Genomic DNA, 71875 nt, shown 5'->3' on the forward strand with positions numbered 1-71875 from the left:
CTGAGATTGTGTCTCTTTTCCCGTAAGATCAGAGGAGGTCAGACTCCAAACCCCAGTCTCCTCTATTCAGCTGGAGGCTACACCCAATGTCCTCAAACATGCTTGCTGGAAATCTCAGGGTGGAGGTGTTGAATGTTTAATGAGGGCCTCCTTTCCCCAAAATTTTAAGTCTCAAAGTTAACTATGATTTCAGAGAAAACAAAAGATCCCAAAATATATCAGAAATGTAAAACATTTAGACTAAAAACTCTCTCCTGTTGTTTTCTTGACTTCAATATTCTTCAGTTGTTTCATTATTTTCTTGGTCATCACTGTTCCTCCCAACAGAGGTAACTTCAATTTCAGATTAAGAAAACCAGCACCACCAAGCAAGCAGAACAATAAAGAACCCTCTGTTTACTCCTCTTACCAAATAACAAAACAGAATAGTGTTAGTTTTCAAGTGCAAGCCTGATTTTTTTGGCTGCTTTTCTGTTACAGTTAAATCATACTTACCAGCTTGACAAAAAATGCAATGACTGTTTTTCACTAGGAATTTTTTTTACAAATTTAATCAAGTTGTCAGGAGAAATACTATTATCCTCACCATGTGAAATTAATATATCAGGAACTTATCTACTGTCTTGCATGTGTGTATGACATTTATATGGATCAACTAATATATATGTCTTCTGCTTGGTAAAATTTCACACAATAAAAAAATCTTCAGGACTGAATTTGTAGTCGTCTTAAAGTCCTTGATATGGCTGGCTCTGCCTAGGAGCTTAGCAGGAGCCTTTGCTGGATTTAATCAGCCATGCAGACCTCAGAAACTCTGCTGGAATTCTTGTCGCTATTAGAAATATGCAGTAGCATTTGGTAATTCAGGTTCAGAACTGATTTAGAAACTAAAAGCAATAAATCCTCATGCAAGTATCAAGCTCTCTCAAGTATATCCTGGAGCAGTAATTTTTGGAGAGGAGGAATAAATAAAGGAATGTAGAGCGTCTAGCCAAAATTTTATTTGAAATATTCTTTTCAATGAATCCAAAGACTTGTCCAAAACAGAAAGCCTCTGCTTTTTCCCAAACGCATTGGCTTGGCCTTCCACTTCCATGACCTTACACAAGAGACAAGAAAGCGTGGGCAGCACGCGATGTAATCGGTATGTAAACTCTTGGCCACCCCCTTTAAGTAAGCAGGAGTTTCGTCACTGGTATCAGCTGAACAGGAAAAGTCTTTTACCCTGCATTGGAAGTCACCGTAACATCTCTCTGCTTTAAAAACTCTGCAGTCTCCTGAAATCTAACAGAAACTGCCAACTTTGAGAAAAACTGCAAGTACTGTAGGAAGGCCTGTAATGGTAAGCATGTACTTAAGTGTTTGCTGAACTGGGTTTTCATTTATTATTACCCTGGAATTAAAAGGAAGCATGAAACAGCATTACACGCAGGCAAAGCCGACCGACACTTCACATTTAGATGTGTGAAACCGCTGAAATACCAGACCCTGCAAGAGGCACTGACAGCACAAACCTCTCACACACAGCTGCTGGGGCAGACTCCGACAGAGGCACACGACAATAACCTGCCAGCCACAATAAGCTCTGAAAATGAAACCCTGGCTGCAGCGGAGGCCGGTGAGCCAGGATTTTGACCTCGGCATTTCAAAACACGCAGTCCAGCTCGCAGGCTGGTGTCAGCGGGTGCTGCAGCCGAGCAGCTCAACACGGATCAGAGCACTGTTGGTCCCCAAACACCATTCCTGCCTTGGTCACTTCAACTTGAGTTTGGGATATCCAGTAATAATAAAGCCCAATAATGTAGAGTTTGATTTCATTCATTATAAAACTGTATGAAATTAAAAATGAACTTGTTTTCTATGCTATTTCAGGTTCCAGGTTCTTCTGGAATCCTGTGTTTTCCGGTCCAACATGAGTCTGATTTGCTGTAAGAGGGAAACCTCATTTGACATTTAGAAACTGAAATGCTTATAGCATTTATTATGCCTCCCTGATATATTTATAAAATGCATAAACACAAATAGTTCTGAAACAAAAAACCCTTTCAGTTTTCATTAAAACTACTCTGTTTTCTCATAAACAGTACATATGAATTTCTATGCTACTTAGACATTCTTCTCCATGAGATATTAATGCGAGTTACTATATCCTCAGGAAAAACATGTTTCTGCTGATAAACATTTGATTCTTGGCTTGTATTTGTGTTCTGCAGTAGTTTGGATGGGCAAGTCAAAACCCTGGCTGGTTGTCTACAACCTCTGCATTCTCTTTTAAATTCCATGCATTTGCAAGAGATGATGGAAGAGCTGATGGTACCTACTGTTTATCAGCCACAATAATTAGAGTGGATACACTTTTGATTGTAGAAATAGTCTGGTAATGGATTTTTTTTTTTAACAGCTGCTATTTCCAACACTTTCAGCAGTGCTCCGAATTTGAAGATTTAAAAAGGTCTGTGTCCAGAAAACACTTTGCCCTCTGAAAAGTAGCTCAGCTTCAGCTGGCAAACCTTCCTGGGGGGAGGAAAATCAGTTTCTCTCCTCTCTGCACTGTCAGCCTCCAAAACATGAAGTCTATTCTCCTCCTGTTTGCTGTCAGCCCTTGAGAGGGCTTGGCTGTCACCTCGGCAGCCCCCACGCGCACCTAACTGCCACAGCCACAGCCAGGCTGATGCCATCTAAAGCCCAGCTTGTACAGTGCCCATGTTATGAGGTAACTCTTCAATATTTTACTCCGGGTTTTTCAACTGGGGGCATTTCTCAAAGTCTGCAGTTAAATAGAATTATTCATTTCTGCGTGGTTCTCTAGGAGCTGGTCTAGGATCACAGCCCCAGTTCTTGCAGCCCAGTTCTTCACTTGAACCTTGAACAGATACCACTGCAGTCACAGAGAACTGGGGAGGTTTTGCTAGGTGCCAAGACCTGGAGCCACCAGTCTAGTTCTGCTTCACCAGGGACCTACAGCTGCCGCCTCTGGTTTTACACCCATGAAATGGAGACTAACATTGTGTTGTCTCTTCACCAGGCAACGAGGTGCTTCTCGAAGCACCTTTATTTTTTCCCCTCAGCTCTTTCCAGTTGCCTGCATGCAAAGAGGCAGAGCAGCAGTTCTTAGAGGGCTGACTACCGCTGTGTGCTGCTCTGCATTTTCAGTGGCTGAATCCAATTAAAAGACAGCTAAAAATACATGACGTTCCCCACCAGCTCTGTTTGCCACGGTAAACATTTGCTGCTGTTGCCTGCGGACTGTCATGTAACTCCAAAACGGCTGAAGACAACAGATCTCAACAGTCACTCCTGCCTCCAGCGCAGTGCGTGAAAGTTGTGGTCTACACCATGAAGAAGTTTGATACCCTGGTACAGAAACACCTATGTGTTTGGTTATACAGAAACAGCCCACTGGGCTCGGCACAGATCAGAAGAAGGTGAGACCACCACAGTCTCCTTTGCAATCAAACAGATTTTTGCCTCCTTGAAGGATCAGCTGCTTCCACACAACAAAAGCAAAAGCACATTGTCAAAGAAAGATTCACGAAACCAAAGTCGTATTTCACAGCTGGCTTTTACTTCCCTACTCCTCCATCCCAGTGTACTTTTGTGAGTAAAAAGGGCTACAGTAATTTCATTACATTTCTTACCAACACGCCCATGCCAGCGCAAGCCCTCCTCTCCCCGAAGCCTGGGACCTGCTGTGCCCAGGGCCCCCCACCTTCCCCACACTAGCGATGAGGAGCAGGGTCTTCCTCCCGAGAGCCCCCAGCCAGCATGAGCCCTTCTGCACCTCTCCCTTTCTAAAATGGCAAAAAATGGCTTAGCCCATGGGCACACCTTACATCGGCACCGGAGCCTCTGAGCAGGCTCCAAGCTGAAGCTCTGCCTTCATGACTTGTGTGTGTATCCTCCACTGAAACTTAACTCGTCCATGGTAGTCCCACCAGCTGCTTCCAACCTTCTAAACAGAAGGATCGCTCCATGCTATGAACTTTAGCTTTCCAAACACAAGCATCATCTGTTAAGCCAAAAGCTTCAGATAGGATCCCCGAATACTATGCTGGGAATCCAAGCAGCATAGGCCATATCTTTCCAGTGTCAGCAGACACCTAATATATTTTTAGTGCTGTCAGAAACAAACCACTCCTTGATATTCAGGGGGGGAATCATCTAAAAGTGGCAATGAAGTTAATATTTTAAGAGACCCTTTTGAGAACTCACCAGTCTCCTGGGGGAGTTTGTCAACATCTCCCACGATAAATGAAAGTCACTTTAACATCCACAGGGGTTTTAAAGAAAAGCTGGAACATATCAAAGCTGCTGTGATGGCAAGCTTCATAACATGCACAATACATCAACACTTACAGACACTAAATCCTTCCCAGCCTCAAGGGAACTAACAGCCCCCCAGAGTAAGCTCTTTTTCCTAATGTATCTCTCAAATGAACCGCTGATCTCCTCTCTAAACTTGACAGCTGTCCTGCATGCACTCAAAAGCCCCTGTGCTTAAATCCTTCTATCGTTCTTGTTAAATGACTTGCTAGATCATTTTTCCCTTCATATGAAGAAGGAAATCTTTCCTCCGACCCTATATAAAGGCTTCACTGACCTGCTGTTGGCGTGCACAAGAGTGGCACCACGTTGCTTTGGCCCCGTGGGTTTCAGAGGCTTCCTGGGGTGGCAGCAGTGTCCAGGGACACGGCACCTATGGCACGCAGGGGAGCACTGCCCAGAGAGGCTCTCCCTGTGGCATGGTTTGGTGATCCAGGGCACCACCATCCCTGAGGAGCAGGGTGGCACGTACACCGGTGTCCACTACCACAGCCCTGTGGCTCCACAGTTTTCACATACTCCCAGGAGCAATTCTGGGCTCAACAAACTCCTGTGGCCAGCAGGCACTCCCCTACCAGCCCCCCAGTGCAGATCACTCACTGCCAGCAGATCTGATGGGTTCCTGCACTCAGAGCTGCTTAAATCTGTGACATGGCTTCTCGCTGCTCTGAGGGACTACAGAAAACTTTCCCCTTCGCTGGGCAGAATTTGGCCCATAGTGTCAAATTCATGCTGCCAACAGTTATTTGTCATTTCTGCTCCAGCAGATAGTTCTCTGGGGTTGCTGTGCAGCCTTGCTGCAAAAACTGACATAAGACACCACCAAGACAGCTGTGGTCTTACACTGTCAAAGTCCTTACAAGGGTTGCCAAAAGGATAGTTTGGGATAGAGTCAGAAATAGTCCCAACCCCCAGTTGAGGACAAAGCCCTAGTTTTTGTTGCAGTTCTCACTGTTTCAAATGAAAAACATTTTCAAAGAACTCCAAAATGGCAGTGCTGCGTCCTTCCTAGAAGTAGCTGCTTCTCCGTTAGCTGTTCATAAGCATTATTTTTTGTTTACTGTTTGAAATTGTCCAATGAAAAGGTTTCACTGAGACATTGATTTGTTCCAATGTCAGCAGCAGCATTCCTGACTTGTGCATCAGCACTGTGTGACGTGCCACCCAACAAGCCGGTGTAAGGCCAGTTGAAGTCTGATGACATTGAGGTCTGAAGTCTCCGCAGCTCTGTGGAGACCCAACCCCTGAGTCAAGCTGTTGAGTCTTTGCTTGACACCTGGAACACGAGGGGCCGTTTGCAAAAGTCTGGACAAGGAAAACAGCAGAATAACTTTCACAATATACCTTGTACGCTTGGATTGCCAATGCACATGAGCTCTGCCAGAGCTGTCAGTCAAATAGAGGGTGCTGTTACTGCAGCGCTGGTGATGGGTATCTGTCCTTCACAATATTTTTCTAGTGCGAATATTTTTTTACACTGCTCGATGTTCTTCATCACTCCCTGCATTAGCAGTGAGGGGAACAGGACAGTTTTCCTCTCTGCCCATGCTACTTACACTGCTATAGCACAAAGCGATTTGAAATTATTCACTCTCCAAGATTTCCTCTTAAAACGCCTAGAGAAGAAGATGAGCAACAACAACTGCCCCAGGATGCGACACTCGACCACGGTGACTGTTCACCCTGTGCCGTTTCACCCATCTGTTACCTCTGCTGTTCCCCGCTGGCTCCAGCGCAACCTGCAAGCACTCACCCCTCGTGAAAATTGGGCCGTCCATTTGTGTTCAGAGAAGCCATGTCCCTGTGTCTCACTGGACAGGCCCTGCCATGCTCCACTGAAGAGAGGAAAGGCCTGCAACATAACTGCATCTTGGAGAAGGGTTCTAGACCGAGCCTGACGCTGCACAACTGTGAAATGCCCCTGTGGTCACCTGGCGCAAGACCGCATCCCACCATGAGCATGGCTTCAGAACAGGACTTCTTTTGCAAATTATTTCAGTACAGAAAGAAGCCCTGTTTTCCAACCAGAGCATTCACACTCTGAAATGCTGCTTCCAGCCAGCTCCACTCCCTGCAGCCATCCACCTTGGTCCTTAGTACACCGCTTCACACAGCTGGAGAAGCATCTCAAGGCCTTGTGGTGCAGGGAGCCAGCCCCTTGGGAGGTATTTCTGCTATCTGAGCTTATGAAACCTGCCAATTTCAGCTGCAAACCAGCCACCCTGTGAAACTGCTTCACCTGCCAGGGGAGCGCCTGTCAGACCTACAAATCAAGGCCCTGCACTGGGGAGAGAGATTTACTACTGACAAAATTCCACCCACCGCGCTCAGCCCGGCAGCTCTTACCAGGGGCTTGAAATTAATAGGGTTTTGAATTGCAGCTGCATTTTTAACTCCTCTTACCCAAATGGAAGAGCATGCACATAATGCTTCCTAGAGGAGGATCTGGTTTCTGGGGGCCAGACCAGATGGGAATGGTCAGGGGCAGGAAAGGGGACTTTGTGTCTCCCCCCGACGGCTGCCCTGCAAGCACTGGCTAGAGGGGCGAGGGCTGGGCCACCGAAACCCGGACTCATCAGGCTCGCTGGGTGGGTGCTGCAGGACATCAACACCCATCCTGCTGTCCGGGGTGCCTCGCACGGCACCCCCCGCGGGCACCCCCCCCACGATGTGCTCGCAGCCCTTGCGTAGCTCAGCTCCCTCCCTTTTTAGGGTTCCGTCTACCAGACCGGCTCCACACACCCAAGCAGCACTCAAGTGAGTGCACGGACCTCACCTGAGACCCGATCCAAAACTTCCATTAGCTTTAGATAACGACAGTCGAACCCGTTTTGAGGTCCAAAGAAGAAATCGCCTCAGCCCCAAGCGCTTCCTAGCGCCTACCGGAAGGCACCTGTTGCCCTTAATGAGCTTACCGGGTACTAACTGCTTTCCGGTTTGGCTCGCCTATTACCAAACTTGTTTTACCCTTGCATGGCTCTGCTGAGGACGGAGAAGGCCCGTCCCCGCCGGTGCCGGCGCTCTGCCTGCTCTGAGCGGCACCGCTCCTCCCCGGTGGGCCCGGGCTGTGCCGGGCCCAGCCCATACGGACCGCTCTGTGAACCGCCCCCACCCCCGCGCTGCTCCCACTCCCCAGGCGGGCCCCGACGGTGCGGGGGCTCCGTGGGGCTCCGTGGGGGCCCGGCCCCGCCGCCCCGCCCGCACGTGCCGCCACACCTGCGCCGCTAGCGCTCGCCCCCTCCTCGCCTTCGCCTCCGCCTCCGCCGCCGCGCCCCGCCCCTCGCCCACCGCCTACCAGCCAGCCAATGAGCGGGAAGGGGCTCTGGCCGACGACCAATGGGAGCGCCGTGGCCGCCCCCCTCCTTCCCGCCACCACCCCCTATTTGAGGCGCGCCGCGCGGCCGCGCGCTCGCAGAGGCGGCGGGCGGAGCGGAGCGGGCGGAGCGGCGCGGTGCTCAGCCGCGGTCCGGGGGCGCGGACGGGCGCCCAGCGCAGCCCCGCACCGCGCTCGGGGGAGCGGGCGCTCCCGGGTGGCTGCCCCCCTCATGGAGGCTTTCCCCACTGGCAAGCTGGAGCAGCACCGGCACCTGCCGCCCGTGGAGTGCCTGCCGGGCGCCCGCTACGGCGGCCGGAGCCACAGCGCCTGCGGGAACGTTTTCAACTCCTGGAACGACTACCTGGGGCTGGCCACGCTCATCACTAAGGCCGTGCGCCCCGGCAAGGGCTTCGGCGCCGAGCCCCCCTCAGTGGTGGTGGCGGCGGCCGTGCCGCCGGCCGAGGAGGAGGAGGAGGAAGAGGAGGAGGAGGAAGAGGCGGCGGGTCCGTACTTCGAGGGCGCGCTGGACTTGCACGACCTGGACCTGTGCGGGCATCACCACCACCACGGCGAGGGCCTGCTGGAGGAGCGCTTCGCCGACTTCAGCCCCTTTCCCGGGCGCGGCGGCCCCGCCGCCGTGGTCTTCGACTGCTCGGGGGAGCACCCGGGCCGGGAGGGCTCGTCCCACGCCTGGGGCGGCGTGGTAGTGGCGGGGCGGCTGCCGACCCACCCGCGGGCCGCCGCCCGCCTGCTCAAACCCGAGCTGCAGGTCTGCGTCTTCTGCCGGAACAACAAGGAGGCCGTGGCCCTCTACACCACCCACATCCTCAAGGGACCCGACGGCCGCGTCCTTTGCCCGGTGCTGCGGCGCTACACCTGCCCCCTCTGCGGCGCCAGCGGCGACAATGCCCACACCATCAAGTACTGCCCCCTCTCCAAAATGCAGGCGGCCAAGCAGCTCAGGCACGCCCGGACCGCCCTGGGCAAGAAGGGCCGTTAGGCGCCGGGACCCCGGGGGCGGCCCCGGCCTCCTCCCGCCCGCTTCCTTTGGGTGTTTTTCTGTGCAGCCGATGGCGGGTCCCTTCTCGCACGCGTCCGTGCACTGAGGGCGGAGGCTGGCGAGCGGGGCGCCGGGCCGGTGGTCGCGCCTTCGGCGGCGTCTGCTGCGCGCTGGCCCGCGCCGAGCCGGGCGGCGGGAGCGGCGCAGCCTGGGTGCGCTGTCCTTGTTTATTGTAAGAAAAAAAAATATATATATGTGTGATTTTTACGGAAACGGATTTACGGCGAGATCTGACTGGGGGAGGTGGTCAGAGCAAGCGGAGAGCGGGGCCGGGGGGCTGACGGGGGTCCCCTCGTCCCCAACCGCTCCGCGCCGCCGGGGGGGACCCGGCCGGGTTTTTCAGCCCGGTGGGGGCCGGACGGGAGAGCTGTCGTCTTGCCTGCTAATTGCAGGGTATTTCATTAGGGGTACGATGCTGTGCGTTTCAGGTTTTAAAGTAAACGAACATCCGAGCAATATTCTTTGCCGATCTTAAAACCGGGAAGCGAATCGTGATCAAACCTGCGCTCGGTTACTCGCTTGGGAATTAACACCTCCTCCCCGAAAATCGCAGCGTCCTGCCTGGCACGATGGGAGAGCAGTGCTGTGCCCCATGGCCGCCCTTCAACCTTTCCACTAGTGAGCGTGGACTGCGCTGGTCCCGCAGGTCCCCGTGTCTGATACGCGGCTTTAGGGAAGATGTGAGAGAAGAAAGCATCAAAGTGCTCACTTGAAAATGCGATGGCTCTGGGCTGAGGTGCAAACTGAGCCCTCTCTGCTGAAGGAAAGGCAGTAAGTATGGCAGAGAATAAGCGTCGATGCAGCTTGTGTTTGTGATGGAGAAAGGGGAGGCGATGGGAAGCCCTTGGAGAGAAGACACCTGGGCAAAGCAGAAAGATCGGTAGACTCTACAAAAGCCTTGGACCCTGGGTGGTGGCAGTTCCTTGGTACACCATATCAGACAGGGCTATGTTGCTTCTAATGCTCAAGAGATCAGAAATGGCTGTTACCATGACTTGGAGGCAGGACAAGGAGCAGCAGCAGGTTTGTAGGTTGCTCAGGAGCCCTCCTGAGCCGCAAGGCAGGTGCCCAAGTTCTCAGTGCAGAGAAGGTCAGGCTATAGAAGGCTTTACCGAGACGTGGGACATGGAGGGGGGTGCTCGGCCCATGAGGGTGGCCCTGCCAAAAGCAGAGGGGTGATGAGGACTTTGTGCAGGAACTGCTGAGGCATCACCAGGAGGATGAGAAAGGAGATGGGTCCTGACAGGAAAAGGGAGCGAGGAAAGCGATGGGTGACGCGTGCTTGCGTGGATTCCTTTTGATCAGCAGGTTGGGAGATGGGGGCAGGAGAGGGAGCGAGCAGGACAGTTGAGAACGGAGCCAAAGCAGGGTGGGCTGGGGAGGAGGGCCCTGGGTGTGTAATTCATCATGGCTGTTGACTCACAGCTGCAGCGATGAGGAGGGAGAAACTGATTTTGTGTGGAAGTATTCTCTTAAATCTTCATCAAATAGCTCCAAAGATGGCGTTTTGTCTAATTACTAAATTCAAAGGGGTTTGCATTCACTAATGCTTCATAGTGGCTGCCGTGATCAGCTAAGTATCAGTTGCGTATTGTCTCTCACTTTGTGGGGCTTGCACCGTGGGCTCTTGTAAGCTGTTAGAAGCTAAGATGTGCTTGGTTTTCTGATGCCTGGTCCATGTAGGTTGAATCTGTATCCACCACACATTAGAATCAAGCTCAAGCGTGATGCTATGGGAAGAGATTTCTTCTGTACTTTTGTTACCTCCTTGTGGGAAGTTTGAAGATCAGCATATACATTTTAATGCAGTTGACTGTTACCGGACACAAAAGCAAGAAAGACCTAAGAAAATCTTTCCCAGGTGTTTTCTGAGGGGTAGTTCTGGCAGGGCTGGATGCGAGGTGCTCCTGGCAGCGCTTGCCATGTCCCCATCCCTCCTCTCTGGTCTGTGCGTTAAGCTACTGTGTAGCGCGAGGCCTGGGAATTAACCGAGGCGCCAGACGATCCCCTGCCTGGGACGGCACTGGCCCTCTGCGGCGCCTGTCTCTTCCCTCAGCCCGTGTGAAAGGAAAGCTGTTGTTACCCACGGCCTCTGCCTGTCACCCCCAGTTCCTCCCTTGTCCTGCACGTGTACTCGCCGCCTCGCTGCGGGAAGGCCGAGAGCTGCCTGCTGTAGCCACTGCACGGCATTGGGCGTCTGGTCAAGTCTTAACAGGTAAGGCAGTAGAGCAACAGCTTTGAAAGACCAGTGCAGGGGGGGAAGAAAACCCAAACTGTTCCGGAGAGGAAATGACAAGATTCAGAATCGGCAACGGGCAGCCAGAGAGCAAGGCTCTTCAGTTACTTTACGTGATCATTCAACGGGCAATTTGCCCTTAAAGTTTTACAAGTCGGTGTCTTACAAAGACTGAACCTTTAAGGACGTTTTGGGTTTTTTTTTAAGTAAACTTCTGCGATTCCTGTGCACCAGCCCACTCCTTGTGGCACTGAGTAAGCAGAAACATTCTTGGTTTTGGTTGCTCTGAAAAGCTTATTACAGTGGAGAGTGCTTATAGTGTTACTTTGATTCCTTAAATACTGGAAACCATTTACATTAGTAATTTAAAGCCTAGGAACAGCAAATAGCTTAATCTGAAAGCAGCCCAGGTTGGAGCTGTTATACGCTCTGCAGAAGAGGTCTAAAAAAAGCCAGATTTCATGTTTCATTTCTATTTTCATTAATTCTATAGGCATCTGCAAATCAAAAGATGATGCTCACTTGTTTATAAACCAAATACTTCCTCCAGAGAATCAGTTCAGTACAGGGAGCTATTCCTCAGCATGTCAGTGGTGGAATCTTTCCCATAGTGATATTCTGGTATGAGGAATGAGCAGAGTATTGGATAGCCTATGGTCATCCTCAGTGGATACTAGTCTTAGCAAAAAGCAAGCTACTCCTAATTAAAACCTACTTTCAGATGCATAGATAACTTGATCCAGCTGAAGTCAGGTAAGTCTGTACCCGTCTTTAGTGGAAATCCTATTTGGACAGTTTGTTCTCAGTCTGCTGACCAGAGTGCCTCAGGTAGCTGCTTTGCCATAGGACTAACCCATGATGGCTATGAAATGTCTTTCCTTCCCACAGATGTGCCAGTTTAACCTTTATATTTGGTGGGTCAATATATACTGGAGATAGTTTGCTAACAGTCGCATGGGGGGGAAGATAGTTCTAATATGCCTGTTGTCTGGGCAAAACAGAAGTGATATGCTAAATAGAGAAGATGTAGCAAAGCCAGCAGATAGTCCTGCTCAAGAGTGAAATGACTAATGAAGCTTAAATTGCAGCAAGGGAGATTTTTGATTAGTAAAAAGCAGTGGAATAGCTTGTAGAATCTCCATCCTACCATAATTAAATGCATTAATGATTCTTTTCAAGAGGAGGACCTGACAAGGCATTTCAGTTCTAGCTGGTCCTGCCATGGCAAAATGGGAAGAATGGGTGTTCTTGTTACTCTGCTCACGTGCCTACTTGCAATTCTGCAGTAAACCAGACAGGATGGGTACTAGTGCCTGAATAACAGGTAAATATTGAATCTTGCATTTCACTGACCTAACACCTTCACTTTGTAGGCTTACACAGCTTAATGGTACCTTACAAAAGGAAAACTTGCTTACACGTAGCAGCTCCTGTCACTGACTGCAGCCCGGGGATATTAGAACAACAACGATGCATCCCGTTTCCAGCAAGACAAGAGTTCCAGTGCTCTTCCTGGTTAGGATTGCCTCCTGGCTGTCCACCAGCCCACCTGCACCGCAGCTTCCCGAAGTGCTCCCAGTCCTGCTCGTGACAGCACCGAGGCCCATCTAACCGGGGTCATGACTTGTCCCGAGATGCAGTTGTGGCTGTGCCCCGAGCGGAGTGGCACCACTTCATTCACTGCCCCTGCCCTGCTCTGCCAGTCCTCATAAAATAGTGATTTTAAAATTATTATTATTATTTAGAACAAAGGCACTCTAGAGAAAACATACTTTAAATGCCTATACCCTACTTCTGCTGAGCACCCTGATGGTCCTCAGCCCTGCCCACCAGCTGGGGGGTCAGTCTCTGGGCTGCTCCTGGAGTAGGAAAGAAAACAAATTGTTCGTGCCTGATCACTTGCCTTGCTCTGCTCTTGGAGATTTGTTTTAATTGAGCAAGGTTTGCATCCATTTAACCAAGAGCAGCTTTGAGTTCTGCCTTCTAAATACAGCATGTGACAGTTTCTGTACTTCTAAGGTTCACTGAAAACTGTAAATGTTCAACTGGACATGAATCAGTTGAACTCAGCAATGCTTGACAGAATTCATTTGACTTCAACATTTTCAGGTCACCAAACTGTGCTAATGTATCATTATGGCAGTAGATGGAGGTTTTAGCTGTTGGATTTGGTCAGTAGTGGGTTTTGATCACTGTAGTTTGTATTCTGTCTAAAATGATCAAGCAGTAAAATAAACACACTGGCATGTCTGTAAAGCTCACATCTTGCAGATCTTTTGTCAAGCTGCCCAGTCCTGAGAATTTTATGTGTTGGCAACATTATCACAATCTCAAATAATGGAAGTTAAGAACACAGATTTGGGAGCAGAGCTTTAGCTGGTGCAATGATCACTAACATTTATCCCCATGTAAAAATGGCTTTGGATAAAATTAAAAATATCTAGCTGGAGGTATAATCACTCTTTACATCTCCCTGATGATGGCTGGAGAAAGGCAAATGCTGCACCCATCTTCAAAAAAGGCCAGGAGGACCCTCTGAGGTGCTACAGGCCAGATGATATCACTTCAGTCCCTGGGAGAGTCATGGAAGATCTTGGGCACATGCAGAAGGTGACTGGGAACAGTCAGCATGGATTTACTGAGGGTAAATCATGCCTGACTCACCTGCCTTCTACAACATTATAACAACTTTGTGGACAAGGGAAGGAGCAGTGGATGTTCTTAATCTCAACTTTAGCCAGGCTTTCACTGCTGTCTCACATGGTATTTCTGTACCCAAGTTAGGATGTTACAACCTAGATAACAAGGTGAGTGGAAAAAAATGGTTGGATTTTCAGGCTCAGCACCATGGTCAATGGGCTGGAGTGGGGTATCACAGAGGTCTGGCCTGACATTGTGCTTGAGGACCTGCAGGCAGCAGCAGGTCTGATGACTCCAAAACAGGAGGACCAGTGGATCTGCTTGGGGCAGGGCAGCCATCCAGAGGGACCAAGGTGGGCTGGGCAGAAGCCTGAGGAAATTTGGCAAGGAAAAGGGCAGAGCCCTGCACTGCCAGGGAAGAAGCCTGTGCAATGAGAGACTGGGGTGGCCCAAATGCCTCCAGGGCCCTGGCAGGCAAAAAGCTGAGCATTAGCTAGCAGTGTTTCAACAGGACCAGAGCCTGTAGATGAGGAGAGTATACCCTTCAGTAGACCTCATCTTGACTGCTGCATGCAGTTTTGGGTCCTGTTGCACCCCATACAAGGAGGACATTGAGAAATTTGAGTAAGTTCAGCCAACACAACAGTCAGGTGCTGGAGCATGTGCCTGGGAGGACAGGCTGAGAGTTGGGGTTGGGAGAAGAGAAGGCTCCAGGGAGACCTTATTGCAGCCCTCCAGTACTTAAAGGGGACTTAGAAGAAAGATGGGGGCAGACTTTTTAGCAGGGCCTGTTGCAATAGGACAAGGGGTAAGGGTTTTAAACTAAAAGAGGGCAGGAGATTATATATATATAACCCCTTTATAGGGCTGTACGTGGAACAAAAACCAGGCTTTTTATTTTTGCTTAGAACACACTGTTGCTCTGAAGGAATTCTGTGACTCAACAAGCACTGACATCACAGGCTCCAGGAACACAAAAATCTGGCCCTCAAAAGATGACTCGCAGCAAGTTTTGCCTGAGAAACCTACCAGTCTGGGATAACTCAAAGAGGGCAGGAAAAGGACAAGAGGAGTATTACAACTTTTGTTCACACATGTTAAAATCAAACCAGGTTTCTCAGGAAGAAACTCTCCCAGGTGTTCTCACCTTCTCCTTCAGCTGGTACAGCAACAGGTACACATGCACAAAAGAGTTGTTCAACAAGCTGTTCTGCATTAATGTACATTGCAGGAAGTTACTAAAAAGGCAAGACACCACACTAGCTAATTCCATAAGTTGTTTATTTATCATTGAAGAAACACACAGCAGCAAGTTCTGTGTTGGCTTCAGTATGACCAGTTATAGTTAATTGTTGTTACCGCACCCCAAAATTGAAGAAGTCAACACAGCCATTACTACAAATGACTTTTTTGGAAAGGGAAAGAATTGACCCTGAAGACAAAGAATTGGGTGAAAATTCAACAATTTCTCCAAAACCACACCTTTTAAATATGATATTATTTATAAATCCTTGAAAGTCATGAATTATCCCATAATGGAAAAGCAGCTGTGCTATTGGCAACAGAAAATACATAGCCATATGCTTACCAAAACACTTAAATTGTAAAAGCTTGAAGTTTTGTGGTTGTACACTGCAGCAGTATACATTACTGGAACAAAAACTGCAAAATGGCCTCATAGGTGTTACATATTCAAGTAAATCTACAGGAAATATCCCAGTGTAGCTAATGCTCATAATGTTTATTGTATTTAATTCAAATTCAAGCAACTTACTGAATTTAGATAGCGATAAAATATGTCTCTCAGAAACCGCCTGCCCTCAAACATACCTATGTAAAAGAGGGCTTTTATATATTTTTCTTTTTTTTTTTGCTAATTATGGAAATAGATCTAGCTCTGCTTTTTCAGTAATTCCACTGTGTGAACAGAGATGTTTTCAAAGGCATGTTCTGTTATGGTAATACCCCATTCCAAATTAAGGCAGACTAAAAACAAAAAGGTCAGCCTGTTTTGGTGCGAGATAGAAGCATTTCTCAGGATAGCTGTTGGGTTTGCTTCTTTTTATTTTAGCAACAAATGACCCATGAAGTAAGCATCATTTGAAATTTCAAAAACTGGCATTCAATTTCCAACCTTCTGCTGTGAGATTTGTGCATGATCAATCTATATGAGTAAGTAATTCAAGCTCATGCTTTCATGTTACCTCAAAACATTTGTTAAAGAATTCCAATTCAGAATGTTTATAAGCACAAATATAATCCATGGATTCGATCAAATCAAAGCTAAAACATTGGTTAAACTCTGCGATTTTCACTTAACGTCGTACAGTGGTCCACCCGTCTTCATCTGTCTCGTTTTTAGTGCGGCGAAGGGGCTCACGCTCCTTTTCTGTTTTCCAGGAACCCTTCTCCTTCTCCCCATCTCTTTCTCGATCTTTTGATGCTGGTGGGGGAGCAGAAGCTGGAGGAGCAGCAGGAGCAGGAGCTGATCGCCGAACTGTTTCACGTTCTTCTCCACGTTCTTCTCTCCTATCATCAGCACGCCGCCATGAGCTTGCTACAAATACAGAAAGACAACAAAACAACCTTTGTCATGCTCCACCAGCAGCCTGCAGAGTTTCAACAACTATGCCTGGCCTGACAGACTTATTTACTTATTCTCAATCTTGCCAAGAGGTAACACGATCATGACAGCCAAATGCACAGCTTAATTTTATAGTGAAGTACGGGACAGGAACTACTCAAGCCTCTTTTCAGATGCAGGATTGTTGTGAGCAACCCAAGTGTCATCTGTAAAATCCAGTAACTGTAATAAGAATGTTCTATTTCTGTTACAATGGTTTTATGATGTCAAAATATATTCTTATATTATTGTCAGAATTAAAAGCACAAAAGTATCTCCTTAGAAATGACTGAACCCTGAAACCAGAAAAGTCCTAACTTAAAAACACTTGTGGAAAATACTTAGGTGTGCGTTGTCTCAAAAGACAGCTAACTACTGTTCAGCCTGCTGAAATCAGAGGTATAAACAGCACCGGGTTACACGACTCCACTGGTTACAGTACTCACCATCCTTTACTATATCAAGGAATTGTTCATTTCTATCAAAAGGATGTTAAGAATTCCTCCCCAGCTAAGTGTGAACAAAGCTGTGTCAAATACCAAACCAGCCAGCCAAATACCAAAACTTCTTGATATACTAAAAACAATAGATCTCCGCACTGAGAACCCTCAGCCTTTCTGCCAGCCGAAGTCCCACATGACACGTCCCATGCCCGAGGCCAGCTGCCAGGGAGCACCCCTGTTCAGGGAGCACCCACGCTCAGGGCAGAGACCAAATGAGATTCTGAAGGCAAGAATACCACAACTGGATAGCATGGTATCTCAGGCTAAATATATTTGTTTGTTACTATATTTTTAGAACACAGCAAAGGATTAATAAATGTACATAATTAAAACAGGCTCATGTATGTAATTAAAATAAGTTATTCATCAAAATCAATACCATTAATAGTGTGAAACCCACATGGCCTTGTCTGCAAATACTTCCCTCACATTTTAATGCTTTTATGAAATGAGACAAATTACTTTCTGGAACGTCTATCTTGATAATTTACGTACAAGAATTTCATTCACCCTGAACATAATCCCACTATGAGAACTGCATACTTGAAATGTTCTCCTCCTCCTGCAGGTGTGAAATGCTACTATGATAGAAAAGAGTACAACTAAAAAAAGTTAAGATTCAAGGAAGAATTCTCAATTACACTGAAGTTTCGTTCTATCACTTTGCTTATGCAAAGGGAGTTTAAGTGGCTGAAAATATAACTTATTCTCATTTTACCACATCCTAGCACTGTCAGCGCAACATGAAGGCCCTATAATTAATGTAAAACTTTTAGGAACACTAAAACAAACATACGTTCTTCACGGTCAGATCTGGGTGGTGGTCCTCTTCTGAGGGGTGGATCTCTGTCATCAGCACGCCGATCTCTCATGTCACGACCACCCCTGTCCCATTCTTCACGACGACTTGAATCTCTCCAGCTAGAAGTTTCCTCAGCTGGTCCTCTTCTCCAACCAGCATCATCCCTTTTGCCATTCAAAACATAAAAAGACTAAATGTTACGATTTTACCTTTGCTAAAGAAAGAGGGCAATAATAAATCACAACACAGATATTTTCAGGCCCAGTAGGTCTCTATTTAACATATTGACATACTTCCAAAACCTTTTCTGTTTTTTCTGGAGCCTGAAAACATGAAATTCTCTTGATAACAGGTTAAAAAAAAAAAAAATTAAAAGCAGCAAAGCATTTTGGGATTCCTCCTGTAAACAGTTAATGTCATCTTAAAAGTAACAAACCAAAAAGGCCCCAAAATGCCACTATCCGTTTACTGCCTTAAAGTGCTTAATTTCATACAAACCAACCATTGCTCCTTTCACTCAGCAATGTCATATTATTTCTTATCAGCAGGGCACTACTTTTTTTTTTTTTTTAACAGAAATATTCTGGAAGTATTTAAACAGAGAAGTCAAACCTGGGACGCCTGAAACGATCATCTCGATCAAAATCTCTCTCTCTGTCAAATTCACGGTCTTTCTCATTTTCATCACGATCTTTGTCTCTATCCCATTCACGGTCTCCTGTCGGTCTGGAGTCTCGGGGAGGCCCCCAGCTGTCCTCACGAGCCTTTTCTCGTTCTCTCCATCCCCCTATAAGTAAGAAACAGAGTCAAAGGAATTTGTGACTGACCTCTGATCTCTCTGTAGACAAAGAATCCTTTACTTCCCTCACAGAAACTGGTTCTTCAAGTTTTGATCCCTGAGGATCCAACTTAAGATGCTTGTAAAAAGTGTGCGCATTGAGTGGAGCCATCAAGAAAACACTGTAGAAGCTGCTTAATATAAACACAGTAACATATATCTCATCTATCAGGACTGCCTGTAACAGTTTAGCAGAGCTGATTACACCCTGCAGTTTTCAGTCAGAAACCATAAACTCCTCGAGGGTCTTGTGCAAAATAAGTGCAGGAAGAAGTAAAGGGAAGAGCTTAGACACCAGATTCCTTTGTGAAAATCTACAAGTGAGGAGATTATAGGCAAGCAAATTTTTGAACTTACTGCTTTTTAAGGCACTACTTTAAAATATGACTATCATCTACCATTTACTTACACAGTGCATCCTGCAATATCATTCAGTTGTTTATGAATGGGAGTTATGCAGCATGCTTTCTCTTTAGATAGGAAAAAGGAGAAAGCTATTGGAATGCGAGTTTTAAGATTTATGATAACTTTTCTACAGGTTTGGATTTACAGAATTAGTGTCTATAAAAGCTGATGTAGCACCTGTGAATAAAAAGAACCGGGAAATCAAAATCATATCTAACATTTAAAAATGTCATCAAAAGTTCTGAAAAGACAACAGTCTTTTCAGGAAAAAAAGAAAAAGAAAAAAAACAGAAGAAAAAACTGGTTTCTTTTCAGGAAACAGTTGTTCTAGTCACCATCAACAAGACTTAAAAATAGAAATAAACTACATAAGAACAGGATAATTCAGATTGTAAGGAACCTCAGAAGGTCATCTAGTCAAAACTCCTGCTCAAAGCAGGATTTTCAAGAAAGGTAGACACAAAAGCAACAAGGGAATGGTAACAACAGGAATATCTTTGTACACATGAAAAAGGTTTATCAAAAATAGACCCACTTGAATGATATATCAAAATCCCCCTTAGAAGGGGGTTAATTTCAGACATATAGAGGGGGCAGGGAGACCAAGGTCTACTAATCTAGTGAGAATGTTCCTCCCCCATCAGAGCATTTAACTTGTATATTTTGGTTTTACACATAGGTAAATTACCAGCATTACTATGTGACCTTCCAGACAAGCAATAGACAGTGCTGTATTTTTATTTTTTCAATTCGACCAAATTAAAAGGTCTAATTATACTAAGTAAAGGAGTGTCCACATTAGCCAATTTAATCCAGACATTTTCAGAGTTGATCCTCCCATCTCTGGCACCAAGTACATTACATCCATTATCTACTAGGTTAACACATGATTTGGAAGGAACATTATTATATTAGTCTATTTTACCTGGTTTACCAAATGGTCTCCAAGGACCTGGCCTTGAATCATCACCGCTACGCCAGGGACCCCTGTCATCATCTCGTCTGGAGAGCCTGTCATCATCTGCGCTACGCCAGGGACCCCTGTCATCATCACGCCTTGACATCCTGTCGTCATCCATCCCACGCCTGGGACCCCTGTCATCATCCATCCCGCGCCTGGGACCCCTGTCATCATCTGCAGCACGCCAGCTGCCCCGGTCATCATCCAGTCCTCGCCTGGATGGCCTGTCATCATCCAAAGCCCTTCTGGGTGGCCTGTCGTCGTCCAGCCCACGCCTGGGTCCTCTGTCATCATCTGTTGCACGCCAACTGCCTCTGTCATCGTCCAAGCCACGTCTAGGTGGCCTGTCGTCATCCAAGGCACGCCTGGGTGGCCTGTCGTCATCCAAGGCACGCCTGGGACCCCTGTCGTCATCTGCAGCCCGCCAGCTCCCTCTATCATCATCCAATCCACGCCTGGGCGGCCTGTCCTCATCCAATCCACGCCTGGGCGGCCTGTCCTCATCCCCTTCACGCCTAGGTGGCCTGTCCTCATCCCCTTCACGCCTAGGTGGCCTGTCCTCTGCTGATTCCATAGAAGGACGTTCTTTTTCTTCTGCAGCACCACGTCGCGGCAGATCATCCCCTCGCCGGGGCAGATCATCCCCTCGCCGGAAAGGTCTTTCATCATCTCTTGCTTCTCCTCGACGCCAATCTCTATAAAACCATCATAGAGAATGAGCAAAAAGTAGAAACTGACATCAAACATCTCAAGACCATTTCTGAACATATCCATGGTTGCAAACACATTTACAGAGCTTGCAGTTTTCAAGTACACTTTCTAATTGCCTTCATTGCTATGGGAAAGTGGTAGGTCACTGTACCTACAGCTTCAGTAAAGACTGAACAGTTTACTATCTCCTTCAAAACTACAGTTTGAAGGGGTAACTACAGTCCCCTGTTGGTTATCTGCTGCAACATAACAGAGGAGATGTTTGGCTTCTACACCAAGCCTGATTTGATAAACTCTAGCAAAGTTTCAAAGAACCAGTATTAAAAAACCACAACCATCAAGTAAGTATCCCCCTTCTTCACGCACATGCCAGACCTACAGTCCAATCTCTGTTTTCATATGCTTTGGCACAGTTCCAGCCCGGCAGATTGGCAATACTTTCACTGCCAAACATCCACAACTAGATATGGCAGGACAACATAGTAAACTCATGATTTAATCCGCTGCAACTGCCCGACAGCAAGCAGGGTGCACCAGGCTCTGGCAGGCTGTCAGTGCTTGCACGGACTCTCCTTACTAGGATGTATGTAAGAAGTAAAGAATTGGTGAGAATTTTCCCTAGGATATTGCATCATCAGTTCATCTTTGAAATATGTTTGTATTTGTAACACTGAAAAGTGTTCAGCAGAAAAAACACTGCTGAACAACGGTTAGAGCCTTCCACTCCTGTCAATTCTATGGACACACCATTTAGTTTAATGTCTACAGGATTTGACACATCCATTTAGACCATAAACCTTGGCTTTGTCATCAGATTAATTTCTTTATTTCAGGAAATTAAACTTCCTAAGCTGGTTCCTCAACAATAAAAAGAAACAAGGAATCATAGAGATATACTGGTACCTGCCTCTTGGCAAGAGAAGCTGCCCTGCAGTTGAATCTCATGGATTCAAAAAATAAAATCAAAACAAAACAAAAAAACCCTACAGGCTCAGAAATCCACTATGTACCAAAACATAAACAAAAGAACAGCAAGGATTTGCTACAAAACAACAGATGTAGGACTCCCAAGAAGCGAGAACAAAGATGCAACAGTTTTTGACAACTCTGCATATCTCAAGAATTTCGAGGAATTGTGAGCAGTGTATTTCCTAGTTTTGGAAGAGTAAGGGAGAATGCAATTACCACTGAACTGTGAGATAAAAAATGCAACATGGAGATTGTTAACCTCCATTTAGACTCAAATTGGGTAATCTTCTTTGGAAAATCTGATTATTTTGATGTAAAAGACATGTAGAGAAATGGTTATAGAGTTCATCAAATGAAAAAGTATTTAATTCATTTATATTTAGGTACTGTTTCAGGGTTTTAGGATTTTCAAATCTACTTTTAAACTATTAAACTATTGCTACTCTAATTTTTAAACTATTACTTGCAGGTGAAATTACGCCTCTGTTTTTACATTTTTCTACTCGTTTGACAACTTTTGTGTACCTATTTCAGCTTTTGTCCTTCTTTCCCTCTTTGAAATCCTAACTCCCACTTTAAAAGATTACTGTAATTAAAAGTCAAACAGCATCTGATAAATTAGTAAGAAGAGAGGGATGCATGAATATTAAGAATGTTATTGAATGGCAGTCACTGGTAGTAATGCAATCCAGTTTCTATTATATAACCCATTTTCCAATATCCTCTAAAAAAAACCCCTACACACAAATCTACAAGAGCTGAAAGCATGCAGACAGCTTTACCAAATATAGCAGAAATCTACTGGCAAAGTTCACGCTATAGTGTCTAGCACTGTTAAAGGTTCATAACTTTTTTTTTCCCCGCTCATCTTAACTCAGGCACAAACAGCACAGACATAAAATAGAGGTCAACTCCCCTTGTCTATACATTCTGGCTTTTTAGTATTTCTTGACCATAAGCACATAAGCATTTGTTGATCCTTTGGGATAGCAATCTGTGGCAGTCATAACTCTAATGAGCTGTGCTAAGCGTGACTGCCTGCAGCACTGCCTCGCCACTTTTAGTGAATACCAGGTCTGTATTAGTTGCCATTTCATTGTTTCAACGAGCAGGTGTCCAGTTCCTGACAGCATTTTAGGGATTTTCTGTAATCTAGAGAAAGAACAAGAGGTACCACCATAAAATGACTTTTTCTACTAAATCAACTGGATTTTAATTTAAGTCCTACATAGCACTTCTACATTAAGCTCTTTTTCCTGCAATCCTGCAATCACATATTCGTAATATTTTTTTATATCAGGATTGACTTTCTTCCTTAAAAATTTTTTTACGTCATTAGTTTTATTTTCCTCTCTTGTTTCTTACGATAACTATCCTTCCTGCACAGTGAAGAAACAAGGCAAATACTCGCAGTCTAGTTATAACACATAATATAGCCACTAGCCATCCAAGAGAGACAGCCCTTGCTGGACCTTCTGCCTTTCTGTAATCTGTTTTTTCTTGTAACTGGAACCATGGTATGGAAAAGACTGAGAACACTGGAACATGCTGATCGCCTGGAATCTAGCTGTCTGGGGATTGCTGCAAAGTACAATTGGTTGCTCCGTGACTGTAAAGACCCATGTACCAATATGGCATGTATGCCAGGACTGTGCCATTTCCACGAGAAACTGTGAGACACAATTTTATAGCTTCTCTCCTTGTACTGTCATCCGTAAGTACCTTTTAATACATACATCCAATGGCTGTACTTACAGCTAGATACATGCTGCAAATTAAATCTGATGGTCTGTCCTCTGTGTTACTGCCTTTATCACTCGATTCAGAAATACATTTTGGAATTACTGTACTCACAGTTAGGTTTGCACTGCTGTCTTTGTATTCAACATATTTTCCCTTTAGGTTTAAAATAAAACTCAAACTAGACTAGGGGCTACTAAAGAATGAAGAATTACACCTTTCTTCTGCAATTATGTCTGAACATCACCGCTTTTACTTTGTTATTTCCTAACTTCAGTAAAAAGAAAATAATTGAGAAACATTGCTTTATTTAAAATTCCATAGAGATACTAATCTTGACTGCTATCAGTATTTCCTTTTAGTATTCCTCAGTATATTCCTTTTGGTAAAAAGGAGAAGGAAAGTTTTACTGAACATACTACATAATAAACAAAAATACACCTGATTTGAACTCCTCAGCAGTCACTCAGCTCCATTTCTATAAAAGGTGAATGAGAAATGACTAAGACAACACTTATTCAGAAAAGCTCTATGGTATAATGATTCAAAAATTAATATGGGTCACCTGTACCATTCTGTGTTTAAAAAAAAAAAATCACACTGAAGCATGTAAGTAGATGCATTAAACACTTCTGCAATATGTTAATAGTTAAAAGGCTTCACGCAGGAGTTTCATCCAAATTTTGATTTTGCAATTCATGAGAAAATGGATCACTAGCAAGAGTGGCACCACAGCTTTTAAGACTGAAAGACTATTTCATTTATCAAGAGATCGTACTCTTCCAGTATGTTAGAAGAAATTATTAGAGAGAGAGGAAGAGTAAATTAATTTACTTCCACTGGAGTGGGATTAAGCTGTAATGGATATAAATTGCTGCACTGGAAATTAAGGTTAGATATTTATAAAAATCTATCTACCTCGAAGGCTAATTAAGCAATAAAATATACTGCCAATTGGAACAAGTAGTGGTATCTCCATCAGCATAGGCTTCTAAGAACAACTAGATGTGCACCATCAGAAATATTTCAGGTACAGCTCATCCTGTTGTGGAGCAGAGGGATGGACAAATGTTAAACATCTTGTTTTCTACAACTGTATAAACAGAATTCATTATTAGTGAACTTATCCAAAACGCCTAAAATATATAGATATGAACAAGGCTTTTTTTTTTTGTAAGTGCAAAGTACTTTCAGTATTCTTCCTTCAGATATCCTTCCGTATCTGTTCAATACAGTCTTTCAGAACTTTGTTTTAGTTTATGGCACATATTTTCTGCTCTGTGACTTACTCTGGCACTTGAATAGTTTAAGACTCTGAATTTTTACTTTACTATTCCTATGTATTACTATCAGTTTTCTAAATGGAAAATCTCAAACAGTTTTATCATCCAGGAACCCTGCATTTGCTTGTCATCTTTCCTTGTTCTGTGTTTATACAACTGACAACAATGTTTGAGCAGGACAGAAATTTTTAATTTAAAAAAGAAATCAAGTAAGCAAGTTGTTTATCACATGGATAAGGTGTCTTCCAGCTTTCACATATCTAAGCTAAATAAAACAGGCATGTTACCTGGTGCAGTTCCAAGATAAAACCTCTTATTTTGAAATCCTTACAAAGCAGTTTTTTAACAGAAGGAAACTTTCAGAGATGGAAAGGCATGACATTATTCACTTAGTGCAGCTTTAGCAGTATCAACAAAAAGGTAGTCTACATATTTTGAGCCTAATACAACTGGTGCTTAGTAACCTAATGATTACCTTTCCACTGGTGCTCGCCGCCATTCAGATTCTGTCTCACCACCTCTTCTCCAGGAGCTTTCAGACTCCCTATCACCCCAACGAGATTCCTGTATGGCAAAAGAAATTAGGAACATTCTCTCTGAATACTTTACAATTAAGATTTTCAACATATAATTTACTCCTTTCAAAGCATACTATGTCATTCAAAACTCACTTGTTACACTGTAGAGAATACTGAACTATCAGGAGTTTGAATAATTTAAGTATGGTCTTAACTGACTAACTTTATTGTTTCCGGCACAGTTTAAAAAGCAATATGGTTCCCTTTGCGCCATATACTTTACTTGTAGGGTAGGATATATGCAAATACACTAAAAAGTTTATGAACAAGTGTATCAACAATAGCTACAGTGAGCCACTGCTACCACCTGTTAGCACAAAAAAGCCATTCTAACAGCTTCACTTTCGTGCTGCTTCATGACAGTAGGAATCAATTCACAGAATTATTTGCTTTTGTGCTTTCTAACCACATCAGAAAATGTAAATGAGTAAACTGAAAGCCCTCTGTAGGAGAGACCAGATTGTTCTGAGTACCTCAACAGATAGAACAGGTGAGGTATTCGTGATTCACACAGATTGCTTTGATGCAGGGCAGAGCAATAGTCAATTTTATTTTTTTTTAATGAAGGTAAAATGTCTTCCCCCATTGCTGGACAAAGACAAACCATTTAAACTACTTCTAACACAGTTATTTATTCCTTAATTTCATGACAAGACGACAATTAGGTAAACCACATAAAATACCTGATTTCACATAATCACACAACCTCTTTATAAAAGAGTATTCCGGTTTTAAAATGCTCTTTGAAAAGTGTTTTTATTTGTCAAAGTCTGTGCTTCAATATGGGGAAATACACAGGTTGAGCAAGATCTTGCATATCCACTATTCCATGACTGTCTACTTAAATGCTTTGAATTGACCTCAACAAACAAGAGTGAACAAAGAAAGAAGCCCAAAACTGCAAGTGGTATTTTTCAAGTGGTACAGATCCCTCTATCAGAACCTGAGTCATCTTTTCCATATAATCAAGTGCCCATGGCTCAGAGTACCTCTTACGTGAAGAATACTGGTGATGATTATTTACCTGATAAGACTATCAAAACAATTTATACAAGCTCTGATCACTTCACAGTGTTACTCAATGAAGTATGCGTTAATCAAAGACTATGGCTATGGTGGATGAAATTTAAAACTAGTTCTCTTACTGAAAAGTTCTGAAAAAGTAGAAGCATAGAAGGCTTGTGGTACTTTGTTACATTCTTTTAAATCATTAAACATTTATTTGCCAATAACTTTTGTTTTGTTTCCTGCTGGATTGGGATAATGATTTTTGCCAGTACTTACATTTATAAAAAGGAAATTGCACACACCTCTTGTTTTTATGTTTTATGTTATTGCATATTTCTTAGAAAATATAAAACTATGCTTTTAGTCTGGGATTCTCCTTTAATATCTACTCTGATTCCTGACTTTGGCATAACTCACTACGCTTGCTTCCAATATAGCTCTACTTTTGTGTTCAAGAAAACTTTATTCAGTATTCTTTTTAGTCATTACTTGTTTAGCTTTTTTAACATCCTGGAGATCTTAGTAGTTTCCTTGCTTTACTTTACTACTAAACTACAAATTCCAGATCCTGATAGTAAGCTGAAACTAAGTGATAACAACTTAACTATTAAATTAGCCACTTAAGCTACAACTTTAAAAAAAAATTTAACTTATGATTTTGCACTGCCACCATCATCTTCCAAAGAATCTACAGAAAGAGCAGCAGTCAGAAAGAAAACCAACCTGCAGGTATTACCTACCTTTCTTGAAAATGGGTCATCCAGACCTCTCCTCTCTTCTTCTCGACGACGCTCTCTTTCTTCTATCTCCATTTCTCTTTGACGTTTTTTCTTCTCCAGTTCTTCTAGTTTTTTGACACGTTCCTGGTATTCACGCTGTTCCTGCTCACGCTTCTCACGCTCAATGCGTTCCTTTTCTTCACGCTCTGCAGAGTTGGAACATAAATGGAATGTATCACCAATACAAATTCTGTTACTTTGCTGTATCCACAGAAGGGTTACAAAATACGATCTCTCCCCCTTGACTCCTTAAAAAAAAAAAAAATTTAATAACCCAAGCATTTCACAGGATGCATTTAACTAACCATAGAACCTTTTCTCTGGAAGTATCCTAACTCAAAAGCTACAGGAAAAGGAACCCTGATACATCCATTAATATGACATCTTGAACAACAACTAGTGAGAAAGGAAAGAAAATGTTCCAATACCCATAGGTTAGTTTGATGTGCAGATCACAAATGTGCCAGCTAAAATATCGTAACTACCTCAAGCACGGTAGAGGATCCCTTCCTTAGAAAAGATAAAAAAAATAAATCAGCTAGCAGTGTCAGAAATTTGATATTCAGGATTGCTTGATTTTTGTTTGGTTGGTTTTTGAATGTTGCACGATTATGAACTCTGATACACAAAATCTTCATCCACCAAGTGACAAGTAGGACAGAAATTTACCTTACAGGATGCCTATCACCTCTTCTCTTCTAAAGCCTTAAAACAGGCTACCAGACAAAGCAGTTCATGAAGAAAGGCGAGCTGCTTACAATTCTTGAGTTCTTGATCTGACATCAATGTTCCCTTTCTATTTTCTTTAAGACATGCACAAACAAGTGGCCAGAACTCAAACTAAACAACTAAAAACAGAGACACAAATTTTTGTTAGCCTCCTTTACTCATGTCTCGGAGAAGGGGAGAGCAGGAAGCATTCATTTGCTTTTACTTTCCCCTCCTCCTATAAAGCTTTACCTTCATCTCTATGCTGCACAGGTAAGCATTCAGAAGGTACATTAGGTATAATGTAAAGGTACAGTATCTAACAGCAATGAACACAGTCTTCACCACTGACTGAAAGTGAAAAGACTTCCTCCAACATCATGAAACAGGGAAACCAGAAGTTAGCTGCGTACACGTCTGGAACAGGTCAAGGATGCAAAGGATAAAATAATCACGTTCTCGATTATACCTTTAAGCAGCTGTTCTTCTCGTAATCTTTGTTCTTCTTCCTCCTTTTCTCGGTAGTAAGTAATGCGTCTCTCTTCTTTGCGTTGCTTCTTGCGTTCCTCCAAACGATTACGCCTCTCTTCTGCCAACCGTTCCTGGAACTGCTTGAGTTTATCCTGAAATACAAGGAATACGCATGAAAACACCAGGACTGTAATGTTTAAGCACTAGACAGTTGCACAAATTGCTAAATAAAGCTGCACAGAAACACAAACCAACTGCAACATACTAACTTTGCTCCACTGAAAAACAACTATCTTTTTGCCATTTCAACCTTCCCTGCAACTGGTTTTGAATAAGGGAATATACTCTTACTTAGAAGAAAGACAATCACGATGCACCATTTTAGTCCTTCTGCTTTTTCAGGAAAGGAATTACCTCAATAGTAATTTACCTGTACCTAAAATGCACTATCTAAATTACCTATATTGTTGCAAAGAATCATATGCAGTTACTTAACTTATTTCAACATAATACATCTTTTGCCTTTTTTTTTTTTTAAAACCAGTTCTTACTGCAACATAGCCAAATAATCAAAGCTATAAGCAGCCTCAGCAAATGTAGAATTTTAAAAATGTAGAGCAAGAAACAAAAGGCACAGCTCTTTCTGTGCTTTCGTGGCCTAATTTGTTATTGAATTTTGCAAACATAAAACGTAACTTGAAGTACCAAATACTTGAACTGTCAAAATCATTTCCAGATTCAAACTAAAAGATTGAAACAAAACAATACAGTATTTCTATCTGTTTCTCAACTTCAATATTATTGTCAGTATTAGTCCATCACTGCAGTACGTCCAAGTACCTATACAGATACAGTTGGCTGCTCATACGCTACTGAATGATGTCTTACTAATAGCTGCATTGAAATAAATAATTCACCTATTTTTTATTTTCCATATAAGCTATCCCAGAAGTTGTCAAAAATTGTAAGCGATAATATCTAGGAATGGGTGCAAGAATATTTTTATTTTTTAGTCAAAGCAGAAAATAAACAATTCCATAATTCTGAGTCATTCTAGATACTAATTTGTTTCTAGTTTTCATGAAGAATCACTGGGTCACAAGTTTAGTTCCTCACTTTAGAGGAATATTTTATTATAATATCATGTCTCATGTACCTCATAAACTGTTCGTCGTGATGCTTTGAGCCTGGCTTCAAATAAATCTCTATCCTCCAACATCCTTGACAGTCTGTTCTTGTGCTCAAGGGCCTTCTCACGCTCCAACTGCAAAGTGGTGATCTAAAAATAGAAAGTATACAATGAATTACAAAGTAAAATCTTAGTATATATATTCGCATTCAATCTACCTCAGCCACAAGAAAGAAATTTAAAAAAAAAAAAAAAAAAAGAATTTTTTTTCCCTCTTTCACATCCAAGACAGAAGATACTGCTGTCTACTAGCATAACAAAATTGTGATGCTAACACTTCATTCTTTGTATCAACGTTCTTCCTGTGGATTGAGCTGGGGGAAAAGACAGTGCAAAACTCACTATTTTTCATTCATCACTAATGGATTTTGTTATCTGAACAAAAAGTTCTTACCCTTTCTTCTTCCTGTTGCTCCCACAGCTCCATATCATGCACTCTTTGCTCCTCATATGCAGTCTTTATTAAAGGAATTTCTTCTAAGCGCTTCGCTCTTTCAAAATAATCAATCTAAATAAAGATAACATACCTTGAGCATGTCATAAGGCAAAGAGCAAATCTGGAAGAGCCAATCTTCAGCATCCCCCAAAGAAAACCCCAATATCTGGAGACTTCTCCAATATATCCGATATATTATTGTTACAAAAGAACAACCACACTGGACCACATCAAAGGTCCACCTAACCAAGAACCTGCCTCTATCATTGGCACCTAAGCGCACTCCCAGGCAAGAATGCAAGAATAGAGGCAGGCATATATACAATACTCTCTCAGCATCATCAATTTTCAGCTCCTGGCATTTCCTGTGTTGAAGTTTTTTTGTATGTAGTAGGCATTGGTGAATTTCTCCTCTAGTCCTTTTGAACTCAAAGAAGTTTTTCATATGCAACAACGTACTTTGGAAAGAACTTCCGTGTGTCTCTGGCTCACAGCATGAAGACCCACCTTCAACCTACAAATAGTTCTGAATATGGCTCCTACTAACTTCATTTGATGCTTCGTAGTTCACTATCCTTTGCAGTGCAAGAAAAGTGCTCCCCACTGTCAGCTGTTACAACAGGTACTATCTTATAGACAGCTACCACATCCCCCCTCCAGAAGTCTTTCAGATGTCGGGGTACTAATTTACATAGACATTTCTCACAGAGAAGCCAATCCACATCACTGATAATTCTTGCTGGCCGCCTCTTCAACCACATACTTTTGGAGATAAGACTAGAACTGCACACAGGGCTTGAGATGCAGAACCACCAAGTTCTCATTCCTGACTAAAAACATTAGGTTTGGAGCCCATCATTTAACATGTAAAAGTAAAGATTGGGGGATTTTTTTTTCCCCCTGCTTTTCCTACACAAAGTATTTTATATCTACGTAAACTGAACATCATTCAAAGACTTTTCCTTTTACCCCACAGCTGCTAGGGTTTTTTTGATGTTGGAAAATTCAACTTAGTTACACCAATCAGACTACCCTTACTCATATGTTTGTTTTGACAGCTTCAGAGAACTCCAAGAGGAAGCCCTGGCTTACAATTTTTTTAGAGAAGCTGTGCTGACCTTTCTGGGTAGATCATATTTACCCAGGTGACTACTAATTCTACTGTTTAATTTTCTCCTACTTTGCCCAGTATGAGCATCAGGCTTACAAGCCTGCAGCATAGAAGAGCCTCACTGGAATCTTTTTAAGTAATTTGCCACCTTCTAGTACCAAGCCAGTTTTAAGTGAATTACCAACAGTATCATATAAACTCTGTTTCATTCTTGAATGCTGTCGGAAGTCTGGGGTGAGTTCTACCTTGCCCAGGTTATGTCTTTCTATTTACTATGACAACATGTTCCTCACACTTTTATAGTCACCCAAGTTTCAGGCACATCCTATTCTGCCATCTAGAAGGGCTCTAGCAGTGGAATTTCCTCTGCTTCAGTGAGGACTAATACAACTAATTAAATTTAGCTTCTCCGTAATGTCCTCACCTTCTGTGAACACTTAATCTTCTCTGCACATTTTCCAATTACAAGACTCAGTTCACATAGAGCTTAAGGGTCCATTTTCAAATCAAGTCCATTAATTAGAACAGATTTGTCCACTGACACTAGCAACTCAGTCGGATTTTAACCTATTTACCTTTTTTCAGTTTCATACAATAACATTTTCAACACCAGTATTATATATATCTGTACATATGTATCAATATGGAGTTCACACTAACTAGTTCACTAACTAAAGCATTGTATAGACATGGTTTTGTACTCTTCCTACTTCGTACCTTTTTCTCCTGATTCTTCAGACGTTCCTGAAGTTCCTTCTTTTCTTTTTCAAGTTGTTCAACTTGCTTAGCCATAATGAAGTCAGGATCCAATTCTTCAAGATCCTACAACCAAGTAAAGTTAAACACAAAATAAAGCATACATTTTTTCTGTTACAAATGTGTTTTATTTGTTTATTTATTTAAGCTTATCTGCAGTTTTCCCCATAACTTTTAAACTAATTTGCTTCAGAAACATTCTCAGTTTCTTCTCTTCCAGGTAACTTGTATTTTATTTTTTAAAAACTCTCTAAAGCATTTGTATCTTGAGTTTTAATTGAGACACAGTCCAGATACTACAAAATTGGATCTGCAGGTGTGTGTTGTATTTCAGATACTGCTGGGGGGCAGGGGAGGGGGGAAGTGTGGACACCAGATGGACTTACTTCCTCCAGGTAAAAAAGATCCTATCCAAATTGAGAATTAAGGTTTACTTACACTGTTGAGCAAATTAAATATTTAAGTGTCAAACTGTCTATAAGACTATGACTATTTGTCTATGACTGTTTATAAGACCAGTATAAAACTAGTAAAGAATGTGAAATTCAGGCAGCCTAGCACTATAACACCAGAAACATAAAAAAACCCCCTCAAATCCTCAATAAGTAGTTGTCTACCTCAATATCAATATCTTTAAATGCTTTGGCTCCCAGTTCAGTCTTCTTAATCTGCTCCAAGCGCTCACGAACAGTCTTCTTTTTGATTTGTTCATGCTCTTGCAGGATACGCTCCTTCTCTCTTTCCTTTGCCTCCTGGCGCAGCCTCTCTTCTTCAGCTTTCCGGACTTTTTGTAATTCTGCTTCACGTTGTTCCAGTTCTTCTTTTTCACGCTGAATGTTTAAGCTTTCAAGGCGCTCTTTTCTTTCCTCTATAGTTTGACGACGTGCAAGAATACGCTGATGCTCCTTCCTTGAATTTTTTAGGAAGGCAGTGACTGCCAGCTGATGTTGTTCTTCCTTCTCTTGCTGAATTGAAATTAAGGATAAGACAATGATGTGAGTATCATCTCTTTAAAAAGGCAGAAAGCATAGCAAATGTTTCTTAAAGAAAAATCAAGGTTAGTTTTATTCTCCAAACTTGCCAACTGCATGGAAACACAACTGTAACTGCAAATCTAATCTAAATGCCAAGTGGCATAACAAGGTAGTATCAACTGACTACAACCACATGCAAATGGAGAAAGCTGTCTGTATCAGACAATATTCTGCCACACATCTTAGGTATGATATTTTCCACGCTTTCTTCTGTACAAAAATATTGTACACCTGTATGTTAGTGATATCTAAGACTCTAACTTAAGGGAGGGTCAATCTTGTTTACCTCTACATGTGTTCACAAGCATAGCACCACATGTACTGTATTTCACCAAAGCTCCTTTGTTCTTAACTTTTTTCCCTTGTTTTTAAAGTTTTGTTTTTTTTCCAAACACACTAACATAAGAGAAGAATATCCTATTGACATAAAACACTATTTGTGAGATGATAAAAAAATTAAGTTTGTCTCTCAAGAATTGAGGTATAAACACTGTATATAAAACCATTTTAACTAAATAATAAAAAGCACTAGATTTCTAGAAACTAGCCTATAGATGATTCTTTAAGCATTCTTTAAGATTCTTCTTCTCACTCTCCCACCACTCTCCTCCAGAGAAACCATACAGTTCTTTGGAGAGCTTCATGCTGCACATATGAAGAAGTAAAACTGTGCCAGCTCAGGGAGCTCTCCATTTTAATCACTCCAGCAAACAGCAAAACATTGCAGCCCAACCAGCTCACTACACCCCCTTAGTCATGCTGCTCTCAAAACGTGAGCTAGCTCACAGGTATTTTTAGTAATCTGTCACTTCTAGGGTATTCAACAAAAACACCCAGACTTTGTTGCAGATCTGCAAGCACTTGAAGATGGAGGTGCCAGAAACACAATGAAAAGCTTTAGAGGAATTTAGCCATTTTGTGAATTATAAACGCATTTAACAGAAATTAAAAGCTTTTAAGCACTTGAAATAAAATTAAAAGTTTGGATCTGAACAGTGAAGGAAAAAAGGATATCAACTTGTTCTATAGCTTCTCTAACCACACAGATCGATATTAACCTTGATACTGTACCCAATTTTACAAGTGTAATTACTAGCATTTATGTCTTATTCAACTAATTGCGCTAACATGTCAAGTATAAGACTATTTGTCATTTCTATCTGTGAATGTACAAATAAAGCATGTTTCTTCTGTCAAAACAACCATCCATCTGTCTGATATCAATCGATAGTAAAACCTTTTTAGTGGAAAACCTACATGGAAGTATTTTCATCTTCAACATTATAAAACAGCTAATATATATTCAAGCCAACATAAGTAAGCTAGCACCAGGTATCACGTTAAGAGTCCTATTTTGTGTGTTTATATTTTAAGAATATTACTTAATATTTCAACATGGATAAAGAATCTAACATGGACATCTTGCCATCAGCCTCTTTTCCATATGGAAAAATTATTTGATATGTTTGCTATGAAATCTTTTATTCATAAACATAAAGCAAAAGAAAAAATTACCACTGCTCTTTTAAGAGAAGTGAAGGTTTAACTTGCCACAACCAAAGCATGCTGGAAATCCGAGAGTGATTTACACCTTGCTCCAAAGGGCTCTGGAGAACCTGAAATGTGAGCTCATCGGTGAGTCCGACCTTGAAGCCAATAGCCCCAGTGAGGAAGACAGGGACAGGTCAGTTCTTGAGTTGTGGGATCTTTTGTTCATGTTTTTAGATTCCACTATGAAGTTACATTCCAGGTTCTTCACAACAGCAGTTTCTCCAGGAAGAATAAAGCAAAGAGGCTCTTGGATTTTCAAAAATGCATGCAAAATTTTAAACAAATCCTAGCTCTCTAGGCCCATCTATGGGTAAGTTATTACATGATATATCCTAAATCTGATATATGCAAGACTGGCAATTTAAACTGGCCCATCTATGGGTAAGTTATTACATGATATATCCTAAATCTGATATATACAAGACTGGCAATTTAAACTCAGGCCTCTCATGTACATTTTGACATGACTAAACACTGACTAGTTGGGTGCATTAAGAATGATTTATTCTTCTTCACAAGCACAAATAGCTGACTACCAGCAGCCTGAAAAAAAGTGAAATTGAAAGGTACATCTAATCCGAGAAAAACACATTCATTAAAACATAAGCTTTGGCATAAAGCGTTATTAGCTTACATTTCTACTTAATCCACAAGTATATAAATGCAGCCCAGCATTACTGTCAAATTATATCAGAGATCATTACCACAGTGCTCTGAAAAACAGAGCAACGCACTTGTGAAAATAAATGTACAGAAGTACCAATCTCTGCCTACTCAAATCCTTGCAATGTCATGTTAAATTAATCACCAGGTAGCTCAATGCCTTTCCTATGTCAAATAGAGGTAAACCAAGTAACTCCTTGGTATAATATTCAAGTATGATTTCATAACTTCAAAATAAGCTTGTCTTGGCTAAACCAGAAAATTTAGATCTATTAGACCAGGTGAGTATGTAACAGATGCAGAAAGATACTTTGTCATTAATAAATACATTAATGCTACACTACATTTGTATACCTTAACAGCTCAAGGAACAATTATTTGTTCTGAAGGGAGGGGACAGCTGTAACAATAGTGATTATCACTGCAGTGAAAACAGATCACTGGAACGAGCAGTTAATCACACAAGCAAAAAATAACAAAAGGCTGTACAAGGGCAACAGATAAACATCACACAAGGCACTTGAGGGAATGTCAGAATTTGTCAACGTTTTCAGAAGACTTAAAATGACTTACCAGTAAGTGAGGAGGCTTAATGACTGCAAGAGCCTTAGCCAGAGCTGAGGACATAGCAGTCAATTGATTTCTAATTTGCTCAGAAGGCATACTTTGTAGTTGAGGGCCTAGTGGAGCATCTTCTCTAGTACTATAATTCAAATCTGAGCCAAAACTCAGTGTCCGGGTAGTATGATCAAGGCGAACCTTTGAAAAATAAATAAATAAATAAATAAATAAATAAAATCAAACAAAACAAACAAAAAAAACCCACACAAGAAAAAGGCTTGTATTATTTATAACTTTTAAATAATTTCTCTATTGCTCTGTCAATGACCAATATGAGTCAACAGAAGCTCTAAGCAGAAATTACTTTCTTAAAAAAAAAAAAGTTTTAGCTATACCAGACTACAAGAAATGCCAAATTAGTAAGAGAAAAATAGCACTGTGAATAAAATTGTTTGATTTGCATGATTAAAACAAAAAAATCACTGGAAGAATTCAACTTCCAATGATTCCATGAAACGAGCACCGCAAGACAAATTATTCTTGCCTCTTCCTCCACATTTGCAATACATGAAATAAGAATCCTGACTTTAACACAGACAATTTCAACATATCTAAACTATAAGCTAAAGTTATGTGTTAACCTAAATGCATTAACTCAGCTTTATGTAAAAACCTAAACGGATAATTACCAAGCAACCTCAACTAAAAACTACTTGTATCTCATCACCAGCTTAAACATTTCATTACGGGCTGTCATTCATTCTATACAGACAACTTTACCAACAATGCAATCTTCAACAGCAGCTGAAACATCTCAGACATCAGTGCACACCTCAGACATGGGTGTTTTACTTCAATCACTTGGTTAGACAAAAACCAACATCAGCAACTGCTAGATCTTCAGTCTTGCACAAGTAATTCAGAATAGTCAGAAATTTGCATCCCTGTTTGTTAGACCTGCTTCGGGATATTCTGGACTAAATGACTGGGGCTCACAGGGCAAGTTTCAGAAAATTTCATTTCAGCTTTTACTTCTACTGGACATACATTACGGTTGTTGACCTAAATAAAAAATACACACCAGAACGCAAATAATAGCCAGTTCTTAATATATTGTCACATGCATCATTTTCTCTAGTTTACCTCCATCTGTCAGAATCAATTGTGTTCCTTGGGTTCACTGTTAACCGGTTAGTTTTCATCCAATGTAATACACGTGAATCCATACATGTCACAGAAGTGTTTTTACAGCACTTACTTGTAAGTCACAATGTCTGGCTGCATCAACGATACTACGCTCCAGTTGGAAAGCATCAACAAAAGGAACCAGGGTAGCCAGACGAGAAAATTCAATGCTTTGATAAATCTGGGCCACCTGTATGTAAGCAGAAAAGTTAGGTATTTTTCCTCATTAAAGAGAGATCAGAAGTAAAAGCTGTTGCACAGGCTCTAAAGCTAACTTACTAAATCATCAATAAATGAAGGCACACATATCAATACAATTACAAATACTCTTTCAGGATTTTATTTCTGTACTGTATTCAAACTTAACCTAAGATTTATGCCATTCCTGAATGGCTGCTTTGTATGAAGGAGACTGGCAGCAGTAACTACACACAGCTATGCTGCTAATTAGCCTTCAACTATTTCTTTAGCACATCAGAAATAACACTGCTCGTCACTTGTAATGAAAGCAGGTCAATGAAATGTGCAATTTAGGAAACACCTAGACACAAAAAACCCCACAACTAAAATATCCCATCCAGACCTTACTCCAAAACTCAGTTTTAAGGAACAATGAATTACCTTAAATAAGACATCATAGATCCATAAATAAGAAAATCTATGCAAGAGATTATGCCACTGTATGCAACCACTATTAATTCTATAGTTACTACGGCTGTACCTAACTGATGTACAAACCTAAAGATACAGGTTATATACTGGAAAAAAGTATTTCAAAATCATAATGGTCATCTATTTGATGGAAAAAAATTTACTTTGGCATAGAAGTTTCCAACTTAATGTTTCTCCAAAGCATTTTCTAACTTATGTATACTTTAGAACATAGATTTTCTTTACTCATACCTGCTGCAGAAGGCGAAGAATGGTATTGTTTTGCAGATGAGGAACATAGAGCTGCAATTCAGGTTCCTTTTCAGCTTGGTCTTTCACCCAGTTCAGAACCTATGAAAATTCTGGAAAGTTACTCTATCTGCATCAAATTAAAAACTTCAACATTAAAGCAGGAAGAGATGTTCTTAAATACTTCTGGTTTACAGCTCATGAAACAACAGCACTTCTGTCCAGATACCACAGTGTTTTACTGAAGTGTATCTCTTGATCAGAATACTTTTATTTATAATGGATAGCTAACATTTTTTGTATGAAGGCGACTGACAGTACTGGCAACATTTACCACACTGCTAATTTACCTTCAAGTTCTTTTTAGCACCTCAAATATCTTTGTTCCCACTATCAAAGAAAAAGACCATGACGTGCTTCATCAACTGCAGAATTTCCAGTAACCTAATTAACAGCTCTCATGTTATTTTACCTCCCAATACTCTACATTTTTACAGTAAAAACAGTCATTGATATATTTTTCCACTTCTGACACAACCCACTTGCATGCACATACATGTGTGCACTCACACAGTTTTCTCATTTCTGTATCTTTAAACAAAATTTAATACAGTATCATCTCCACCACCAAGACCTTTTGATATGTTCCCAAAACTCTGCACCTTTATAGGGGCTCTCTGAATAGCACCCTAGAGACCTAAATGGATTTTCATTCTGTTTGAATAATCTGGTGCACTATGTATATCAGATGTTACGTACATGTCATTGTAATGGGATTTGACCAAATAAAGCCTACCAGTGAAAATTCTGGAAATAGAAAAAGCTAGTTGGTATTTACTACAAATCAATATTTGAATAACAGGCTATTAGTCAAGACCAGTTACTATATAGACAGCTACAAAACTTACCTTGCTAACACGGCTACATAACTTGAGTGGGTGAAAGTCTACTTCAAGCCAATTGTAAAGTTCTTTCACTTCTGGAACAACATACTGCACTACGTTGAACCTTACCTACAGTCAACAAAAAAAAATCCAAAGATCTCAAAATAAAAACAATATTAACAAATAGTTACCTTTAAGAATTTTATATTCAAGAAGTTAAATAGGCATCACATGTACCTTTTAATACATGAGACATTTTTTATTACACCATTCTTAATTGCAGTGATGATAACTATGCTACACCATTTAACTGTATTTAAAAATGGAAAAGTAGACAAAAGACCATACAAACAAGATAAATATTTAGACTAGAGTACCACCCTCAACTTCTTAGCCATTTCTAAGACACAAGTCCTACTGCACAGATGCAGGCGCACATCCAAACTAAAACCACACATCTCAGTTCATGAGTAAACTGCTGAAGCTTTAACTTGTGGTTTTAAGGCACACCGGAGAGGTACCAGCAGAATTAACGCAAATTGTAAAATGAACCTTGAAAGTAAGTTTTAGGCACGCATGCGAATGACTGCAAGAATTCAAACATCCTCTGAAAATACCGAACTATGATTGAATGCCTAATTTGCTTATGAATATCTGGAGAGGTCTGAAGATAGATAAATCTAGCCTCCCTTCAAATTAAACACAAGGAAGTTTTCATAATCACTTAGGTCCTTACAGTCCTACTTGATATCTGACTTGTGCTTATCCCAAAATAATTCAAAACATGAAAATAAACACTTGGTTCACTTAATTACACACCTTAGAGTAGGGAAAAAAAACCCCAAAGTTCTAGCTCACAACCCTTTTCAGACACCTTAGAGGTTCAAAATGACATTTGTTGCTTGGGTGACATAAAGGACTATATTGTATCTGACTCTCCACTGCACACAAGCATTCATGCCTCCCGTAGTTGCTGCCATGTCCAAACAGTCCCTCTTGTGAATCTGGAATTTTAACACTGTACTGTAAGTCATACAATTAACCATACAGCTGTTCTAACTTTTAAACTGCTCTCTTATAACTAAGCACAGTGCTCTAGAAAGCAGTCCAAAAAGAGGACGCAGTGTTCAAAAGCTGTTCACCTGACCACCACTACTTACCATATCATTAATGAGACTGCCACGTGTAGGTGGGGCCTGAAGACCCAACAGGGTTGCCAGACGTCGTTGTTTCTCAACAATGATGCCATCCATATCCAGAAGACGAGCAATGTCAGTTCTCTCAGGAGTTATAGGAATTGACAGAGTGGCCAAAAGGACTCGGGTAGACATCCTGTTGACAAAGTATAACCACAAAAGATGAACTGCAAGAGAACACTAATTAATTCCTTTTCATATATGTGCTAATTCAAGAGTAGTAATGAATAGCATTCATGATGCAAAACTGTGTAAAAATATCAGCAATAACAGAAAAGACACCAACTGTGCATTAAGAATACAGAATGCAGTGTTCTTCAGTAACCAGGGGAAAGATTTTGGTAACGTCTTTCATTATTTACACACATGTATATACATATGTATATACACAAAGAAATTATAAAAGAAATTTAAGCCACCTCTGTAAATATCAAAATACTATAAAATAAAATAATGAAAACAGCAGAAAGCAGCACCTTTGAAAACTTATTTTAGGTACAAATCCATACCAGTCATTTTGATTGCATGGATTTAAAATTTACTGTGCAAACCAGATGTACCTTTCAATGCAACACAAATGACATTAAATATTTAAATTCTGACCTTAGTACCCAGATGAAAAGGAACATAAGAATTCCCGTATTTATTCCTACCAGATTCTGATTCTATAAAGGCCTCTATGTGAACTTCAGAGGTTAATGCAGTCAATGATTCTGCATGCCTCAAAAACCTTGCCAGTATCATACTTGTTACCAAAAAATTAAAGGCCATTTGGCTACACAGGCTTTTCTAATTTGAGGGAAAACTTGTACCAGTTATAATGAAATCTTGTGATATAAATACCACCACTCAGAAGGGAAAAAGGAAGCAAAACACGGATACTTACTAACTTGCTTAGCTTCCCAGTCAGTAACAGAGAAGGAAGCTTAACTAAGGTTAAGGTTAACTAAGGTGATCTTGAAGTTTACATTATTTACACTGTAGCTTTGTAAAATACCCTTCTTGCTCTAAATTTCTTTTCAGGCAATTTGTACTGGCCACTTTAGTGCTCCTATGCTCATAGCCATACATGTCATCTGCTTCTTTTGGGGTACTATTATTTTTGAACATACGGGGTTAAAAATAAAATCTAAGATCACATTAAATATCTTTCCCCACCTCTGCATCTCCTCTTGTGTAAGATTCTTTCGCATTTCTCTTGATAAGTGATAAAGTCGGTGAAGTGTGGATGCATGAAAGAGAGCATTTCCTGATTTCCAGAAGACAGTTGAAACTTTGTGATAATAATTTGCCATCAGTTGTGGTTTGGGTGGTTTCTTAGACAGTGCAAATAGCCCATGAATATCTTCCACTGCTTTGAAAGCTTCCTAAAATCAACCAAATACGCTACTTTTAGGAAGTTTTTTGCAATACCCAAAAAAGGGAAAAATACACATTCGCTAAAGGTTAAAAGACTGTAATATATTTAACACCACTGAAAGCTGTGATTTTCAGTTTTGCCAGCTACATGAAATGAAATGAAATACTGCTTTCCTAATAAAGAAGTTATTTGAACATACTGCAAATCCATTAACTATCTGCTTAGAATTTGGTAGTTAACGATTAGTTCACATAATCTTTTGAAAACTGGTTTCTTTCAGATTTTCAAGCTACGAACCAAGGCCAAAAAAAAGAAACAAACCACCTACAGGATAACAAAAATTCAACTATTTTACTATTATACCAATTCTACTGTCTACTGGTTTTACCATTTTTCATAATTTTTGTGATCAAAAATAGGTATAGTTTCCCTAAAAATACATATAATCTTGGAAATACCTTACATGCAATTACTTACATACCTAAAAAGGAAACAACACAACAGAGAACGTTCTCCAAATTCACAAACGCAAAAAATTACAACTTTGTCTTTAAGGAATTTAACATTAGAAAGGTTGGAAAAGCAAAGCGCCTCTTTGAAAAATTTGCCTTGCTAGTGCCCTCGCTGGCTAGATGCTGACATAATTCAACCAGCAATGCTGGGGGCCGAGCCTAATAGCAGGCTTTTACACTTACCAACCACTTCCCAGTGATCTAGTCCCTGCAAATGCAAGATGGCAGAGGTGAAGGTCTCATCAGCTTCTCATTTTCACAACTCAAGACGACTTCAGCCACTTTACCATTAAGTACTACCAGCAGAAGCTTGGTTCAAAACGTTACGTGAAAACAGCAATCCGAGGGACATCAGACTAAGTATTCAATATGCATGTAATACTGCATGCTAGATATTAAAGCTTTACTCTTCAGCTATTATCCTGTCTTTACCTTGGAGTAAATACCATGAAACATGATCTGTGTGGAACAGATTCTGGAAAGGCTGTATACTACAGTGTGATTACAAGGAGCCCTGCTGCATACCTGCCACAGCTCCATGCTGATAGCACTGTCAAGCTGCACAAGCCTGGTCTCCAAGTGCATCGACTGACTGTCAGGATTGTTGAGGTTGATTGCTGTGCTTTGGTTATGATGACGCTGGATCTGCCCCAAATGCATTCGCAGGTTATCACAGAGTTTACGGAACTCAGCTTTACGCGTGTACTGCAGGCAGAACTTAAAAGCTGCAAAAATGAACAATATAAATTAAGAACGCTCACTAATGGTGACTTCATGGTAGTTCTAAATGGAATTCAAACATTTAAGTCAGTACATTTAAAGAATCTTCATTCACAGTCCAAAGGCATATCAAACAAGATGCAATCTAACTACCACGCATAATGAAGAAGTGACAATGCAGAGCACTGCCATCTTGACCTCAAAAAATGAAGCTGCTTCTACATAATTAAGCTTAAGGAGCAAAGGGAGTACTTAGACTCTCTTTAAAAATGTCCTAATTTAAGCAACGATTCTACCTTTTATTTTGAACTAAGTGCAAATAAAATTCTGTGAATGGCATGAATTCAGGTTTTGGCTTTGTAAAGTGTGGGGAAAAAAATCCTCAAGTCATCTATATATGGTAAAGTTCAATGAAGCTTTCAAATGTCTGGAAATTACACAGAAAAAATTATCTTTGATCCCATAGTTCCTCGCAAAAATCTGTTTTTGCTTTGCCACTGTCACTCTGAAAATTCTAAAGTATCTCTACAAGAAACAGGCAAAAAAGGAAGTCTCAACACCATAGCACAAAGACTTAAATACAGTAAAGCACCTAGAACTCATCTGACAGTCATCTTTCCTAACTTACTCGTACAACTTTAATCCAGAGTTAAAAATCTAACAGACTCTTTTTTTCAAAAATAGAGCTCTAAGTTAAACAAAGGAAAATGTTTTTCTGCTCATCTCTCACCCATAAGAAAAGATTAACATGTAAGCATTCTTATAAATTCAATTTTTGCAAATTAATGCCAGAAAGAATGAAATTCGACTTTTTTCTATTCCCTTCCACATAATATTTCGTCAAGTTACATCAGTGTCAAATTTGATAGCGCATCGTAATTTTACAGTACCCTTTTGTGTACACTAATTTCTGAAGTTAGCTAACACAGAATACGTTAATGAAGACACATTTGCCATTCTGGGTAACAAAGTGAAAACACAACTAATTTTGATCAGTAAGTTAGAAAAAGTAAAGACACAGCACAGTAATTCTCATATTCTCAGTATGTCCAGGAAAAAATAACTTTTTCCTTGCAAGTTCTGTTACAAGAAAATATCAGTGTCCAGAAACCTCAGTAATTTTAGGGAACTTCTGTAATTTTAAGAATAGTACGTGTGTACATACGTATACTTAAGAGATTAATGTATTTCCAACTCTGAAGCAATATTCAAGCAGAAATAACCTTTAATTTTCTAGTTCTACGGGATGTAATACAGAAGTCCCAGATCTCATTATACTTTAAACTCACACCTTTTCCACTTACCTTGCTGTGCAATATCATGGTACAGCCGTTCCACTCGAGAATTATTTCGGAGAAGATCCAAACATTGTCTATATGATTCCCATAGAAATTTAACCCAGGGTGTCAAAAGCAGTCGGTCAGTACGATCCTGAGTGTCTTCGCCACTTACAGCACTCAAAAGAACACTATAGTTGGGGCAGGTGGGTAAGGAAGAAAAAAGGAAAAAAGAAAAATAAAAGGGTTTTATTCCCTACAATTCTCACCAATCTTTCTTATCAAGATCTAAGATGAGACTGGATGAATCTGAACAGCTAATTGCTGCTGAACAGTCTATTGCTTATTTTCAAATTGGTCCCTCAGACTTCTCCCTTTTGCTTTAAAGGATGTAGATAACTTTTCTTGCTGATAAGTTTCCACCTTTGGCCCCTGAATATATGATTGACATGTACAAGCTCCAGAGGTAAGAGACGTCAGAAGCTTTCGTATCCTTCACCTGAGTAAGCCAAAGGAAACTAATTCCAGGATTTTCACCTTCCCTCTTCTACCAGGGAGCTGCACACTGTACTTCTCTTAGATTCAAATATCACGGTCTACTTAGATACTTTCCTACTTGCTGAAACTTCCTTTTTAGTCACCACCAATGGTGCCAGAGAGCTCACTTCTTGTTGGCATTATGACACAGAAGCAACATGTACCTTATGATCTAGTTTTCGATGCCTGCAGAATACTTACACTAAAGTATCAAATCCTTGAAAAATTCTGACATTAAAAAGATGCTGAAAGATGTCAGAAGTAAGATACGATAATCTTGCATTTAGGGGCAGTAACTGTGTTCCCTAATTCAATTTCTTTTACTTCAAGATTGCAAAAGATTGCTGAGACACTGAGACAAATTCAACATCATGGCCCACATGATCCCTTTCTGCTAAACAGTCTGCCCAGCATGACAAACTTACAAGAATCATCTTCCCTAAGCCTTCATTTTTAAAACCCTTTTTAAACTATCCTTCTAATATAAACTCTCAACTCTTGTAACTCTTTTCTACTACACTGCTACCAGTTCTAATTTACTTCCTTGAGCATTAGTACTACATACAATATTGAAGGCAACATTTCACCAGTGCCTTCTCCAACAGATCAAGCAGTGAATCCAGAAAAAAAAGTATAAGCAGTCTAGAAAACAAGACCTAAAAAACACTAAAGAAACTGTGGTGTTCAGATAAGGAAGTGTGACTGAAAACTGATTTTCTAGTTCTCAGTTATATAAAAGAGTATCAGGATAAGCGCGGTCAGTCAATCTTCAATATCTAACTATTAGTGGTATTCCTCTGTAACAAAGACTATTTCAGGCACTGGAAATAACATGAATGGCACTGCCATCCTGGAACAACTACTGAAGACATGTCTGTAACCTTTTCATCTTTTGCAACCAATGAGTTCCCAACTTCTACCAGGGAGCCTTGCTCTTAACATATAAATCCACAACCTTCTACTCCATGTCTTTGTGAATTTTATTCAACTACTATAACTCTATTCTTATAGTCACCCACACAAGACAAAATGTCCTCTACTTGGATAATTTCTTCCATTTTCTACCATCAGTAGATATGACACTGACTTTTTCTAGTTTTTGTGACAAGATTTTAATTGAAAGTATTCCCACTAATTTCACTCTTGCTTCATATCTCCTTTTGTGATTAGACTACATGTCATCAGTTTCTCACTGGACAATGCCTTAGTCCGCTTCCAATTCAACTGCAAACATCCCTTCTGGTATGGTATCAACAGCTCTACTTTTCCCTGGGTTAGATCCCTGGCATTTCTTGAATCTAAGAAATTAAATTACCAAATAAAAGTTCTAACATAATTACATGTCATCTATCCTTTGGCAAGCCTGTGCTGAATTTTGTCTGATTTTTAACACCATGTACTACTTCCTTCCTTCAAAACCCATATTAAAGACCTGAACGTTATTACGATCAAAATAACAACACATCAGCAACTGTTCAGACCGCTACGCAGTCCTACATATAGCTGATGAGAAAACATATTGACTGTTCAGATGGGTATCTGCAGAGCTTTAGTGCCCAAAATATCTGCTGATATTTTTAAAACTCTAGGATAGAAATTATGCTGTCAACCAACATGAAGAGAAAGCTGACTTCTCCATTCACCTCAGACAGGGTTAAGTTCCATGGTCTAAAAACCTATCCCTCTCTTTTATTCTAGAATCAATATTCTTACAAAATATTGCTTTAATCTTCAGACCACACCTAGGATGGCTAATTTCAACTCATCTCCTCAGAATTTTACCACTATTTTTCCTAGAATTCTCCGCTTATGGCTGAAGATCCTTTTGTTACTTCTTTTGATATCTTCTGCAAGTTTTAATTTGGTTTGACTTACGGAAATCTTAATTTATTCCCTACACTTTTGATTTTGTTTAAAGGATATGGACAGATGGCCTCTTCCAAACTGAGCTGGAACGGTTTAAAACATTTCTTCATCCCCACCTTGTCATCCCTCTTCCACAGATGTCACCACATACATAGCTGCACTATCAGAGTTAACGTAAGCATTCCCTAAATCAACAGATTCATCTGAAGAACACAAATATGCAACTGGAGGTAACCACACTTTGCCTGAAGTAGATTAGAAGTTCTGCCACAAACTATTCTGACAATAGAACAGTGGCTTCTTACAGAGCTGGAGAGTGGTTTCATCCTAACCTGGCATTACTTGCTTAAGCAAGGTCTAAGTGAAGGTCTATACACAATCTAAAGCAGATAATATTTAACGATCATGTCTTCTATTCCTTCTACATTCTCATTATCCATATAATTAGTTATAACACTCCGAATTTACTTTTTGTGCCCTTCTTATCCTCATCAGTTACCCAAGCAAGTATAAAGTAACATTATCTTTTGTTTGTACATGCACAGTGTGGTCAGAAAGACTGGAGGTTATCACACAGTAATTAAATTGGCCTAATAAAATTAACAGCATTTGTACATCAACTGATAAAGAGCAGCTTTCAATAATAAACTCTCCAATACCATTACAGATGCAAATCTTAGTAGACTGTAAAAAGCAGTGACCCAACTTCCAGAACAGCTCCCACTGTATCTACATTTTCTATTCTTTACTATTTACTTTCTTTTCTTTATTCACACTTAAGATTTTGTTTAATGCAAAGTACCATTCCTATTTTTTCTTCCTACCTTTAGAACCTCTAGAACACCACTAGTATTCCATTTCCAATACACCACCTTTGTATCTCAGTTCTCCAAGCTGCCAATATCCTTCATGAAAATAAGGATACTTTGCTGTGAAGTGACACATTTTAAAGACAGGCCACTTACCTTTCTGGAGTTTGAATGTTATCCAAGTCTTCTATGTCCAGTACCATCTGCTGGGATTCTTCCTTAGCTGCTTCTGTTTTTTCTTCAGCTAATTTTAAATAGGCTCGAACAACATCCTCCAAAGATTTGATGTTCACCTACAGCAAAGGCAGAAAATGGGAAGATGTTTACACTCACAATATTAGATCATATCAGCTGACATATACCATGCTCGCTACAAATAAATAAATTTAAAAGAATTAAAAAGCCATACCTGCTGGCAAATATTCTTGTACTGGTACAGTCCTTCTTTTGCCAGATGACTCTTGCGGAGATCCACACAGAGTTCCAGGTACTTCAGCATAATCGGCTCGTGGATCTTCTGCCATGTTCGGTGTTTTTTACTTTTCATAACATCATAAAGAACATCAAGGGCAGGTTGCTTTTTGCCGACCTCAAGGAATTCTGAAAGTAAAATCCAATTAGTAAAAGACTTGCAAACCAGAAGATGCATGTTTTTATGCTTGACACTGTACATGTTTAGAATTTAATCAACTCTAACCAAAGTTCATTGATGGTTTGATTTAGCTGGCCATATCAAAAATGTTGGCAGATGCAACTGCAGTGGCAGTCTTTCAATAACGTTAACAGGCAAATGAACACAGACCTCTCTATTAACATGAAAATTTCAGGATTGCAGAGATGTCTCTCTATCCATCAAGGCATAACTGAGCACTTCATACATATTGATAAAACACACACATCCAGTTTTAAAGCTAGTTTTGCCAAGAAGGACAATGAATACACACGAGGCTTGTAGTACCTGCCAACATCATTCAACAAGATGCAAACCATCCTGTGAATTTGACTTAAAAAAAAAAAAAAAGTCCTGCCCTCAAAGAAAGAAAGAACAAAAGAAACTTCATTCAGGAAAGTTGTTTGGGTTTTTTTTAAACTCAGATTGTCAGTTTACTGAACAGTTACACTAAAAGCTGCTACAGTCCAACTGAAGGGTCAGACATTTTTTAAACCAGCCTTGCTCCTGAAACCAGTGTCCTGTTTATTCATTCCTTAAGCAGCTGCTGTTACTAACAGGATCTCTCAGTATCACAGCAACTCTCATCTATGATAAATCGCATGCTCTGCTGAGTACAAAATACAGCAAATCCTGAAGCAGCACTGCCAGCTACCAGCATACACACAGGCCCTGCACTAAATATACCCTTAACTGCAGAAAAGCAAGGCAAAAGGACATTGAGAATGGAAAGCAAACATGTTAAAAGATAAAGAGAAGTCGAGTACAGCTAAAAGGAAATGTGTGTATTCTTAAAGGCTGAAGGGTGGAGTCAGTATTTTCCATGAAGTACTTTGGAAATCACTACATTCCTAAAGAAATAATGGCAGAAAGGATTAAAGTAAGGGCCTGCTCAAGGTGCTCAGCCACCAGACAGAGCTTCTAAGTTTTGGAATCTTAGAATCTAATTTAAACATGGCTAAAAGACGTGTTTTGAAAGCAGCAATGCTGTTTTAATTTAAGGACTGTAATAGCACATATTCTGGTCTTAAGTTTCTGTAAATAATGAGCTTTCTTAAGATGAGCAAGTTACTATATAGAAAAAACATACTGTTACACTTAAAGATAATTAAGGTTGCAATGTGACAGTATTCAGCAGTATTTTTTTTTTAACTTACGCAGGGAATTTTAATTAAGCTATCCTCCGTCCCATAATTTACAGTTATTCTATCTCAGTGCTGCTTTTGAGGCAATTACTGCTCAGCTTTACACTTTTTTATTTATGAAAATAAAGTCAAAAAGCAAGTTTAATCTTGCAACAATGCCAGGCCATTCCAACCACAGCTCTCAGTGGTTGATAACCAACTGGACAAAGCACAAAATTAATTCATATTGTTTTGCAACTTTTAATTAACTCTGGTCAAGCAAGTTCTTACCAGTAAGTCAAATAATTAAGGCTAATTTAACAGACACTGCAGTAAAAGCCTACACAAAGTGAACCTGGAAAGTCAAATACAGCACACATCACCATTCCTTGCAGTAGAAACTGTAAGTTACAGAAACAAAGATTTGTAACAGACAAAATGTAAAACCACAGCCCCTGAATCGCTGTCAGAATTGAATTTTTTCTATGTTTTTCTTTTATGCCACTTAACATGCTAAAAGGTATCCAAAACAGCAACTGAAGCTCTGAGAGGACATGAACTAGCTGATACCCATTGACAACTCATCTACTGCTAACCTAAAATCCCAAATTAAGCTAGATTTTCAATCTGAGAAAACGTATGTCATTACAGAAGGTGACAAAGATGTCATGCGTTATCCAGTATCTCTAACAGAGAGCAAACTCATTATCTGCAACAATAAAACACTCCCAAAAGCTGCATTACATCCTTGACTACAAACCAATGGCGGATATTAACAATAGCTATGGGTTGGCTTTGACCTGCATTTATTGTTTAAAGGAAAAACAGCCTTTCTTACATATCTGTACAGATTTACAATCATTCAAGCTCTTATTTCCAAACACCTTCTACGTATGTTGAGGTCACTGAGAAATTTATGCATAAAATGCTCCCAAATGCTCCCTTCAGCCTTATGTATAAAAAGCAAACACTGAAATGCTGGAAATTGCACTTAATGTTCCAATCTGAAACGGTAGTTTCACATCAAACTGCTTCCTGTGACAAACAACTTGCCTTAGGTATGACTTCTCACCCTTTATTATACTTGGACACGGTGCAATTGAGACCCTGCAAGTCTGCAAGACTTGACATTCCTTGTCATGTTTTCCATTCAGTCTACAGATACTCAGGATTACTAGTGTTTGCCTAGAGAACACCCCCTTCAGTTCCAATCCTTCAGTTCAACCCCACTCCTTCAGTTCATTACAATTGAGTAACTTGCAGCAGTGCAAGAGAGATGAATTTAAAGCTGCTCTTCAATACCAGGAAAGCAACAATGAAATATCAAGAGTGAAACAGTTTGTCAACATTTCAGCAATGCGACTTGCTCACCAAGCAAGTACAACTTACTCTACCGAAGAATTCTGAAGTTTAATTGAAGTTTATATCCCATGGTACAGCTTTTCCAGTAAAAGAACTGCTAAAATACAACTTCACCTTTGGAAGTTGACTGAAGCTGATTTTATTCTTCACCTTTTTATCTTTGTAGGAATGATTTTTATAATTTTAGATTAGGAATCTTGAGGATGTGCAGGACTTTATTTAATATATTCTTGTTAAAATACCAAGTACTTGAATTATGTATAGTCCCCAGAGTATGCAGCCTCTTCAGCTGTCATTTCAAGTCCAGTACATCATCTGTAATTTCTGGATGTCTTTAAGTGTCATCCGGCAATCAGCCTCGTCACAACTAAGGGTCTAAACGGTCTTGCTAAGTGCTTAAAATAGGATACTATAAAAAAAGAAGCGTCAAAGACATATATTTAGCCTGAAAGAAGACAGCTAATAAATATATCCAGTCCAGCTTTATATGTGGCAGTCAGCAAGAGACAGCTACAGCACAGTTCTCCTTGGCTTCCATTCCAGGGGCAAACTTACACATCAGCCTGTGCAACATTTAAGGAGTTCAATCATTTGCATTCTCATCAGAGTCACATGAAGGATGGGACTCCTAAATAGGAAGCCCACACAGAAAAACGGAGCCCAGGATCAGACCAGTTTGAGATCATCCCGGAGCAGCTGCGAGATCCGGACACCTCACGCCAAGCCCCCGGCCAGCGGTGAGCCCCTTCCCGGCGGCGGGCAACGGCGGCTTTGCCGCGGCTCCCGCGGGCGCAGGGCCCAGGCCGAGGCGCCGCGCTGCCGTCGACAGTACAGGCCCCCGCCGCCGCGACCCTCCCTTCGCCCAGAGCCACCACCACCCACCACCTCCGCCCGCGGGCGGCCAGGGGCCCTGCCAGGGAGAGGGAGGCGGAGCCGGGCCGAGCCGGCTCCCCGCGGCCGCCCGAGCCTCGCCTCCGCCATGCGGCGCGGCCGACACCGGCAGGCCTCGCTATTTCTCAGCGGCGCCGCACCGCTCCCGGGCACCGTCTCCTTAGCGCCCGGGAGCCGCCGGCCGAGGCTCCACGGCGCGCCGTACGGCAGGGCCGGCAGAGGGGCCCTGGAGGCGGGCGCGGCCGGCGGAAACAGGAGCGTCGCACGCCGCCCACCACGGCGGAGGGAGCGGGAGGCGAAACGGAGGTGGGGGCGCGGCCCACACTGACCGTTCGCCCGCTTCAGGGCATTCTCGGGCCGCTGGAAGTACACCGGCATGATGGCGGCGGCCTCTCCTCACAGGGCGGCGGCGGCAGCAGCAGCTCGCTCCGTGCTCCAGCCAGGCAGCCTGCAAGCCCGGAAAGGGAGGGCAGCCCGTCACCCGCGCGCGCTGACGTCGCCGGAAGGCGGAAGCGCCTCCCTAGCGCGCGGGCGGGGCTGCGAAGCGATCGTGAGGCGGCCCCGGGGAGCGCGGCCTTGATGGGGCTGGGCCTGGCCGCGCACCGTCGCTGGGAGGTGCCGGCGGGGAATGTCCGCCCGCAGTGGCTTAGTGCGGAGCCCGTCGGAGCGGTAGCCGCGATGGCTGACAGCCTGGGCCCCGGGGCGCTCGGTGAGCCCTGCGCCGAGCGCCGTGCTTCAGGCTAACGGTGTAGCGGGTTTCCCCTGTTAGTGCTCGAGTGACATCCCGTGCTGGGCTAGGCCGAGCCTCATGGACGGAGGGGTTACCGTGCAGGAGCGCGGTGAGGTTTGCCCCAGAGGCAGGGGCCGGTCACAGCGGGTTGTCCCGGCCTGGGTGCTACCCGCCGGTTCAGGGCAGGCCCTGGCTTGGTCAGAACCTCAGTGGTGACGGCAGCCCTCCAAATCGGGGAGGCAGCCTGCGGAGCTCCACGAAGCTGTTTGGCTAACTTAGCTGTAAGGTTTTGGATTAACTTACTGCAGAAGAACATTTTGGCAAATACATCATCATGTATGATGAACCTTTGCTTTTGACAACTTGTTCAGCCGGTCCAGAAATTGTACTTTCAGGCAGTTAAGAACTTGTAGAAAGGCCTTTCTGTGTGCATGTAGTCAGCATCAGCTGCAGATTTCATTCTTAATCTTAAAAATTTTGGAAACTCAGAGGAACTCAGCAGTACCTCTTCAGTCTTAAGTGCAATTAGTAATAGCAATATTTATATGAGTATACATGTGATAACTACTAGTGCCAGTGTGTATTTGTCAAAATTTCTATTGGCATATGGAGAGACAATAGAAGCAGTATACAAGTGTGTGAATTATACACAAAAGTCCTATAACTGTAGCAACAGAAGCAGTAGAACAGCGGCCAGGGAACGTGTGACTAATGAAATATTTTGACTGAGTAAACAGCAGGGTAGTGCATCTCCACTTAAGGCATTGAGCAGAATATGCTTTTCAGTCTTTCAGCAGAAATGCACACCTCTGCAGATAGATCATTGGTGACACCGTGACTATAGCTGTGACCCTCTGCAGACCTGGCTGTTTCGTACTCATTTCTTAAGCATATCTAAGGTTGTTTTTTCCAAAAATATGTAGGTAGATGGAGAATTCTGATGATGATGACTAAGCACAGCCTGTGCTTGTCTTCTGAATTTCTGTTTTGGTACATTTCTTTCTGTATATTTGTTGTTTGGTTTCTTTTTGCATACTGTTCACATTAACCGTCTTGCATGGCCACCAGAAAGTTTCATCACTGTTATACAACACATTTAAAAATTTACTTTTAAAGTTGGTTTGTAATCAGAGTTTATTGCTAACCAGAAAAATAGTTAAGATCCACACAGTCACTGTGTGGAAGCTTCGGCACCACTAGTGTATCCATGTAACACCAATCCCTTTTTACGTGATTGCATGATCCCCTATTCTAGAGTTAAAAAAAAAAAGGCAATTTTGCTTTTTCAGGCTCTCTTCACTTGAGAGTTTCTCCTTGTGTCCTTGGTCTTTGAGATCCAGTGACCGGTATTGTACACAGTGTTCACCAGGCCATACTATTGATTTATATGATGGTATTTTAATATGGCCTGCATTGTGAAATGTGTCTGGCAGCGTAGATGTCTCTGTTTCAAACCACAGTTATACATTCAGTAGAGTCTTCATTAAGCTATTTAGTGCTGAACAAGTCCTTTTCTTGTCTTCATAAAATTAATTTAAAAGTCTGTAAGATGAGTACCAGAGACACTGCCCAGGTGGATGGCAGCCTCCCAGCATCCGCAGGCTGCCTGTGCCCATGTCGCTGGAGCCAGTGCCTATCCTAAGGCCTTGCAGCCTTCTCTGCCGGGGGCACCTATTTGTTGCTGTTGCATAGCGGTATGTGCTATTTTGGAGCCCGCTCCGCTTTTTTGAATCTCTCAGAGTTTCCCGAAAGCCCTCCAAGCTTGAATCAGATGATTTTGGTCAGGAGCAGCTTTAATGGTCTGACTCCTCATGTCTCTTTCTACACGGTGGCGAAGTATATTAAATGTGCGTGCTTTACCTTTATGACTTTATGAAAATCATATGATAGGCTACCCTTTAGTGTGTTCATTAGCCAGATGTGATCCTTGATGGGCCTGGCCTCTCGCCCAGAACTGCACTTTTTCTTTAGCAGCTTCTGGTGCTCCTGTAGTTATCCCAGGTATTTTGGGAGTTTCTTCTTCCTCATCTGTTGCTTCTTCCTAATCAGTGGCTGATTAGGTTCTGTGCCATTAGCGGAGTTTGTGCACTATGGCTTCGGGAGGTGATTGCCAGCAAGGCCACCTTCTTTTGTGTACCGTTTCACATAAATTGTGCCCTGTGACTTACAAATCGAAATAATAAAGGCAATGAAAAAGCTGTAACTTTTCAATTTTTTTTTTTTTTTTTTTTACTCCGTAACTGCTGGAAAAGAGACTGGCAAGTACCAGAGAGGGTGTGAGGGAGGCGGCGCAGCACTACCTGCGTTGCTGAGCTGGGTAAAGAGGGAGCGTTGAGGAAATGGCGGCCGCGGCGGGAGGGGAGCTAGTGAGGGGGCACAGCCCGGGGGGCGGGGCCCTGGCGGGGGCGGGGCTTCCTGCGGGCGGAAGGCGGCGAGGCTGGGGTTGCCGCCGGAAGATGGCAGAGTCGGAGGCGCAGTTGTTGCAGGCCGTGGGGCTGATCGGTAAGGGCTCTCCCGGCCCGGGGGAAGGGCAGGCGTGTGGGGGGCTGCTGGGAGGGCCGTGCCGGGGCTTGGGGCCGGCGTGGGGTGCCGGTTAGCAGCGCCTCGATGAGCTGCGGCCGCAGGGCCTGTCCCGACCGGGCGGTTGCTAGCCTGCCGTTGTGTCAGGGGCTGGCTGCGGCCGGCCTCTCGGTCTGCCTGTTACAGAGCTAAACCGTGCACAGCTCGGCGAAAGTGCCTTAAATTCACGGCCTCTGGGGTTTTGTTATGAAATCAGAAATGGAAAAAGAAGGGAAAATCATAGATAATCTGGTCTAGGTGCTTGTTGGTCAATACCTTGCTCATATGAATGTGTATAGTCAAACTCCCGGTGCTTTTTTGACATCGTGAGCAGGTCAAGAGTGGATATTTATTAATATTTGAAAAATAAAACCCGTAGCACAAGTGCTGCCCTACGGCTTAAACTGTAGTGGCAGAACTGGATGTCTAGGGTCAGGGTAAGGTGGAATTTTAATCTGATTCCAGGAAACAAACCTGATTAACCCATCGATTTACTTCCTTGCTGCTGTTTGGCATTCTCACAGTGAACATCTTTCCACCATAGAAAAAGACACCAATGGAGATGCTTTGTGGGTTTGGTGTTATCCGTCCGTAACAGCTGAACTGAGGAGTCTATTGCTGCGAAAGTGCTGCCTTACAGATGAAAATAAATTGCTTCACACGTTTGTATTTGGCCAGTATAAAAGGTTGTGGTTCTATATCACAACTGTGGAAGTTCAAGATTCTCCAGCCTTGAAAAAGGTAGGACTTGTCCCATTGGGTTTTTGGTAGAGTGCGGGAGGGATTTGTGCAGAGCTTCCTCTGGCAGTTTAAGCCATGTTTTCCCATTGTATACTGTGAGAAAGGGAAGGGATTCGAGGCTTTGTGTGCTCACAAATGCAGCTCTTACCCAGCTAACCAGTCCACATGTTAAGGTTTTCACCAAGGTGTATATTGGAGGTGCAGAGAGATTGAGATAATCATTATGCAATTTAGTTTATATGTATTAAAATGGAGATGCTATTTCACACTGTTGTTTCTAGTTATTCTGCATTTCAAGTCAGAAATTTTTTTCTCCTCTTTTTCTGTCAAAAAAGGTCTACAAAGGTTCTTTTATAGCATCCAAAATCTTGCTCATATAGAACTTGATGGATTTTTTCCCAGAGGGTCAAGTTATATGGGTACTTTCTTTTCTGCTGCATTGGTAACTGAGATTGCAAATATGCTTGTATCTTCTATACTTTCCCTGTTATGAAGATCATTAAATTGTCTGTTAAGTTCATTCCATTTTCATATCTTATGCTATATTGTTACATAGAAATATAATGTGGTAACTTTGCATGCCCACAGCAGAATGTTGCTTGCCTTTCCTCACTCCAAGCTTAAATCTCCTATGAATTTTAAAGGTGTTTAAAAAAAAAAAAAAAGAGAAAAAATACCGTGTCCCAGTGCTGTCTCTGGCAGTGAGAGATGCTATTCAAGGAGGACACGTGAGCCTGGTCATTGTCTGCAGACTTTTAGACTCCTTCTGTCCGAGCCCACAATCATTCAATTAAGGAAGTTAAAGAGTATTTCTGTTTGTGGGCCTGCTATCTGTGAATTTTTTTTTGCGTCTCTTTCTAAATATGTTGATGCTGTCTGCCTCCACAGCCTCCTTTGGCAAAAAATTCTCGAGTTTGCTACCTGCTGCGGGGAAGAAAAATGCCTTCTCTCTCTTAAAATAATCTAATGAGATTAAAAGAAAGCAACTCTTACAGAGTAGATTAAATAAAAGATAGTATGTACTAGATCTGACTCAGTGGAAATGAGTCACTTAAGAAATCCATTAACCAGGCCCTTTCTGCAGTTAGTAACTTGGATCTGCTGCTACCGCTCACTTTTTTTTTTTAATTGAAACACTGTCAGAGTACTGCAGTAAATTCAATAATGTGAAAAAAACTGTTCATACAGGGTCATTAAATAAGCTCTTTATTGTTCTGTGTGTGTATCTTGACCAGGTGACCCACTTCTCCATTGTTCTGACGGCCAAAGACTTCAACCCAGAGAAATATGCAGCCTTCACTAGGATACTGTGTAGGTCTGTATAAAGGTTTTGAGTTACTGCTGTTTTCATGTTTTGATCTTGCCAAGGAAAAAGATTAGATTTCATTGTATTGTGTTTGCATTTGGTCTAACAGTGTGCTGGAAACTCAGTCCTACAAACTGAACCAGATTTATATAAATCCTTAATTTGAGCTTCATATCTTGAATTCATGCAGTAAGTGTGGGGTGAATGTCAGGTGCCCAGTAGATGTTAACATGTCTTCTACAGACACGCCACCACCACCCCCCACACACTCATTTTCTCTTTCATATTTTTAAAAAGTATAAACATTTGGGAAGAGGTCAGTGCTGTTTAGTCAATGGTCACTATGTGTATGGTGTACAACTTGCATCCCTCCACACCACCTCTACTACAGACACTTCCTACAGCTCCTCTGAACTAGGCAGAGCACCCAGGGCCTTTTTTGCTTTTCCTCTAGGAAAATGAGGGCCCTCTGCCTCTCCAGGTCTGTGGCTCTGTCTTCTCCCTTCTTCTAGGCAGACTGCCATCTTCTTCCCTTGTCCTATTTACTGGCTTCCCTCTACGTCCCCATTCTCATGATCCTCCTCTGCATCTTTCCTTTGGTTTTCCTTCAGTTCACAAATCAGTTGGCTCCTGGTTCTTCATACCAAGAGTATTCCCTCAAATTTTGTAGCTAATTTGATGCAGTTGTTAGGTTGTTACATCACTGACTTGGGAATGCCATCAGGGTTACCAGTTCTGTAGGGTATTGAAAAATTGAGATTGTTCTTTTTCATGGATGTATGAAATACTTGGATTGGCTGTGGATCTGATTTATAAAGTAATACTTTTTTTCCAAATCCAGGATGGATTCCTCTAATTGAGTTCCAAATGTGACATAGCTGCATACCATAGCTAATATGGAAAACAGGTAGTTGAGAGCTTCAGCACTATTTCTGAAGTACCTTAACCTGTAAAATAGGTTATGGTGTCTCTGCTGTCTGGAAGACAGCTAAAAGTGCATAAGTTTTGTTATTTTTTTTATGAAGGACATATGTGTATATTTTTCTTTCATCATTTAACAAAGTACAGAAGAATGCCTAATGGTACTTGGATAATAAATGAAAAACTAGTCATATTACTGCATGTAGTTGCAGGAGTTACTGTAGGAGTTGAGTTTTCATAAAGCAGGTACCTTCCAAGTCTGCAAAGGATCCTCCGTCTGGACACCTGCTTACACCTTTGCGCTATGTTTCTGTGTTGGCCCTTTCATAAAAAAGGAAACTCAAATAAAAATACAAGGTAGTCTTTCATCCTAGAAGACAGACATGATTTTGTGTGCATGTTGAAAGACTTACAGTTCAGTATGTAAAACCTCAACCAAGTGTCCAAAATAAGAATTCTTGCCAATAATATTGCTATTTGTGATACTGTGATTTTTTTTTTTCATGTATCTGCTGGTACTGATTGCAGACAAAATACCAGACTCGTTCTTTTCATGCAGAATCTACTTGAAGCATGGAAGTCCAGTTAAAATGATGGAGAGTTACATTGCAGTACTTACAAAGGGGATCTGCCAAAGCGAAGAAAATGGATCTTTCCTCAGCAAAGATTTTGATGCTCGAAAGGCTTATCTTGCTGGTTCCATCAAAGGTTATTACCAGAAGTCTATATTTGAATTTTTTTATACAATATAAAATACAATCCAGTTTTCATATGTACTTCAAGTAAATAGTGTTAATCATATTATCTGTGCTGTTATTAAGCTTGTTCAACAAACAAATTATAATATCAGCATGTATTTCTTCTATAAAATAATTTTTCCTCTTTTTTCTAGATATAGTATCTCAGTTTGGAATGGAAACAGTTATCTTGTATACAGCACTGATGTTAAAGAAGAGAATTGTAGTGTACCATCCTAGAATAGAAGCTGTCCAGGAGTTTACCAGGTACTTTGTTAATCCCTACTTCCCCCACCATCCCCCAAAAGTCCAAACTTCATTGAGAGAAATGTCCATATTTTAGGGAAAAAATACCTTTATTAAACCTGTTTATTGCAATCCTGCTAAGTACCTCTTAAGGCTTTAGACATATGTTCATTAGCTCAGAGAAATGTAACTCTAGAATGAATGATAAACTCTGCTTGCACTGATAGAAATCTGTAGTTCATGTATATGCATGCCAAATGAGACTTAGTCGTACTAGTTCTTTCTTATAACATTCTTTTCATGCTGTGAAACTTCAATTAGTATAGGTAAAGATCTACTGTATATCAAGTACAGATCTCATTTCCCTAGGACTTTGCCTGCTTTAGTGTGGCATCGACAAGACTGGTCAATTCTTCATTCATATGTACACCTAAATGAGGAGGAAGTGGAAGCCTTAAAAACCTGCACAGGTAGTGATAATTTATTAATTGAAACTGAAATTAAACTGTTTATATTTTTTCTTCCTGCAGTGTCTTACACCAGTGCTCTTTGAGGAAAAAATGGTTATTTTGCTATTCATGCTACTGTTCAAAGTTAAACCATACTATTTTCTTTAAAAAAAGCAGATCAACTAAACAAGTATGTTAGAAGATAGCTGGTTAATCTGGTGTTTCTGGGCGGATCCACATCAGTCTATCCCTAATTGCAGATGCAAAGCAGCTTTGAGACTTTTTTGATGTTGTGATCAGAGGCATTGAAAGTCTTACTGTTGTACAGAATCGGCTCACTTTAGATTAGCTACTTGCTTTCCAACTTCTACACATAGCTAGTTACTTCATTTTTAGGATTTTTTTCCTTACTTGTTTTCGGTTCCTAACTCTGAAGTTCCAGATCTTTGTTCTGACTGCTGCCAGTGAAATCTCTGGCTCCTAATCACAGGTAGACTTTACCAGCTATGTAGGAGTTTGATCTGTGTGATACACTGCTGTGTATGTGTAGTATGTAATGCATAATCCAGGAAGAGGCCCTTGATATATGCAAAGGTTAGCATGACACATAACGTGGAAATTAAGAGGCTTCTCTATATGGAATAATGAGCAAAAAGACTACTCATCTTCAATATTTCTACTGTGTTACCAACAGTGCTTGTTTCAGCTTGCTAAATTATCTTAGACAGAGAAAAGCTGCTCTAAGTTTGCTTACCTGGAGTGCTATAAATAAAAAAATCTGCTGGTTTTATTCCTCTGTTCTGATCTAATACTGACTTAGGCAGTGACAAGGGGCTCCTGAGTAGAGATTCTTTTGAAGAGGAAGTTCAATGGTTTTTCATTTGCAAAAGAATAATTTTAGTAGAAAGGTAGAAAGAGAGTTTAAAAATTCAAATTGATAACCCTTTTGTATCGCATGTTTTGTTAGGGTTTCATCCATGATTAAGGAAATTTTAGAAGCTGATTTTTAAGCTTATCAGCAGCGAAGCATTCTGCTGGACACACACAAATGGCTGATAATGTCAAGAGAGGAACCTCTTGAATCCAATGAGTATTGGGTCAAATACTCTTAGAACAGACTTCTAGGACTGTGATTTTCCACAATATCTGGTTTTGGTTTTGTTTATGAAGATTTTGATCTTGTCAAAATTTTGCTCTCCAGGTTACATTGCTGGATTTACAGATTCTGAAGTGAACAGTAGACCAGACCTTTATGATGTGTATGTGAACTTGGCAGATAGTGAGATCACTATTTCCCCTGTAGTAAAAGGTTGGTTGCTTTTTATGTTTTGGATTTAAGGGCCGCTTATTCTAGACTTGATAGTAACTGTTGAATCTCGCTGTACGTCAAGCAGTCTTGATCCTTCTTCCATCCTGAAAAGCCAGCATGTAAGCTTCTGTCTTTCAGTTTTGTTGAGACCCTGGAAGACTGGTGAAGCTTAGAATTTGGAAAGACGTGCTTCGTCTTCCAAAAAATGTACAACTGAAAAGTAAACATCTTATGTTAGACAATTAGATGGAAGAGACATTCACCTGAGGGTTGCTGAATGCAGAGATACAACATGAGTCTTTAGAAAAACATTGCACTAAATACTTGGAGATTGGGGACTATTTGAAAGGAAAGCTTCTATGTTCCTTGTCATCTTGCGGTTTCTTGTCATCTGCTTAGGGCTGCTTTAGAGGTAGACAATTCGACTGTGCCAGCATGGCTGTTGATACATCAGATTGCTGCCTTTACCAATTTATTTCAAATGGCAGTCATGAAGAGGACTCCTCCTTTTGGCTTGTTATTCATACGCATTTCTAGATATCACAGAAACAGTCATGTTACATGAATGTGTGCTGCTTTTTTTTTTTTTTTTTTTACTCAGAGGCAATGACAATGGGAAAACTTCACAAAGAAATTGGACAACTAATTGTTCAATCTGCAGAAGATCCAGATAAATCAGACAGCCAAGTTGTTAAGGTTAATATTTTATTTTTATTTTTAAATCTAGTTAAATTACTTCTATCACTAGCTCTTGATAGAAAGAAGGGAGCAGGAGGAAGATTGTCCCTGGGAATAAGTTGATATCTTATACCCTCTGCCTTCTTACAAATGAGCATTTTTATTCTTCATACAGGTTTTTAAGGGTGACATACTTGGTTTATATTATCTCTTGGGTAACAACATTGCTGAAGAAACTTTAGAAATTGTATTGATTATACAGTAATCTTCCAGTAAAGGCTTCCAGTAAAATTAGTTTCCCAATTTTATTCTGCAAAGCACGTATTTTGCACATTACCTTGTCAATACCTTTTGAAAAAGTCCTACTGAGATAGGGCTTCTCAGCTATAAAACCTGATTTTTATGATTATGTTTTTTTCACTTTCTCCTCTATCTAAGAGGTTATTGGACTTTTTGCAACTGAGCAACTTAGTCAAAATAGCTCAGTTAAGCTAGGAGAGGAGCCTGTGGAGTGGCTGTGCTCCCTTTATTCAACATCACACAAGAGTAGACTGAAGAACTGTTGCAAGTTTGCCTTGAAATAAATGGGGTCTTTATTTAAAATGAATGATTTATTTATCATTATTTTCTTTTTGTTCTTTATTGATTTTTTTTTTTTAATAAGTGTATGTTAAAACATTAAAATAGCTAATACTATATTCACGGTTGCTTGTTTTTCTGTTCTTCAAGGATATTTCTCTGAAGACAAAAGAAATCTTGGCTACTTTAGCCTCACTTACTGAAGTTTCCGATGGCAGTGAAAAACCAACCCTTAATTCTGGGGCCCTGAAACAAAAGCGATTTCCACCAGCTACAGAAAACTTTCTTTTTCATTTAGCAGCTGCTGAACAAATGCTCAAAATCTGATTTTGATGCACTGCAGTGTTATGGACCAATTCAAAAATACTGTCTTTGCCGTACAGATAGGAATACCTGATATTTTATATGGGGAAATTAAAGGTATAAGAGCGAATGTTATATTTACCATGATATAATGCAGAATATCAGAGCTTGACCTGGAACATATGGAGGCGTATTTGGGAACATTCCTGGTGTCATCTTCCCCAACTATAACTTTGTATATATGGCTCCCGTATTTCATATCACAGTGTGGGTGCATATACAAGTAGTATGTGCCTGTGTGTCCAGGCTGTGCCAGACGTTATTAGAGTGGCCGTTTGTCCTGCAGGTTCCAGATGTTGGACAGCTCTGGTTTTGTTCTGTCTTGTCTTCTTGGGGTCTGGAACACGGGCTGCAGCACACCTGCTGTAAAACCAACGCAGTTTGGATGTGCTCGTCTCTGCACAGGGATACACTGAACACGCAGTTGGCCTGAGCGCTCATTCTGGGCTTCCAGGTATGTCAGCCTGTCAGATACTGCTCTTGCTTTGGACTGCCTGATACCTGGAAATCCCAAATAAATGGACTAGTTCTCTACTTTCTACCTGAAAGTGTCTCGGTGTAAAAAAGGGTGTCTGGGACGCTGTAGCCTTACTATATAAAGGAAGAGGTATTTTAAAGCTCAAGTGGGAGTTGAGCACCTCTTTTGGACTCTTGCCTTAGAGGTTTTCCCCCTTTCACTCCGTCCCATGCTTCTGATGGAGGGAAAAGAGAACAGGATTACTATATTTAAAATGGGGCTTCCTAGGGGGTCACAGACAAGTGCTGCTTTACAGCTGGAGCCATTTAAGAAGTTGTTAGGGTTCTCCACTGAGAAGATACCTGGCGATTCATTCCTGATCTATTTGACAGAAAATCAGATGAGTTAAAGCCTAATGGACTAGAAATGTTCAAATGGCCAGGTACCACAGGTAGAGCACCAACCACTTAAACTGCTTGAGCTGTAACACATGTACTCTCTGATGGTGCTCTGTGTAGACTAAATGTAAATGGAAACTTTTTAAGTAACAGTGAAAAATGGGAAATAGTTCGGGGAAAATTAAAATTTGCCTAGTTGTTTGGTTGCATAGCAGGAAGTCAAGAGTGTTTTGTTTTTTTTTTAATTGAGAAGCCTGAAACTAACCGCTTTGTAATCTTCTGGGAAGAACTTGGATTCTTTGTAGAGAAATGCTCTGAGCCAAACGATCTGTATTTCTTCAGAAATGTCCACAACAAATCAGTCAATTCTGCAGTAGCACTTTGTTATAAGAGAAAATAACCTTTTTCCTGGCCTTTGTACAGATAGGCTGTAGCATGTGATTTTACATAGAGATTTTATACTTAAAATTAAAACTTTAGTAATCAATATTTATAGTGGTAAATAATTGGATGTTTGCTATGCTGAAACTAGTAGAGCTCATCAGTAATATGTGCAAGCAATATTGGTTTGAGAAGGGTTGTCCTTTTGCTATGTATCGTATGTTAAAGAAATCTGTTTCAGAATGTGGATAAGGAGTGTGACATGTATGTATAAAATGGCTAGTTATTACAGTAAGTAAATGAAAGTGCTTCAGAATAATCCCCTATTTTCAGGGGTGTAAACTTGTACTTTAAACACTTACTCTGCAGTTTAAATTCTGAACAAAGAAGAGTGTTGCTTTTTTTTGTTGTTGTTTAACTTCTGAGGAAAATACTGCAATTGCCTTTGGTTACCTGTAAGTGCTCTGCAGCTTTTTTTCCCCATTAATGTTTTTTTCTTTAACGGTTCCTTAGTATTGCTGCTTCTGTTTTGGGACTTTTACAATAGTCAGAGTAGCAGAACTGCAAAATTGTCCTGAAAATTCCATTCAGGACTTACTGTAAAGTCCACTGAAACAGAAGTCTTTCACCACAAAAAAACAGAACATGCTTTCAATCAGCTCTTTTAACACCATCTTGTAACTGTGAAGAAATTCACAATAGTTTCTTACTAACAAAATCCTTAAGGTATGTCATTAAGGTAGTATGGGTGCTAGAGACAACCACGAAAGGCAGAGAAGCTCAGTTACAAACTAAATATTGAATGCTTGTTTTGCTTTCTTATTTGAAAATGTTTAAGCTGAAAATCTTGGTGTTGTGTTGGATTTTGTATTCTGAAATACAATTTTGCACTTAAGGAACTGGACTCACAGCACGCTTATGTCTATTAAAAAAATCCTGAACAGTCTACCCTTTAATTTATGTAAATTTATTCTTGAATAGTTGTGACCACTGAGTCATAGGCCTTTGCTCTTAGTTTCGCAATACTGGGATTAAGCCACAACTTGATGTTTAGGTCAGAAATGTACTATTACATGTTCAAACAGTTTTGTCATCTGTGCTGATTTTTTTTGTCAGTGCTGGGAAAGATGTTACCGGCCTCCCTCAGCTTCAGTACTTTCAAAGAATTGCCCTAAATGTTCTTGCATTTTCTTAATAACTTTTGACACTATTTCCTCTTGAAAAGGTTTAGAATAAAATAGAAAAATCTGGAAGGTCAGGACAGGGAAAGATTTCTGCTTATTTCTAACTTCCCTTTACCCAGGATGTGCACAAGCAGACTGTGTGTGCAGTTGCTGATTTTGCAAAGTCAGGTGACATCCTTTCTTCCTCCTAGAAGCAAAGGCCGTGTAAAATGAGATTTTCATTCATACCTTCTCTTCTGACTGCCTTTCTGTTCTTGGATAAATATGAAATGGTGAATGATGGTTCCTGTCAACCTGCTAAGAGACACGCTTCCAAAAGGCTTGCAGCATGTAGAATAATTGAAAGCCTTGAATTCAAATGGAAATTGAGGCACTGCTCCTTCCTCAGTTGAGGCAAAAGGTACTCCCTGAGCACTCTGCCTTGCCCGTTGCCCACGCGAAGCAGCCGGCGTGCTAGCTGTAGCGTAACGCCTCCGCTACGTTTGCTGGCATTGGCAGGTGGGTAGGGAGCAAAAGCTTGCGAAGGCGGGCAGCGTAGTCAATCCCTTCAGTTGTGATTTTGCTGAGTAAATTGGGCTAGTCCTGGAGGCTGTGGTGTTTTTAGTGCTTTCATCCCTGGGGTTTTAGTCCCTCGTATGAGCTGGCCTGCCTTGTTTCCTCCACGGGCAAGTGGGGGGGAATGTTCTGATTGAGAGCAATACAATGCTGCGTAACCTGGAAAAACACGAGGACATCTGACAGCCACGGGCTGCTTCTGATTTCAACCTCTGCTTCAGTTCCCCAGCTACTGAAAGGGGTAAGGATAATTTGTGAGTAGTGTGTTGTGAGGTGGTGGTTGAAGCAGCTCAATGTCTAGATAAACAGAGCTGTGAAGCTCGTGCTGCCTTACACCCTTCCCTAGGGCTGGAGTCGGAGGGATCGTGGGTCAGGTGAAGTCATTCCCCGTAGCTGCCAGATGATGCGAGACTGGGGAGGAGACCCCAAAGACTGGGCAGCAGCTGCTTCCTGGCCGATGCTGTGCGGCACGCGGCGTGGTGCTGGCTGGCTGGTAGGGAAGGAGCCGCGGTGCGGGGCTCCCTCCCCACCTTGCAGTCTTCCGTCCTCCACGCCTGCGGGGGAAAATAGCATGGCTGTGTTACAGGCTTGGAGGTAACACAGGGACACAAGCTCCAGCCGAGGAAGTGCTTTGATCTCAGTATTTCCTAACATGGGAGTGGCTGATTTTACTATTTTTTTAAGCTACATTAAAGGGACTTGGAAGCCTCATTGTATAGTCCTAAATGTCAAGATGACAAGCTGAGTAGGTGGGGGACTGCTAGCATATTGTGCTGTACTGAGACGCTTCCCTTGAAGCTAAAAGCTTCCATCTGCTGTAGTTCACCACACCTTAAACTGGTTCCACCACTAATGCACTGTCACTCACCCCCTGGCTGGTGCTAAAGGCAGGAGGCAGGCCTGCCTTGGGCTGCTATGTTGTTAATCTATCCTAAATTATAAAGGGGAAGGTTTTCTTTAGGTGCTGACTGTCCTCCCCACTCCTTCAAACGTGATGCTTTTCTGCTTGTCCCAGTCTTGTTCCCCTCACTTACACCTCTGGACTACCAGGCGTCTGGTCCTGGCAGTTCTGGTCTCATAATGACTTCATTTCAAGACCAAGGATGCCAGGGCCTTTTCAGCAACGTATTTTCCCTGCCCTGACTTGGGAAGCAGCTGAATCATCCAGGCTGACAGTTTAAAGGGCAGGTGCCTGCCCTCCTCTTCTGGAAAGTTCTGGTTAGGGCAATAGAAACATTTCTGAGAGTGGGGGAGATTTAATTAACCCTGAGGGAGCTGTGTTTAATATGGCAAATTTCAGCTCGGGTATTCAGCAAGAAGCTGGTAGAGTTTGGTAATGGGCAGCTGTAATAACAGACACTATTACCAGACCTATTCCATAAGCCTTACTCACAGAGTTGTAATGACATCAATTTGCTTAAAAAACATCCAAATGTGGTGCCGGAGAACTTACAGCTTGTCTAGTTACCATAACAATTCAAAGTTCATGAATGTGTTATCTTCAATTTGTTGGCTTTGCTCTACTGCTGGTTTTTTTGATTTTTCTGTTTTGTGGTGTGGTTTGTTTTTTTTCCTTGCTCCCACTGTGGTTCATGTAACCGGCATTTACTTTAGCCATTCTTAAATGATGTAAGAAGGAGCACAGGGTGCTGTGGGTCTTTGTTGTAGTGCCAATTAATGTTTACTGAGAGTGGAATCAGACCCCATCTGAATTTGCCTTTGGTATGTTATTGAAATAGGATTAATGGAGAAATAGGAGGTTAGAGAATTTAACTGTAGGATGTTATCTGTACCACTGTTATTAAAGATTTGGAAAGAGACAAATGCATAATTGAGAGAGGCAGGCTGAGACTGTAAGCTTCTTCCTCCTAACCCTGTGGTACCTAAGGAAAAAGAGCAGGGCAAGCCGCCTTCTCCCTGCTGTCCTCCCAGCTCAGGAGAGCTGAGCCTCTTGCGACCTTTTCTTCTTGCATCTCCTTTTGGCTGCTGTTGGAGGTGACATTGGGCTAGGCAGAGCTTTGTTCTGACACAGTACAATTGCTTTCATGTTGTTGACCCTGATGGGATTTTACTATGTACTTAAGAACGTGACCCACAAAGGCAAGGCTAAGTGATCCCTCTTGGGCTCGGTAGGTGTAAATGATCCTTTACCTTTAAAAATTCACTAGAGTCCTCCAGTGGAGTAGTGCAGACGCTTTGCCACTCTTAGGTTTGGCAGCTTACAGGCCCTATCCATACTGTCTTCCTGGAACAGCTTTACAGCATGCTCCCCTCAAGTTACAGGTCCTCAGGACGTGCTGCTACTCCCCTGTCCTCTTGCCTTGTCTGACCCTTCCCTGCAGTAAGTTGTTAGAGGAAGGCTCAAAAAAGGCAGAACTCGCACAAGAAACTAAACTTGGGCCCCTACTTCCTGCATTTGTTGAGTGCCAAAAGCACAGCAGGAACTGTTTTCCTGCAAGAGACCAGGCCTGCTATTTTTCCTTACTTTACTCTGTGCTGCTGTCTTCCTGTAGGGATGGAGTGGATTGGGAAACCTTTGGTTCCCTCACACCATGAAAAGACATCTAATCCTCCAGCAATAGGAGAGCAGCGACCTGTGCATTCCACTCCAAGGAAGTTAAATTATGGCAGACTTTGGAGGCTGTACTTGTAAAGATATTTTTGTGAAAGTGATTTTTATATTATTTAGTGCCTATTTATCTTTGCCACACACAGCCTTAGCAGTGCCTCGCATAACATCTTCAGTAGTCTTAGAGCCATCTTTCCCGTGACTCCCACCCATAATTATCACAACCACAGGGTCCCCTAGCATGCTGGTGGAGCTTATTTCTATCTTGTTCCCCCAGGAGAAAGTCTGATCTTGATTTTGTAGCAGGTCAGCAAGCCGTATGAAAACAGCTGTACTGGGCCAGACCAAAGATCTACTCAGCCAAATGTTGTATCCCAATGGCCACCAAAAGCAGACACAAAAAGAGAACGAAAAGAGAACGAGAGCAGGCAAGTAAGCTATTTACCCCTTCCACTCTCCAGTAGTATGGAGCTTATGAACTTCTTTTGCTGCTGTAGTTTCCATGAATTAGTATCCTTCAGTGGACTCCCTTTGATGGAAATACCTATTCCCCTCTTTTCATTCACGTGAGCTTTTAGTATCCATAGTGTCCTTTAGTAAGAACTTCAAAATTCAACTACATGTTACGCTATCTGTCACTACCCCTAATTCCACTCCTAGTGTTAACAGTCAGCTCACAGCCCAGCTGGCTTGTCCCCTCTGCCAGGCTCATTACTATTCACTTACCTGTTTGTTATTTCACCTGTTTTTACATCCAGTGTTGTAAGCTCTTTCTGCAACTCTTCACAGACAGCCCTCATCTCCCGAATGATTTTGTATGACCAGCACATCTTCTCACTGCAGTGATCAATAGGCTAACCCTTATGCTCATGTCTCAAAAGACAGCTTTTTTATTTGGATAAACACCATCAACCTGCAAAAGCAGGGATTCCTCACTGTCCACCACAAGGAAGAAGCCACAGGCTTTCCCAGTGGCTTCAGTGTAAAAAACAAGTTCTAAAGCTCAAGAGGCATCAGGCATCACCACTCCTTCAAGTACAACGAGAAAGCCAGGAGCCTCTTTGTAGCCAAGTTTGACACCCCTTTCCTGAACGCTTCTTAACTAAATTTAACCAATATTATATTGCTGTTAGGGTTGCTTAGTCTAATATCACTGTAATGGCTACCTCGCATCTCATGCTTCAAATGAGTGTTACTAAATACAGCGCAACATAAAAAGTATTCTGAGAAGAACCAGTTTGATCTTACCCAGAGGACTACTGGTGTTAATGCCTTTACCAGCTGTGTTCCTGGAAAGCAGCATGTCAAAAGCTGCAGCAACAGCAGAACAAACTTTTCTATTCAATAGTCTTTTAATTAAGAAATCAATCACAGGAGGAAGCATACAGAACAGAGTTTGAGAAAAACGCTGTGTTACTGTGCTTTCTGGTACAAACATCATTTACAGCATTCAGTTATGTGTACGTATCTGCCTGTGGGCTAGGGATTGCAGAATCATTTTGCAAAGTCTGCCTCTTTGCAGACCACACCATTGTACACCAGCTGTGGTATGTACACCACCATAAATTTGCGATTTGATCAGTCACATATGCCAGCTGAATTTGTTGATGCATTCAGAACTCACTTCAGTCAGAGCACACATTTATACATTAAAGCCAATCTTTAAATTCCCCTATTGTAGAATAACTCTGTTTCTTCTGTAGATGACAGAATTTCTGGTTCAAGGTCTGCTCGCTTTATCTGAAACGTATAAAAAAAGGGAATCAACACCACCATATCCTGGTAAGTATACATTAAGTCCTCCTTACTGCATTGAAGTTTGCACAAGTTGCAGTACTGTACTCAGAAGCAAGACTGTATGGCATTTAGGGTTCTTTGTTTGTTTGGGGTTTTGTGGGATTTTTTTTGTTTTGAGGATTATTTTTTTTCTTCTCTGATGTTTTCTAGATGTGCACACATAAGAGAAGAGATAAGTTCTATTTAGAATTAGAGGTACTCCCGAGATCTAAACAGAGCATTAGTGACATTGTCTCCATTGACTATATTTGAGACCCCCCAGGAGAACTTCTGCTGTGGGTTAAGCAATTGGGAAAATCAAAGGGAACCAACCAGCCATACTCTCAGTACGTAATTCCTCACAAGTCCCCTCATTTATGTTCAGTTTACCCTTACTGCCATAAAAGATTAAGAAATCTAAAAAAAATAACAGAATACAATGACAGAAAGTTTAGGCAAATAAACAACTGAAAATTGCAAGAGCCCCATCTATGATTTTCTGAGAATATTCACACAGGGCTGATAAGGGAGAGCAAATAAATGCAGAAAGGAACCCCAGGCTCCTCTCTCACTTGGCCTTCTCCAAAGCCCAAGGTTGAAGGGCTACATCCTCCATTTAAAACCTGCCAGGAAGGTGTATTTTCACAGGGAACAGATTGCACTTCACAGTTCAGCAAGGCAGTGTTAAGAGATGTCACATGTGAGTTGGTTTATCCCTCCCATGAACTCATGCTGACTTTGCATGGAAGAAAAAAATTCTCATGTACATCCTTCCTATCTCCAGCAGGACTGAAAACAGTGCTGGAAGAGCCTTGGTTTTACTCCTCAAGACAGCTCTCCTGACCTTGCTTGCTTCAGACTGTTGTGAAAGTCTGATAAATCTACATTGAAAAGTGTAAATATAAATGCAACTCAGACCTAGAAAGTCTGGTAAGCCTCTGCCTACTACATGGGCCTTCACAAGCAGCCTCACCGCTGCCCCATTTTAGATGCACGACCACATTAATCCTATTGATTTTTTTTCCTATATGGCCTTAAGACTGCTGGCCATAGTTCTGGAATGACTAATTAATATAACAATAATCCTAAACCAATTCCTATGAAAGGACTTACCTCCCCACACTGCGGGAACATACTAAGTGAGACTGGTAGCATCCCTCCTAGCACTGACGTCATCACAAGCATTCTCACTGAAGCCAAAGCACGTGGAGTTTTTGCAAGTTTTGCTCTATCCAAGACATTGAAAAGGTAAGTATGTCAGTTTGGGCTTGAAAAATAATCTGGCAGTGGAACAAAGAGCATTAGCTACTATTTTAGTGGTTGAAATTGCACTGAAGTTAGTAATAACCTAGGCTTACAAATCCTAAAGATGTTTCTTTAGTTTGCTTCTTATGTTCTTACTCCTAACTTTCCGTTCTTTCCCTTTGTTTTGTGTTTAGCTGCAGCATGGTCCAGGCCCAGATTGTCAATACAAGATTAAGAAAATAGGCAGCAAAATAATGACAAGAGAAGCGGCATCAGTGCTTTCAAGCATCTCAGTCCTTTGTCTAAGATTTTTCTTGCATTACCCTCTTTCATTTCAGATTTACTTCTTCTTGGCAGTCCTACTTTGCCTTGTGGAAAATTTATTACTCAATATATTTTTAAAGTTTTATCTTATGTCTGCATCTATGTCTTCTGATAACAGGAGTCCCTTAAGCTAACAAAGGGGGATAGGGAATCAGTTTAGGCAATACCAAATTACCTGTATTATTTACATGGCATAGATGATCCCTACCAAAAGCTCAGGGCAGGCTAAGAATTCTCGGATAAAGCATACAATGAATTCCTCTTATGATACAGGGTTTCTAAATGTTGCAAAAGCAAGAAAATGTTTTACAATGTATGGAAAGCTATTTGGAAGGTAGGACACAGTTTTAGTTGTGAATTCAAGTACCATATTGTCTCTTCAGAATAATAAATCTAAGCTAAGTGCCGTGAGCAACCTTGACACGGGGACTCGAATCACAGCCCGGGAACCTAGGTGCTGGAAAACAGGAAATCCTCATAGTTCTACACAACATCCTGCAAACCCTCAACGCATAGATGCGGACGTAACCAGACTCATCGACTTATCTAAACGAATCACAGCAGCTGAACAGAAACTTCCCAGATAATCACTTCTACCAAGGCAAGTAATACCACAAACCAAAGAAAAAATTGTCAAGAGGTGACAGCCAGACTAAAAACCCAAATACACACTGACCAGGCACCCCCAGCCCTTTTGCAGGACCTCCTACCTTTCCACAAAGTGCATAAGCACAGCTGGCAGGAAGAATGTTGTTCCAAACAAGACTGCTCTTGACAATGCTGTTTCTTTAACAGCCTCCAGGGAGAGAGAAAAATAAATGTTGTTAAAGTGGTACTCTGTGCAGCTTCAAATACTGCATACTGCCATGAGCACTTTTTTGTCTAACACTCGGGAGTTTCAAGCAATGGTAAATGAGGGATAAAAACATTTGTTAGAGGAATTCTTTCTTAAATGGAAACTAAACTCCTACAAGCAGCAAATATTCCACTTGTGACTAAGAAATTCCTTAGAAGGGAGGTGATATTACTGATGCTATATCAAGTTTTCCTCTCACCATAATTTTGCTGAGACTTGGTGTTTTTTGGGTTTTTTTTTTAAGTTGTGCTGAACTTCTTCCAAATGATTGTACCTTCTGGGCATCCTAACCATCCTGTGTCAAATTTGAAGTTCTCTCTTCAGCTGCCCACAAATCTTTACGCTTATCTAGCTGTTTCCTCCCCTCTGGACAGCAGTATAGAAAGGGAAGGCACCGATAGCACATAAAATATGACTCCTTGCTCTAGTTCCTGTGCCAGGCTTTACAGTGGATGTTGATGAGCAAGGCAAGGAGCAAATAGAGAGTCAGCTTGGTCAGCAACTGGAACCCAGGGATAAAATCTGTAGATCAGGGCATTACCCTTTGGGAAGCACAGCCTTTAAATAACATTCCCACTGTAGAAGGTGCATGTGATACATACAATACAGGGCTTTTCTCCGAAGTGTTCCATCAGAAGAAGGTCCAAGAGTCTTGTCTCCTCCTGAGGTGACCAGCGAAAGAAGAAATGCCTGTGCTAGTGTCTCTGTGACTCAACTCTGGCACTCGGTATATTGGTCTGGGGAGGCTGCCAACCCTTGAAGACACAAGGATTGTAGAACCTGATTCTGGAGACCTAGTCCAAGCCTACCCAAAGATTCAGCACCTGATCTGGTATTCCTCATTTCGGTATATCCAACTCTGCCTGCTCTCAGCATCACATTCAGCTTTTAGCAGGGAATGAAAGGCAAGTCAAGAGAGGCCTCCACCCCCTCGCCTACCTTCTCACCAGCCTTCCGTGATACT

At 41.5% G+C, this 71875-nt stretch overlaps 4 protein-coding genes across 5 annotated transcripts in view; 2 read left to right on the forward strand and 2 right to left on the reverse strand.

The window, feature by feature from the left end:
* Nucleotides 1–7308: 7308 nt before the first annotated feature.
* NANOS1 (nanos C2HC-type zinc finger 1) lies at nucleotides 7309–9179 on the forward strand. Its single transcript, XM_082002158.1, has one exon. It carries the CDS (start codon nucleotides 7629–7631, stop codon nucleotides 8637–8639), a length of 1011 nt encoding a protein of 336 aa, XP_081858284.1. The 5' UTR covers nucleotides 7309–7628; the 3' UTR covers nucleotides 8640–9179.
* A 6711-nt stretch (nucleotides 9180–15890) lies between these two features.
* On the reverse strand, nucleotides 15891–50926 carry EIF3A (eukaryotic translation initiation factor 3 subunit A; the record flags this gene model as incomplete). Its single annotated transcript, XM_082002339.1, has 22 exons — nucleotides 15891–16132; nucleotides 17498–17667; nucleotides 18116–18290; nucleotides 19672–20402; nucleotides 24886–24974; nucleotides 26737–26921; nucleotides 27953–28106; nucleotides 29111–29233; nucleotides 29538–29651; nucleotides 31408–31512; nucleotides 32064–32411; nucleotides 35268–35453; nucleotides 36514–36630; nucleotides 37344–37442; nucleotides 38249–38353; nucleotides 39385–39556; nucleotides 40579–40787; nucleotides 41818–42017; nucleotides 43317–43480; nucleotides 46658–46794; nucleotides 46911–47101; nucleotides 50878–50926. The coding sequence occupies 22 exons, from the start codon at nucleotides 50924–50926 to the stop codon at nucleotides 15891–15893; spliced, it is 4065 nt and encodes a 1354-aa protein (XP_081858465.1).
* Nucleotides 50927–53734: 2808 nt separating this feature from the next.
* DENND10 (DENN domain containing 10) lies at nucleotides 53735–61359 on the forward strand (the record flags this gene model as incomplete). 2 transcript variants are annotated; one of them, XM_082002159.1, is made up of 9 exons in its annotated part: nucleotides 53735–53780; nucleotides 54382–54578; nucleotides 55814–55893; nucleotides 57365–57513; nucleotides 57698–57809; nucleotides 58158–58258; nucleotides 59439–59546; nucleotides 60148–60242; nucleotides 60954–61359. In XM_082002159.1, 9 exons carry the CDS (start codon nucleotides 53735–53737, stop codon nucleotides 61128–61130), a joined length of 1065 nt encoding a protein of 354 aa, XP_081858285.1. In that variant the 3' UTR covers nucleotides 61131–61359. The 2 variants fall into 2 exon arrangements, with proteins under 2 accessions (XP_081858285.1, XP_081858286.1); XM_082002160.1 differs by lacking the exons at nucleotides 53735–53780; nucleotides 54382–54578; nucleotides 57365–57513 and having other exon boundaries at nucleotides 55866–55893.
* Nucleotides 61360–68174: 6815 nt separating this feature from the next.
* Nucleotides 68175–71875, reverse strand: part of SFXN4 (sideroflexin 4) — a gene marked incomplete at its 5' end in the record, with an annotated part of 12780 nt that continues 9079 nt past the window's right edge. The window contains 4 exons of the mRNA XM_082002422.1: nucleotides 68175–68450; nucleotides 69600–69714; nucleotides 70766–70851; nucleotides 71851–71875. The exon at nucleotides 71851–71875 is cut by the window's right edge and continues 91 nt beyond it. Of these exons, the coding sequence (XP_081858548.1) occupies nucleotides 68373–68450; nucleotides 69600–69714; nucleotides 70766–70851; nucleotides 71851–71875 (304 nt within the window). The 3' untranslated portion in view covers nucleotides 68175–68372. The remainder of the gene's footprint in view (nucleotides 68451–69599; nucleotides 69715–70765; nucleotides 70852–71850) is intronic.

This window comes from Phaethon aethereus (assembly GCF_964289735.1).
Source record: "Phaethon aethereus genome assembly, chromosome: 7".
Lineage (NCBI taxonomy): Eukaryota > Metazoa > Chordata > Aves > Phaethontiformes > Phaethontidae > Phaethon > Phaethon aethereus.

Bases quoted from the DNA above. Each gene is read 5' to 3' on its own strand.
- NANOS1 (XM_082002158.1), top strand. From the start codon at position 7,629: ATGAGCGGGAAGGGGCTCTGGCCGACGACCAATGGGAGCGCCGTGGCC.